The following is a 72,089-nucleotide window of genomic DNA, read 5'->3' as shown; positions in this document are numbered from 1 at the left end:
CTCACAAGCTCACAAATGCATTAAGGTTTATGAAACTAGGGTTTGGAACTTGGAGGCAAGAAATGAGGCCAACAAGTAGGGATTAGGATGCTTGCAAAACCCCGAAATTAGGGTTTCATCCTGGCAGCCCTACTCGTCGTGTCGAGGGTCTCAACTCGTCGAGTAGGTGACTTAAAATCCCGCGTCCATTCTGGTTTCTACTCGATGAGTTTGGGGCTCCCAACTCGTCGATTAGCTCCACAAAAGTGAATAAATTATACTTAAATGCGTACCAGGAACCATGCGTTACAATTCTCCCCACTTGTCTTAGACTTCGTCCTCGAAGTCTGCTACGTCAGGAAACAACTCCGGGAAGTGCTCTCGCATCTCCTCATCGGGCTCCCAAGTCCACTCTGAACCCTTGCAGTGCTGCCACTGCACATTTACCAGCTCCACCATTTTGTTCCTCAGCTCCTTCGTCTTCTTGTCTAGAATAGCTACCGGTCTCTTGATGTAATTTTTCTAAGGACTTTTGAAAATCTCTTTCACGCAGCTTGGCAAAGAAATTTTGATATATATATATATATATATATATATATATATATATATATATATATATATATATTCGGTAAGAAATTTTTTTTGTAGGAAGGTAAGAAGTTTTTTTTTCTACATATTTTTTTGACGAACAAAAGAAATGAATCACTAGATGATTCACAACAAAAAAATTCCCAAGAAAACATATTTATGATTCATTTTTAAGTAAATTAAGAAAAAATTCACTTTTGTGACAATTTTAGTGAATAACAACAAAATCATTGTATAAATGAATCATCGATATGTTTTTTTGAGAATTTTTTCTTGTGAATCATCTTACAAATGAATCATCTAATGATTCATTTTATTTGTTCGCGAAAAAAATATGTAGAAAAAAAAACTTCTTATCTTCCTAGCAAAAATTTTCTTCTTATTTGATCTTGACTATATATATATATATATATATATATATATATATATATATATATATATATATATATATATTCCTTTTTGTTTAATTTAACCCGAACTATAATAAAAAAAAAATACACAAACTTAATTAAATCATTTTTATTTGACATAATTAACGCACTTAAATTAATTCATAATATATGAAGTAAATTATGTTATTATTTTCACATAAAAAATAAATACAAGAGATATGATAATTTGTCATGAATAAAATTTATTAGACAAAATGTCTATTGATATCTACTTCTTATTTGTATGACCCTATAAGTTATATGTTATATCATATATTAGAGTATTATGAGGTACTTCTTAGTATAATGACCCTATAAGTTATATGTTATATCATACGGAATATATTGGAGTATTATGAGGTACTTCTTAGTATAATGACCCTATAAGTTATATGTTATATCATATAACTTATAGGGTCATTATATCATATAACTTATATCATACGGAGTATATTGGAGTATTATGAGGTACTTCTTAGTATAATGACCCTATAAGTTATATGTTATATCATACATAGTATATTGGAGTATTATGAGGTACTTCTTAGTATAATGACCCTATAAGTATGTTATATCATATATTGGAGTATGTTATATCATATATTGGAGTATTATGAGAGTCCGACAGTGTCTCCATTTAGTATAATGTCTCCATTTAGTATAATGACCCTACTTCATCCAACGCATAAATTCATCATCATTTATATCAATTCATAACATCCCTTTCATCTTAGAACATGACTTGTAAATCGTCATTAGTTTTGTCATTATATGATGTAATTTACGTAAATAATCATCCATAGACCATAATGCAAGAATCCATTCTGAAATTGAACACAAAATTGCCACATGAAATAAAACAAATATATACAGTTCTATTGTTTAGCCAATTTGTGTCCATATCGTTGCCAAAACTACAAAACTGGCTTTTCCACCACCTTCACTTTCTTAAATATATACATCCCGACTGCTTCATATATTCATCGCAAAATCTACTAATCATATCATTTTACCCCACAAACCATTTCAAAAGACATTCTTTCAAATCTTGAATGTTGTTTGTCCTTCACATCATGTTCTTGTTCTCCATCTTTTTGCAACGATTCTTTCCCTTTCCCTTTGATGGATATTATCTTATTTTCTACAAAACCAAAACCCCGATACGAAGAAGCTACATTTTCCATTGGAGTATCTATTCATTGAAGACAAATTAGGTCACCATTACCTTTATTTAGGGTTAAACAAAAAAGTAAAAAAAAAAAAAAAAAAAGAGCTTACTTTGGATTTCCCCTTTGTAAATGTGTTTCTTAAGCCATATGGTTCCTGGAAACACCATTAAGTTGATACTCCTCAAGTACTTCTTTTCTTGAGGTTCCAAGTGCATGAAACCAAAGCTTTTTGTCCATGTCTCCACTAAACTCGGTATTGCACACAACACAAGTTTCTCAATCTTCAAAGACTTTAGCATCTAAAGATACCAAATATTATATATATACAAGTTGATTAGTCAAACATAAAGTACACGAGTCAACCGATTTTTAAAAATATTTGAGAAAAAGAAAAAGACAAGTAGTCAAATAGGTAAAGGGTTAGTTTCTTAACACACTAAGCCGAGTTTTTTTTGGCTTAACCCATTGAGTCATTCTCTGGCTGTATTAAGTCAAAAAGAAACATTAAGCTCATTAAGTGCTTAACACATTAAGCTCATTAAGTAAAAAAGAACTAACCCCTAAATCTTGTTAAGTCCATTAAGTCAAAAAGAGACATTTGTCTAAAGAAAATACATGACCATGAAAAAGCAAATGGAAGATTTACCTCTTCAATAGCATTCATGAGACGCCTACACATTCCTTGTCTTTGATATTTGTTACATGTTGCAATGAGAGGCATCTCTGCAACTCCTATCCCATGAATCCTACACAACAATAAAAAAATATCATATATTGCATTTAACATTCCTATTATCTGTCATCTGTCATCTGTCATCTGTCAAACAAAAGTTGCAATGTTGTGTCCCACACAAAAAAAGTGGAACCAGATGGGACAACGACTCGCTCTCAATCTCTTGTATGTGCAAAAGACAATAATACCCTCCATTCCCACATCATCAAAATAACTCTAAAATACTAAATTTGGAAAGGTGATTGTTTTTCGAGGTACCTTAAACATGCTATACTTAATAACATGTCATCTTTCTCCAATACCATTGTGTAGAATCCCTCATAGTCTAGACGTGCGAATTCAGACCTACATATAATTTATGCAATGAAGTTACATTTTTTTTTTAAACTAACTTATGTTGTCAAATTCCAAAATTTACCAATTTAGTGAGATTACTTACTTACCCTTGATTATAAAGTACATGGGGTATCAAATTGATTCCGGTTCTTGGATCAATCATGGGAAGAAAACACTCCTCCATAATTGTAAGGGCAACTGCTAATTTCAGATTCCATTCCACTTTCAGGGCAACAAAATGGTGATCGGAAAGGACATTCCGGTCTCCATGAGTGCACTTCAAAAGCGTCCACGAGAAACCATCAGAAACGGAATTCATCATTCCGACTCTGGAATCAAGGCCCGAGTGAATCTGTAAAAAGATAAGATACCAAAATGAACTTAAAATCAAAAACCCGATTGAAGAGTTTTCCTTAGACACTATTCGAAACTCGGAATTGTGGATTCCATTCCTACCTCCTTACAGCTTTTACTACAGAACCAGGTAGAAGGTTCCATCCCAATTCCGACTTCAATCTTCCCAACACATTCCTTGTGGTCTGTTTACAAGCACCAAAATGGAAGTCAAAAAGTCAACCATCAACAGTAAATATATATTATTTTAAGTGAAGAAAATTACATTTATGTTTGCATTGTAAACATTTCCAAACACTTTTTATTTTGGCCTTATGAATATCGACCACTTTCCCACAACTCCAACAAGAACAATTTGGACAATACCAATCACCTTCAGGTAGCTCCTAAAAAAATTAAAAACTTTATAATTTTCAATATTAAAATAATAATAATAATCAAATGAATAAACCTGTAAACATAAGCATTCTTGATGAAAAGTTGAGGGACAATTATCACAACATATTAAATCGCCTCCATCACCACAAAGACCACAACTATCATCATTTTGATCGATTTCTTGAACATTTACAGTTTGTGTGGGACCATTTCTGAGATTATATTCCGTTGACCAAGCTTCCAATTGACATAAAGTCAACGATTTTCCGGATTCCATGAAAAGATTCAAACATGGGCAATTTAGGGTGAACCCAGCATGAATCTTGAATTTGGAGACAGAAAACTTGTTACCACAGCATCCACACTGAATACCATCTCGCGTGATTAAACCATGTTTAATTACGAAATTGTCCCTCGGATTTCTGTATTCGATAACTTCATTGACTTGAATAACTCCAGAATCTATCAACCAGGATAACACTGTTCTTGTTCTTACACCAATGGGAAAACAATTCTCTTTCAAATCATGATCCCCATCGTTGCCACGTGGAAGCAACCTGCAACTATTCATCCGATTTTTGTACTTTTTTGAAGCATTTCGGACATGGGTTTTTCGTTTTTCACTGGGTTTTCCTTTTCTACGCTTTAGACGCTTAAATTTAGACTCTGATTTGTTGTTTTCGTCTTCAAAAGAAGAAAACGAAAGTTTTCTGCAACTTTCTTGATCTTGATCTTGATCTTCATCTTCATCTTCATCGACGTTAATTGTTTGGCAAGAAGTGGTATCCGATAAAGGAAGAATCTTTCGATCTTGATCATCTTTTTCATCGAGTTCCAAATAACAAGAATCTTTCGGTATTTTCTTGAAATAATCAACGGGTGAGTCATTTGGGTAATTTGTGTTGAAGCAACATAATCTACACTTGGTGGCATCCTTATCTGACACGTGTCCTTTAAGCAGATAACATCTGGACTTAACACCATGAACAGATGATTCAACCAAACGACACGTGACAATGGAACTCGGTTGGCATAAACAAGAATCGGTTTCTTTTGATGGGGTTTCAGAATTAACGATGTTTTCTACATCGGGAATAGAATGTTCTGGAAACGAGACCTTTCTCCGTTTGATTGAAACGAATTCTTCAGAGAGGCTACCGGAATCTTCCTGAGTTGTCGTAATCGAATGTTCACCGGTTGATGGAAACGATGAATTCTTAGGGGTATTATCGTCATTTTCGAAATTGATTGCTCCTGTTACAAGACACTTTTTGCTACTTCTGCCATTTTCGTGTCCAAAGAACACATCTTTAAAAATGGTGTCTTCGTTCGGGGAACCTTCAAAGCTATCATCATGTAAATCGTCGATTCCTAGGCTCAATAACATCTTCAAGGACTTGTCGCATTGCCCGTTCATTTTAATTGTCTTTCACCTCTGGGATTTCATGAATTTGAAAACATAAATGTAGTGATTTGTTGTTAGATTATAGCAGAAAGATATCTGAATTCAAATTACACAAATCTAATTTATCATAAAATATTGAAGATTTACAAACAAATTCAATAAGAATCAGCCAAACAAAACCCTCGATAAACACAGAGCTTCCCTGTTGTTGATTTCCCAAAACTCAGCAAATAAACAGCAATATTTCATAGCAATGTTCGACATTCTTCAGATAATCACACAAATCAAATAGAAATTCACAAATACCTTCACAGACTCCACCACATGCATCGCTCGGAATTTGCAGCAACATCCATGATCATCAACCTCCAGATTGCATGTTCAATTACAAAACCACGGAGCTAGGGTTCAAAGATTTATGGGAATCTTCAGGGTAGATAACAAATGGGTAGAGAAAAGGTCAAATTTGAACCGAGAAACCATTGAAATTATCACCGATTCATTGCACGCGTTCCTCAAAACTGTTGAGTGTGTGTATGTGTGTGTGTGAGCAGAAGAAGTGGCGGAAGGATTGGGCTTCGGAGAGACCGAACAATGCTCCATAACTTAACATATGGCAGCCATGTATAGTGCTTTCAGTCAACCACCGTTTTCAGAATCCCAATTTAGGTGGGTTTTGTTTAATGAATTGACAACTGAAAATTAATAAAATTAAAGGAGAACTACACACGGAGCGTTTCAACATTCTTTCGTCTAATTTCAAGATGCTGAGGTCGAATGATTCACTTGTTCCTTTATAAATCTGATTATGTTGTTGGTGTTTTGTTGCAGGACATTGCCAAATGGTACTCATGATTGTAGTTTGGTAATTCGTAAAAAATAAATATCTTTCTAAGAAAAAATTAAATACATTTTCTATTTGATTTTTCTATTTATCCTTCTATTTATATTTATATTAGATTATTACATCTGACACAACTAAGGACATCTGTACTAGTTGTGAGACCCGTATAATATACGGGTTGATTAAAACAAAATGTTAAGTACGAACGATTAAATAGAAATTCTATTTGAATTTGAAATTGAAATAAGTGAAAATCATGAGAAAAAAACATGCAAAGAATAAATTAATTAAAATTATGTGTTTAGTGTGTACTAAACGGATTAATTATAACAAAATATTAAACATAAAGGTTTAAACTGTAAATTTATTTGGAATTGAATTTGAAATTTAAAATTTAAAATTTAAAATTTGATAGTCATTATGGTAGGTTTAATTTATGGAAAGTAATTAATGATATATTGAAAATGAAAATTAAAATAATGACAAGTGGAAAATAAATATATTTCAAATTATGACAAAATGACATGTGGCTAATCTTATGAGAGAATGACAAGTGGCAAAGTCATTTTCATTTATTAGAGTAGATTGTCGCACTATTATTTTTATTCCGTATAATTTTATTGATATTTTTTTTTATAATGTATTGAACTCTATTAAGTTCAACAGAAAATTACAAAAGCTAATTTATAATATATATATATATATATAAGAATTAAAAATTTTCATTTTTCCTTTTAAAGAGTTCAGTGGTCATTAAACTTCAAATCCATTGAATGTGAATGTGACATCTCACTATGGTAATGTTTAAATTAATCCATTGAATGACAAATAGATTTGTCACCTCATATAACTCTTACAATGAACTCACCATTACAGATGCTCTAATTCTCTTTCTTAAGTTATGTTTGGTACGCCACAACTAGCTGATAAGCTAACTTATTTTTTGTGTTTTTTTAAATTGTTATGTTTGGCAACCAAAAAATAGATGATCATTTTATAAGCTAGTTTTTTGAAAAGATGCTTTGAATAGCTTTTAGGAGTTTTTCTAAAATTTCATGAATATACACTTAGGCTACGTTTGGTGTATTAACTGAAAAGTTAGTTGTTATCTAAAAAGCTAACCGTTATCTAAAAGGCTAGCTGCTAGCTTATAAACTATTTGATAAAAAATGATGTTTAATAAAAATTAGTTGATAAAGTATGTAACACTTGTACCCTGGTATGTACCTTATGACCCTTTTATTTTTGGAATTGTGCATTTTAGTCCCTGAAGTAGTACGCGGGGCGTACCACTTGGTACGCTTAGCGTACTAGTTGTAAAGCCAGTACGCTTAGCGTACTGAGTTGATGGTGAGTCAGGACCCAGGTCACGTACACTGGGCGTACGTATGTGTACGCTAGGCGTACGTGGACTTTAATGAAACCCTGGTTAGGGTTTTTGCACCCTATATAAGCATCCTTATTCATTAGGGCTTGCCTCCTTACCAGCCTCTAAAGCCCTAAAACCCTAGAAATGAGTCTTGGAGTCCCTGAAATCATAGGATTAGCTTAATGTATTAAGTTCAGGAAAACTCGGCGAGTTTGCAAGCCAAGTCAGTGTTTTGGATGGGATTTTCTCGATCATTCTGATTACGATAGGAACTCGACGAGTTTATTGGTACACTCGACGAGTTGGGTCAACATGGACTATTGACCTTGACCGTTAACTTTGACTTTGACTATGGTTGACCAAGTTTGACTTCTAAAGGTACTTTACGTATATTTGGGTTTTGATGGAATTGGTTACATGGTGATTGTAGTCGTTTGAGTCAGGAGCTGAGATTCGGAGTTAGACCTTATCAGTTCTGCACTACTTGAGAGATGAGTGTTCCTTACTATATTTGTAACATCCATAAATTTTATGCCAAATTTAAACTTATTTAATCATAAATAAAATCAAACGACGTTTGTTTACAAAAATGTTTTCAAATCAATATCCATCAGAGTGTCCTAAAATCATAACATAAGGATGAGGAGAGGTACGGTCACGCCTTCGCCTTGCCATGATCTCCTGAAGTACCTGAAACAATAAACTGAAAACTGTAAGCCCGAGAGCTTAGTGAGCTACCCCCAAAATACCAATACCACAATAACAATACCACATCAGTAATAATCAATCAATCAATCATGCATACTGGGCCAACGGCCTGGCTGGACCGCCCTACTGGGCCTACAGTCTGTCTGGATCTATCCCGAGCCTTCGGCATGACTGGTCCGCCACGTGGGCCTACAGTCTCCTCGGACCGCTCATAGGGTATGTTGGCCTTCAGCACAAAGCAAGACCGCCTTAACCCAACCAACAAGCAAATAACCATGTGCGCATAACTATCATATATTGGCATATACAACATCAAACATATCTATCTCACTGATCATCAATCATAGAATTCTCCTGTAACTAGAGTATCGACCTAGCAGGTCACTAACATACCAATCCCTACGGATCATAAGAGCATAACATATTGTCTACCCTGATTCTGATCTAACAGATCATAACCACATGTAGCATACCATAACAATAACAACTAAAGGGCCGGCCTTAGTGTCGTAGACCCTATTGATATAGTGAAGATAACTCACCTCGCAGATGTCGACTCGAAAGGTAAACTCCAACTCTCGGATCACTTGACACAGGCTCCACCACCTATTATCATAGTACAACATACTCATAAGTCCTTAACCTTATAAGGTACTCCATAACCCACTAGTCAACCCCTGGTCAAAGTCAAAGTCCTCAGTCAAGGTCAACAGTCCATGTTGACCTTAACTCACTGAGTACCCTCGGCTACTCGCCGAGTTCCTTGAAGCACTTTCCAACTCGTCGAGTCATCGGGGTGACTCGTCGAGTTCCTTCGATTCTCGATCAAACTTTAAGGCCACCCGTCGAGTTTCCTCCTTGCAACTCGACGGATACACACGCATACATATCCTGGAGAAAACTCATCCGACTCGCCGAGTTGTTCTTCAACTCGTCGAGTTTATGGCAATCTTCATTGGACTCGCCGAGTTGTTCATCCAACTCGTCGAGTTCACGACCATCTTCATGTGACTCGTCGAGTCAACCTTGCCACTCACCGAGTCCATTCAGTCCTTTTTTCCATACATACCTACTTTGAGCCATGCAGCGGCTCCAACTCATAGATCCAAGCTTCTAGGGCATGCTTATCACGTAAAGTTGCAAACTTTACGTGCATGCATGGCTTTAAAGGCTCCAAATGCCAAATCTAAGCTCCTAATGGGGCTTCATGCTCAAGAGGCACCTCAATCATGATCAAAACTGTAACTTTATGCTTCTAGAATCCGAAGAGGGTCCAGATCTGAAGTTACAACTTCAGATCTAGCCCATAGCTCATCATACCAACTTGATATTCCAAGAAAAACCCTAAAACTCAACCAATGGAAGAGATCTACAAGAAAGATGACGATTTGGGTACCTCTGGAAGATGATTTCTGAGATGAGTGTTGATTCCCACATTCTAATGCTCCAGTCTCCTTCTCCTCCAAGTCTTCTCCTTCCAAAGATCCTCTTTTCAAGCTTCAAACACACACAAGGCACACACACACACACGAATAAGGGCTCTCAAGGACTCTTTTAGAAGTGTAAAAAGCTCCAAGGGAGGCTAAGGTCCCTTTAAATAGGGGTACAAACCCCGAGATTTAGGGTTTCATCTGTCAGGTCCGACTCGTCGAGTCCCAATATGGACTCGTCGAGTAGGTCACTTAACACGCGATCTCACCCCGCTGCTACTCGACGAGTAGGGAAACCAACTCGTCGAGTAGGCCTTAACCCAATAAATCTTATTTAAAACAATACCTGAGAATCGGGGCGTTACAATACTTGTTAGGTCGAAGGCACCAAGGTCGGCCCTTTTGGATTGATTATCCTAATTATTACATGATTAAGTATTATAGTGATATCTTAGATATATATCCTAGTAGATAGGATAATGATATGCTTATTGATCTGTAAGATCTGTGTTTGTCTGTTGATTAATTAAATGTTTATGAGTTATATATATGCTGACATGTGTGTGTGGTTGGGTTGAGGTGGTCCTGCTTTGTGCTGAAGGCCAACAGACCCAGGGCGGCCCGAAAAGACTGAAGGCCTGTGAAGGACCGGAGAACAGTCCAGACAGGTTGAAGTCCCGATGCGGAGGTCCAAACATGTTGAAGGTTATGTATACATGTTGTTGTTGTGATATCTATGATTATGTGTTATGGTTGTTTTTTTGGGGGAACTCACTAAGCTTTAGGCTTACAGTTTTGGATTATGTTTCAGGTACCTGAGAGGATCACAGGAAGACGAAGGCGTGATCGTGCACCTCCTCATGTTTTTGTTTTACGATTTTTGTATTTCTCTTATGTGAAACTTATTTTGAAAACAATTTGTAAACAATGATGGTTTTGGGTTGATTAAAAAGTTTTAACATTTTCAAGAATTTTATGAATGTTACAAGTTGGTATCAAAGCCTTGGTTTGAGTGAATTGGATTAACACTCGTGTGAATCCAGTCTCAAACTAAGGAAAAATTTTCAAAATGATTTTTAAATGGTTTTCAAAATACTCAAGGAGGATGTGATGTGTACGATCAGCCAGAGCCAGTAAGTAGACCCCAAGATACCATACTGTTATTTGATATTGTAAAATGTTAGAACACATGCTAATGATAGGCTAGGGATCATCAGGAATTACATGATAGAACTTCTTGATTATATGATGTCTGATAGCCTAGGACCTTTCTTTTATGGAATTGACATATTTACTGTAGTTTCTTAGTGTATGCATCACGGCTATATATAACTAAGATCTTATAGCATGAGAATGTTTGGTTTGGTCTTGTTTTTTGTTCTTGTTTGATAAAGGTATTAAAGTAGGATCAGATATTCAAATGTCTATAGGGCCCAGTGTTATATATGGCTAGTATATACGAGTTCTTAGGCCTGTCGAAAAAAATGAAACCCGTTCTACTCACCCGACCCGTTCTGAATTCGGGTAGAATGGGTCGGGTATACCCATGTAACATCCCAAATTTCGAGTCCAAAAATTTCATTTTTAATTAATTGATTTATAAAACTTCCATAAGAAAACATAGTGAGGACAAATCATTTCATAAAACTAATATCTCATGTCTGAAAACCAAACCATAAATATAACAATGTCAGAGTACAATCCTAAGAATCTCATAATGCGGAAATCCAACGTGTGTGTGTATGATGTGCAGCTACTGCGCCAGATCTTTCCCCTTCGCTGAAGAGGTACCTGAAACAAAACTGAAAACTATAAGCACAAAGCTTAGTGAGTTCCCCCCATCGTACCGCACACCATACAATCACATAACATACATATACTATCAGGCATATCTGGGTGCCTGACTTACCCCTTCGGTCCTCTCAACCGGATACTACCTAGCATACCTGGGTGTTGGCCTCCCATTCGGTCCTCTCGACCGGATACTGCCTATCATACCTGGGTGTTGGCCTCCCCTTCGGTCCTCTCAACTGGATACTGCCTAGCATACCTGGGAGCTGACCTCCCTTTCGGTCCTCTTGACCGAATACTGCCTAGCATACCTGGGTGCTGACCTCCCTTTCGGTCCTCTCGACCGAATACTGCCTAGCATACCTGGGTGCTGGCCTCCCCAACTTTCCGCACTTATAGCAGCCCAACAATCCCAACCTGCACGCTCCCTCATGTGACTACCCGCATTTCCTGTAGCGGCCTCAGCCCTACTGGCCTTTTAGCCCAGCGTCTGATCCCTTGGGCTTCTTCCCCGAAGCCCTAGTCACATGTCCCTCATCGGCCTTCCTCTTCCAAACATGCTCTAGGTCAATCTCCCTCTCCATTTCCTTGGAAATCATGGAATCCAGGGTAGGTCAAGTTGAAAAACTGACATGCTCCCGAATGTCGGCTCGCAGCATGTCATGGTAGCGGGTACTCCTCATATCCTCGTCTCCCACATACTGGGGAACCAGTAACGCCCTCTCCCGAAAATTGGAGGTGATCTCTGCCACTGTCTTAGTCATCTATCGCATATCCAGGAACTCCCAGTCCAACTGCTGGAGCTCCACCGCAGGCGCGAACTCAGCTCTAAATCGGGTCACAAAATCCGGCCATGTCATAGCCTTAATAGTCGAGGCTCCCAGAGAGTCACCAACCGACTTCCACCAATCCCTGTCCCGGTCTCTCAAGCATCATGCTGCATATCGCACCTTCGACCCCTCGGGGCAGAAGCTAGTCAACTGTGCAGACTCAATATCTGTAATCCATCGTCTGGCAGCAATGGGGTCCTTCGCCCCATGGAAATACGGCGCACCACTGCCCCTGAAGTCCTTAAAGGACAGTGTGCGTGATCCTGACTGGTTGGTCGCCATGTCACTCCTGAACGCCCTAAGGCGATCTTCCATCAGCTCGATGATCCCTTCAATGATCGACCCAAAGATGACCGGGGTCGCATCAAGGATGCCTCTAGTGATCTTAGATGTGATGAACTCGCGTAGCCTCTCATCCACTGGTTCGAAACCTGAACCCGAACCTGATCCCTCTCCTGAACTGCCAACTGTTGGCCTTGGTCATAGTACCACCATTCTGCAATACATAAGGACAATCATCAGTGATACTGATACATCTAGAGGGATCACATGTATCACAAGTTTCCTGGTCTCGTCTCAGCCTTCCTCGACTCAAGTACGGATCCTCTGCTCTCAATAGTACGGGCCCATACTACCCTCCACATCTATTTGTACTTTCCTCAAGAATTGCCTCGACTCCACCAAGTCCCTTCTACTGCTACTGATCTCTGCTACTCTCATCCTAGGCTTTCCCCAGGATACCCCTAACTCCACCCAAACCATTCCTCAACTGCTGAAGGCCTCTTTGCAACGCCAATTAGCCACCATATGGATACAATCACAATGCCACGAGGCTCAGATAATCCTTCGAGTAAGGGACTCATCCCTACAACGGTTAGGACTCAAACAAGAGCTACGCGATAGGGTCAAATCCGACACTCTGAGATTATTCACCCCTGATTGCATGTGACCTAACGTACCCACCTAATAGCTAACTCCCATCACTCCGAGTCCCTCAAAGCCCAAAGCAAGCAACATTCAGACAAAAAGGAAACAAGCTCGAGCAATTCTATCCACATAACAAGAATTTGTACTAGCATGCGGTATAAGCTCAGTGATATGTGCATAATTAGTTCATATTAAGTATTCATTTGTTAACTTAATTATCGCATATTATGGACAAAAGGTACTTAAAAGTGTTAAATTATGTTTTTCAGTCCAAAGATGAAGCTCGGAAGCGAAAGGAAGCGGGAGAAACAGTTAGAAGATTGAGAATGGAATAAAGAAGAAAAACACTGAAAAAGGCATCGACTCGGCGAGTCAGATCGTCTACTCGGCGAGTCCAATCGAAGAATCGAGAAGATAATGACTCGGGATCCCAGAGAGTTATCGCAATACGGGGAATGTGAGAGGGACTCGACGAGTCACCACTTGACTCGACGAGTCGGATCTTATATTTAAAGATAATTCCACAGATCGATTGGAAGGACTTCTAACCTAATTTAGTCGACAATTAACTTCTGTTAAGCCGTTTTGAGGGTCTAGAAGGCGGCCGGAAGGCCGTTAAGCTAACGGGAGCGGAGATCGGAAGGATTGGAGAGCGGATACATGTCGGTTATCATATGGTTTGCTGACGTGACCATGTTTAGCATTCCATTGTGGTACTTTTCTGTATTTAGTTTCTGATTTAGGTGTAAAACCCTTTTACTTTGCGTTTAAGATTGAATGAAGCTTTGATTATTAGACTAATTGCTATATTAAATAGTTTATTTGTGTTTAATTTATCTTGCCAAGCTTGTTTAAAGATCCTCATGTGTTAATGATGATTATTTTCTGTTAATTGTTAAGTGAATTGAGTTGCTTGAACATCCGCTTGATTTGCTTGTCTCTTATGATTTTTGATGACCATCGAGATTATAAGACTAGAAATAACGAATGTGAAACTAGGATTAATTTGAGAATAAGTAAGTTCATGTGTGAGCCTTGTTTGATGACCATCAACAAGAGGTTAATTAAATGTCTAAATTGATTAACTATATTTACAAGTCTTGCTTGATACGAACTGAACACTAGGAAGCATGTTAGTTTAATCAACTGATCACTGTTTGAATTGACTTGTTTGCTAAAGGATTAGTTATAGTGAACATGAATCTAATCATTTTAGGAATCGGTGAACATTGAATAAATGAATTTGTGTATGCAATTGTCTATGTTTTTAAAGTGTAATTTATCTAAACCAAAGTACCTGAAGAGATGTGCTTTCCTGTTAGTTTATCGAGAGTTGTTAATTGTTAGTTTGAGATTTATTAAACCATTTTATTTATTATTTTCGTGTGACCTGTAACCTATAATCAAATATATTAAATTAATCCACCGTTCCCTGTGATCGACACCCGACTTACCTAAGCTATATTGTAATCTGACTAGGTACACTGCCTATAAGTGCATAGATAGTCTAAGTTTGTTAGGTTATAAATATTAAAATTAGTGGGTACTTTTGTGCACATCACTCAGATAATCTGGCATAACCTAAACAAGCTATCCTATCTGTGTCTAATCAACACTATCATGCAGCTCAAAAGCACATATAACTGGCACATAAGGCATCCTTCCTAGATCCTTAGTCCTCATCTAGCATGTGGTTCTACTGAACTGATAATCATAACATAAACTTGTATGGGTACTTTAATGAAAAACTTACTTGAGCTCGGCCGGTCGCGCACACCACACACCTTGTTCTTGTTAGATAAGGTGTCTAAGTCCATAACTTATTTGGTATATATTTGACCCGACCCGACATGGCCCATTTGGATTGCACTTCACCCGAACAATTTATATGGATAATCTTATGAGAATAGTATGTTTATGATTTATTAATATATTATAAGTTATAATATATTAATATGAAGTCATGTTATTTAATTAGTTTTAATCTTAAATTAATTATGAATTAATTTAGTGATTAAAAGGAAGACTAATTAAACATGGGCTATTGCATTTTATATAATGTGGGCTTAAACTCATTAGGAATCGGCTAAGCATGCATGGGGGTCCATGGATGATCCATGGGGCTTTTAACCCATGGATCCTTGGAAAGGAAAAGACATGGGTTATTAGGGTTTACCCTAATCCTCCACACTACATAAAGATGCACATATTGCAAGAAATGGCAACTATTTGTGTGATACTTTGTGGTGGCCAATTTATACATAGCATATTATTCTCTCAAGGTTTTTCCAAGTTTGTGGTGATTTGTGATTCCACTTGAGGCATTCACATTATTGGTGCTAGGCTCTCAAACTCCAAGCAATCAATCACTATCAAAAGGTATGTCATTCTTCTATTGTTTTATGATTCTAGTTCTTCATGCCATGCTAGCTAGGATGTAAACCTTGGAAATTATATTTGCATGTATTTTAGAGAAAACATTGATCCAAGGTTTATTAGGGTTGCATGTACACTTAAGAGTGTTAGAATGCTCAAAACCCAACAGTGGTATCAGAGACTAGGCTTGTTTTCTTGAATACATGATGCAAATTGCTGAAAAATGTCGAAAAACTGCATTCTACACAGCCGACTCGTAGAGTCCTTCATGGTACTCGTCGAGTCCATGTGTATATTCAACCAACTCGCCGAGTCAGTTCATGCACTCGACGAGTTGGCAGGCCTGAGTGCAGATTTTCGATTTTTGGTGCTGGAATTGGTCTAGAATCATTACCTTAAACTGTTTTGAACTTGTAAAACCAATTTTTGATGTGGTATTGATGATGGTGGACCAATTTCAAAGTTATAATCAAAGTTTCAAGTTTATATATGCTTATATGATTCTTGAAAGTTGTTGATTATGAATGTTCATGAACTTATGAGTTTTGATAGATCATAGGAATTATGTGCAAAATGTTTGATAGTATAATTCTTGATCTTTATGACATTGAATGAACTTCATAACTTGTCCTCAAGTTATGGAATTCCAAAAGTTTTTTTTTAAATGTTTTTTTTAAGAAGTCATAAGTTACACTTTTGAAGAGTTTTTTCTAATAAATGTTTTTATGGACTCCATAACTTGTCCTCAAGTTATGGATTTCCAAGAGACTCTTCATTAAAAGTTTTAAACACTTAATTAAAACTCATAAGTTATGAATATCCAAAAGTTTTTGAATTGTTCAAAACTTGCCCTCAAGTTTTGGAATTTGTAAAGTCTCACACAAACTTTAATTCCATACCCTAGAAGTTTTAAAAGTTAAAATTCAACCCTTATACTATTATAAGATTAATGGTTAATATATATATATATATATATATATATATATATATATATATATATATATATATATATATATATATACTAGTCGTTTACCCGCGCCAAGCGACGGGTGCATATAGTTTTTTCATAAATTAGTTTCTAGCGGCGATTAGTTCTTTTGCGCAAATAGTGTACAACGTCACGATCATATAAATAGTATGTGTTAAAAACTCCATTCAAAACAATTTAAAACTCTGATACTCAAGCCACCTGGATACATGTTCAATGTTCACTAACAATAATTAATTATACGACTCAATCCATTCATTTCAAACTCAGCTACAACAGTACAATGTATTGCTTACTTTAAATTGCAACCAAATTATAGTAAATAGAAAATATAGTTTTTATATAATACTTGGACATGATATTTAGACATCAAACTATATAACTCTATTAAAACCTGCCAAAGTTGTCAATCACTCGATTTGTTACGCCTTACTGCAAAAAATGGAGTTAAGATCAGTACATTCAAAAATCAGAACCAGAAGAAATATATTAAAAAATAAATGAACATGATTTTAACATTTTCACCAAGTAAATTGACATTTTTCTCATTTACACCAAAGTACATTGCTATAACCTGAGCATTATTCACCAAGTAAATCCACCTCCACGATCTTATTTGTGCATATAGTTTACTGAACCATTTGTTGTATTAGTAAGGCGTTTCAATTTGATGACAATGAGTGTAATTTGACCTTTGAGTAATATATAGAATGAGGGTAATTTGGTCTTTTAATAGAGAAATAGATGGTGAACTTGAATTCCTTCGATCATCCGTTAGGAATGGAAGATTATGACACAATTGAAATCCATCTATTTGGCAATCAAAGAAACAATGGAATGGATTCTCGAACTCCAATTATCTAATAAAAAAAGAGAAATAAGTAATTTAAAATGAAAAGTCATCAACAAACATCCCCGATTGTGGTAGCTGATGGGGCTGCAATTGACAGTTTCTCGGATAAGTTAATTCTTTTATTATTGAAAATCATTGTTAACTTTTAAAACACAAAATAACATTGTAGTTTCATTTTTTCTGTAGTTTAGCATTCTACTTTTGCTTCATATTTAGAAAAAGAAAACCATGTAAAGTGTTTTATTTTAAAGATGTTATTTCTTATTTATGATAAAAATCTTTTTTTTAATTTAACATTATATAATATGTAAAAGATGAATTTATATATAATAATTATTTCTTTCATTTTACATTTTATGTTATAATAATATTATAAAATTTTTATATAAGACTTGTTTGAATAGGGTTATACTTTTATAATAAGCTATAAATAATAAAAAAGCTATACGCTATGTAATCCCCACCTTAGCATAAAATATTATTAGTAAATGAAAAATATATATTCGTAATCTTTATAAGATAGTTATATCAATGTCTATTGTAAAATGAGAAATTACCATCATAGTTTGAATTGAGGGCTCAATATTTGAAGTTCAATTAGAAATTCAATAAAACAAAGTAAAAAAATTCACTTCAACTTAATGTTATATGATAATATCATATATTGTGTATTTATTCTCCAAGTACTTATTAAATAGAGTAACTAAATTAAAGCAAACTGGCGCTCGCATCAATTTATATAAGCAACTGAATAGAAAAAACAAAAGTATGTTCCATCGTCTAAATAATAAGAGTAATCCAATTCATTTTCCTTGCTTGACAGTTGTTTGATAAAGAATGTTCTTTGCATCTCACGATTGGTTTTCGCAACACAGGTTACTTTGTAAATCTTGAAATGAGCTTCCATCCATAATAAATCATGATAACTCCCTGTTTCCAACAAATTAAAACACATTTTAAAAGACCAAAATAACTTCATCATATATAGTAGCTACATTGGTTTCCAGTACACACTGTTACTTTGTACATGTTTATCATCAATATAACAAAATTTAATTATATATAAAATTTTATAAGAAATTATTTTTATTATTCAATTTCATTTCATTTCCTTCCCCAGTCAAACACCTGACCAATTACAATTCATGTGATTCCAATTCCATTGAAGGATTCCATTCCTCCCAACAACATTCTGCAAACCAAACGCCATGTTCGGGTTGTTTGATTTGCGGATTCCAACAGAATACAAAGTACTTAAAATCTCAAATTCAATTTAATATTGCTAGACTAATGGTATTGGCTTCTTTTCCGGGAGGTTGCTTCAAATCGATGTTGGAAGAATTTCACCACTCCAAGGGGTGGGTAGAAAAAATACAATTTCATTTTTTTCATTTTTATTAAAAATACCTAAATAACCATACAAATTGAGATTTGAAAAACAATTTTAATAGTAAATGAAAGTTTTACAAATGATTCAACTTTCATTATTGAATTCCATTCCACTTGCTTACAACCATTCGCTTGACAGTATACAGTTCTCCAACAGAGTTTTTTGGTTTACATAATGTCTTATAAGGAATGGAATCTGCCAAATAAATCATCAGATAGGAAGGAATTGGACTCTGTCACACGTTTGGTTGAAATGGAAGGAATTCAATGATAAAAAACTAAACAAATAATGGGGGTCTTTTTTGTCTTTTATAAAAAAAATGAAGAATGGATTCCAATTCGTTCCACCCACCTTAGGAATGGAAATCCATCAAACATTATGGAAATTGATAAAATATGGCAAAATTGGATTCCCTACATTTGGCAACCAAACACACCACATAACGAAATCTATATATCTGGGGAATCCATAAGCTATACCGTCCAAGAAATCCTTGTTCTTTCCAAAAACATTTTGCAAACAAAACAACCCCCATGTTTTCATCTTTTTTAATTCAATGAAATTAATATTGTAGATGAATTGCTTTCAGATCAGTGAAATCAAAAGTAAAAAGTATAAAATGAAGTAAACTAAACTCACCAAAATTAGAAAAGAATGACTTATATTGACACCTGTACAAGGAGTTCAAAATTTCCAATAAAAATGGATTTTTTCCAAACACTACCAGAATCTCTGGTGCATCCAGAACCTACATAGATAGAAATGAATACATTGATTTTATTGAAAAGGTGTGGAAGGGGTTAACTTTCTTTAAGGAAATTCGATCAATGAATTATGTTGACTAAAAAAACGTAGAATATGAAGTAGTTGGAGGTAGATTAAAGAAACCACCCATAGTTAACCATTTCCTTGAACACGAACTAAAGTCAACAAAATTTGAACCCTGCATGAGAGTTCAGTTCCAACTTCCAACACCTATCAATTCTAAGGGTATTTTTTTTTTTAATTTTTTAACTAAAGACAATAAGAAATCGTGCATATGAACTATATTGGTTAATACATGAGGTTGGAACTTCAAAGTATCACCAGATTCGAAATGAAATCAAAGTAAAAGGTGACGTTTTTGACCTAGTTAATGTGAGACCATATAAGTCTACGTCGAGATATACATGAGGTTACATCTTAGTGAGCGAAATCAAGGTATGAAAAGAAAACAACAAACATGTAGAAATGATTTATGTACACATACATACATATGAAGAAGGAGAAGAAGGTTCTTCAACACAAAAGTACGATTTTATTATAAACTCAAGAACAACATTTTAAATTTACATTCACATATATAAAGGGAAAGGGGGCTTTCCCTCACTGCAAATGCACAGATAAACTTATATTTACCAATAAAAAAAATCGCTTTGAAAGCCACAAACCAAAACATCCATATTTGAATATTAAGGTTACCTTTATTGATGGTTATTGATCAATAAACAGTCTCAAAGATCAAGATCTCAATAGCAACTCTGTCATTCTGGTTAAATTTTTTGCAAATCAAGAAATACAACAATTACCAATTCATGAAACAAACCTTCCAGAGAAACATGGGTATATAGGCTTTTTTGGGTCATTACTGCCAATTATGACAAACACCAAATTACAAGAAAGCCAAAATTATAGCATAAATTTCAGAAGTATCATCTGTATGCATCATACCATACAAACAGCACAGATCTGATATCAAATGAAAAAGATAAATCAAATTGATTGAACCTGTAGGGCTTTAACAAATCCAATGTTTTAGTCCATTTACGCCTCTTCAATTGCCATTGTTTGATATGATTGTTCCACTTCCATCAACATTCTACTGAATAACAAAAACAAAAAGAGAATGCTCATTTCGAATCTGATGTAAAAGTAGGAGAAAACTAAAAATCGAACCTTTAATCACAAACATATATGGTTAGAGGAGACAACGGTGGGAGTTGTTAGAGGAGACGATGATAAATGTCGTATCTAGGGTTTTCAGAGAGGGTTAACTGGTGTTAGAGATGGCGGTCTCTAGGGTTTGTAGAGGGGAGATAGTTCACCAATGATGCAATGGTGGTGTGGTAGAGAGAGGAGAGGGGTGTAATAGTAGCAACAATAATAAGGTTTCTTAGAAGGCTTAGAAAGAAAAGGCAGAGGAGTAACATATATAACCTGAAATTGAAACCCATTAGGAGACAGAGATTGTAGGGTCGGAATTTTTTTGAACCTCATTTTTAAACCTGAGAGTGACTCAGCTTTCGGGGCAAGCAAAGGAGAAAACGAAGTAGGAATCGTCGATTGACGATGGTGATCAGGACGAAGACTCGTGCGAATGAGGTGCGATGTCGGCGTTTCTTCTGATTAGGGTTTTGATATTTGTTTGACGGATTTATAGATTGTAGAGCTAAAGAAAAGGAAAATAGAAATTATTGTTTAATTTATGATTTAAATTGTAAAGTTAATGTTTAATACCATTTGATTTGTGAACGTAAATGTAAAATGATGAATTGATTGGTAAGCATAAATTGATTGTATGTAATGCAGTAGATGTGGTACCTCTTAATTCTCAAGAAATGGGCAATATCCTTAATAATATAGTAAAGATATGTATAAGATTAAGTCGTTTTACCGTTAGTAGGTCTCATTCACGAAGTCGGTCTATAAGGGGGTATAAGGTTGTTGCCTATAAAATGACAGCTTAATGGGTGTCCACTCTCACCCACCGCTTCCTTGATCGGTGGAGGGTCGTTAGCCGAACGGGTAGAACAATGACTTTAAATTCTCATTAAAAGTCTAATGAATATTATAAAGTAACTAAATATTTTTTTTAATTCCCAATCTTAGTTACTTTAGGAAAAATGTGAACATGGTGCTAGCCCATGGAATTCACACTTTGTACCTTACCAAGTCGTTGGTGGAGCGTGTGTGGTTAACCGGCACACTAACCTGGACTAGTAAGGATCACAAAGGGTGACTTAATGTTTATCATAGATCGGTGGAGCGCGTGTGGTTAACCGGAACATTGATTAGGTGATAATATTAAGGGTACCAAGTGAATTAGTATGGTTATTCACACCTTGTTTTGTGATCCTCGGCATCCCAGTCACAAAATTTGAGAGGGCACACTCGAGATTGAAACATGCCATTGAAAAGTTCAATGAATCTCAAAAGATCTAGGAGTTTCAAATCCAATTAAAACCTAATAAATTATTTCATTTTTCATGGTGGAAATTGGTGAATCGTCATTCGCCTACCTTCAAATATTTTATAGCTTGGATTACGGCATCCCTCTTCCAAGTTATAAAATATTGTGTTGGGTCCTAGCCTTAATATTTCATATTGGGTGTTATATTAAGGATTTTGAATCAACTAACTTGATTATCTCCCATCACAGATGTCTGGTTCAGACAACTATGATCTTCCCAAATCTCTTGGAACAAGCTTTCCTCTTAAAGATGATGTCCCTCAACATCATGTTTCTCTTCCTCCACCTCCTCTATTTATTCTCCCTAACCCACAAGTTTAAGGTCACTCAAGCCCTATTGGCAAGCATAGTCTATGTGTGCTCACATCTTGGAGATAAATTCACATATTGAAAAGCCGGGAGAGTTGGGTGTCAAAGTCTTGTGAAAGTTGGATGTTCAATCACTTTCTTGGTAACATAGTGATCCCTTTGGGACTACTATGAGATAGACTATGACATGACCCTTAGTGATCTTATCTATTTGCTTGGTGCTGAGGAATCAACAATGATTTGGAACACTAGTAAAGCAAATTTTGTTAGAAGATCAACTTCCCAAACCTGAAATGGACATTGACAATGGTAGCATTGGATATCTAGAAAAGGATTTCTCTTCCCAATGGAAAAGGATCGGCCATAGTCAACTCGGTTGACCAAATGGTAAAGAGAAAGGCTAAGTCTGAGATAGTCTCATGTGCCATTACCAAAGGGTCCATATGTTTTATTGCCAAAGGGAGGGACACTGATTGCGAAGCTTCCATAATTACCTGAAAGATCATAAGATTGATCAAGTTAAGAAGTTTGACTCTACTTCAGTTAAAGTCCACTGTCTAACTCTATTAAATTCCTATTTGGAGATTCTTATTACATAATGTGAATGGGTCACATGTTGATGTTTTTAAGAATCAAAGAAAAGATAGGAAGATTAAAGGAAGTATATGCTGATTCTGATTGCAAAGATGAGTTTCGATCGCATCGTTCGGTGATCAAAATTTTGAGCTGTTGCTTGAGAGTTATGATATATTACTTAGGAATAGATAACAACAAGGTTTTCATATGGATTGTAAAGATAAGTTTTCTGCAAAGTTTTTAATATAAAAAAAGGGTTTTAATTTTATTTTAAAAATATCCTTACAATGGCATTTGTGAAAAATTGTTGATTATATGTTTCCAGTAATAGCAATATTGGAAAGTGGATTTGATTCTTTCATTTGTGGTAGTGTCTGAATTTACCAAATGAGGAAAGGTTCTCATCACCCAATTTTCAATTGGACCGAAACTTGGAATCATACAAGTTGTATTGTATGATGGATGAGAATTTTCATCTTTGGAAAATTAAGACTAATTCCTTATGCGAACAAGGATAGGACTAAAGGGATCGAGTACACATGCATGTGCACTGGTCAAGTCCACCACAAAGATTGATAAGACTATTTGTCATGATTTGCTAAAGCTCAGTAAATATGGTTATACTTACAAGTTTAAGTATAATTCTAAAGCATTGAAAAGTTTTCAATGTGTGACAGAACGAATGGGAAAGAATCAAATTAGGCAGAAAGATAAAAGTTTCTCAAATCTGAAAAGATGGGAGAGTACTTTAGTATCATGTTTTACGATCATCTTAATGATTATGAAACAATATCACAAATTCATACTCCAAGGACATCTAAGTGCATTGTTATGACTAAGAATAGGGGTCATGAATTGTTGGAATGGTTAAAATCAAGAAGATGAATCATACTTCGTTCCAAAACAACTCTTAGAGTCATACTCCAATATTGTAACATTGAGTGACATAAATTAAGGTTTAAAACACTTATCAAATGTAGTGCAAAATGTTTTCTACTCCTGTACATTTGAAATTGGTAAGCTGTGATGTCTTGGACAAGACAAAGACCAACTAAGACCAATTGTGTGAAGTGTTTATCTTGATAAGAATCCGCACTATCCCTTGAATATTTGTTTTGTCAAGGAATGGTCCTTGACTAGGGAAACTTATATGTCAAGAGGACAGTGGGAGTCTTAAAGATCCTGAAAGGATTTCAAGATTTAATCAAGAGTAAAACCTGAGTTTTATCACTAGCACACGACTTAAGGTTTTCAACCTATTAAGTTGACATAATTCTTATTTTTGTGTCTGTTCCTATTAAGTTAACTATGCAAGTGAGTTATGTTAGTTCTAAATTGTGTGCATAACAACTTGGAAGCATTGGTGGGCCTTGTGCTACCAGGTGACAAGAAATTAAGATTTAACAAGTTCAATCCATGTAAGGTTGAATTTGTCACTAACCTTGTCTTGTGATTATGGTTTTGACAAATTCACATGGATAGGAACTCATACACCATAAAATCTAAGTGTCATAAGGTTTCTCTCCGATTCATGAGAATGATGGTAAGGAAACGCTTTCACTAAGTAGATTTTAAGTAGATAGCAATTGTGTTATTTGCATTTTCAAAAGTCGTTAGTGGAGCGTGTGTGGTTAACCGGCACACTAACATGGACTTGTGAGAAATGGCAAAGGTCTAAACAATTGAGACTATGATTACGGCATCCCTTTTCATAGTTCTTGAAATTGTTTAGACACACATGTGCGCTATCTACGGAAGGGTGTATGAATCTAAAATTTAGAAGTCCAACCGATTTCTGAATACATGTCAAAGCTAGTGGGAGCATAAGTGTTATGCTAATAATCATCATGTTAGTGGGAGCATGATAATTATGATTATTATTATTGCAAGCTAGCAATGTTAATTATAGAAAAACAAAAATTTCAATTCGTGAAGTTGCAGGGGTTGGAAAAATTGTTTTGCTATAATTAAGGGAGAGGAAATTATACTTCAATTCAATTCTAAAAGCTTAGATTGAGTTTTTAATCATATTTTGTCAAGGATATATATATATATATATATATATATATATATATATATATATATATATATATATATATATTGCGTTATCAAAATTCGATTATGATTACGGCATCCCTCTTCATAGTTAAATTTTGAAAACATGGCAAATAAAAAATATTGTAGCAAAAGACTAGTCTAGTATCATGTCTTTATGTGAGACATCATGAATTGTGTCCCATATGCTTCGGATATAGGATTGATTTCATGTGCTATAATATTCATCATTTCTAAATTTTCCAAATTCTCAGGGCATTTATAAGAGAAAAGTCTAGAACTGGATATGACTAAAGTGATTAAGCAATTGTCGAGGACAATCTGAGGTTTGCCAAAGATTGGTTGCTTAGGGACATTTGGAAGTATAGTGTTAATTTTGGCAGGACCATATTGACATTTTCTGAAAAGAGGCAACTCTTGTTTAGAAGTGATAGTCAAAATGGGACTATGGAAATGTCTCCATAGGTGGAAGTTATTCAATCTGTGTAAGATTAGAAAACCTTAATGCAAGAAGGATGTTCAAAGCAATGTACTTTGAATATGATAATTCGTTTCCATAGAATTGATCTTCTTTGGAATACTCTGTAATGACTAGTGACAAGGTTTTGGTGACTTTATGCATAATCATTACAAGAGGAACATAGCATATAAGTTTAAAATCTAACTGATTTCGGTAAATGGTGAGAATTAGGAATTCTTATATTTACAATAAGGATTTGAGATTGTGAAATGAGCATCATTGGAATCATGATCAATTGATCTATTTCACAAAGTAAATATCAAAGACAAACATAGTGTGCATACTTGGAGTATGGCATAACTATTGTTTAGAAAAACAAAGTGTACATGCTAGGAGCATGGAACAACTGTTGTTTTTATTCAAGTATTAAGTTGATTATTTGAAACATTATACAATGAATAATGTGTAATCAACATGGTGATAAATAAAAGGTGGTTCTATTTATATTCAAAAGGGTTCTGAGACCATATTGGATTCGATTATTATTGTGTTTCACTTTGCATGTTTTGACTTCCAGAATAGCTTAGTTATTCTTTCCGAATGAGTAAGTTATTTAAACACTCCACAGTCGTTCATATGTTGGAAGTATGTATGAATTAAGATTGTCATGAATCGAGGTTGTAGATGGCTAAATGTGTTTAGACATAGCAATGGTTGCTACAACATTCATGAGTGCTCATAAGTTATGAGTATTGGAATAAACCCACGCACACTTGTATCACTTCATGGAATTTATCTTGAGTCATCGTGAGACGATAATATCATATAAGTCTTCAAACCTAGAGATATGAGTTGTTACCTATGAGTTGGTTGTGCATTGATTGCACGTAAATGCATCAGTAACTTGATGTTATAAAACGTGCCTTTGTGTACAATTCAACAAGTAGTAGAACAAGCATATGAGTCAAAGTTTATCTATTCCTTCTAGAAATAGAAGCGATATCTGGGCCCCTCGATGATTTTGTGTTGACCCATGTACCGGGCCCGGTCAGAACTAAGTTGATGTGTTCAATTTAGTTCTTTGTCAAACAAATCGGAAATCGGGAAACAAACAGCTGGACAATAAGTACGACGTCGTTCCATGTATTTGTCCGGCTGATATCATGAGAACAGAGGACTATATGATCACTTATCTAAAATGGTGCTTCATAGTTCAACAGAGTTTTCGAGAGCTACGATTGCTGGTTGGTTCCTAAAGTAATATATGAAAATATAGTTATTAGACTTATCCAAGTGGGAGACTGTTGGATAAGGTGTCTAAGTCCATAACTTATTTGGTATATACTTGACTCGACCCGGCATGGTCCATTTGGGTTGCACTTCATCCGAACAATTTATATGGATAATCTTATGAGAATAGTATGTTTATGATTTATTAATATATTATAAGTTATAATATATTAATATGAAGTCATGTTATTTAATTAGTTTTAATCTTAAATTAATTATGAATTAATTTAGTGATTAAAAGGAAGACTAATTAAACATGGGCTATTGCATTTTATATAATGTGGGCTTAAACTCATTAGGAATGGGCTAAGCATGCATGGGGGTCCATGGATGATCCATGGAGCTTTTAACCCATGGATCCTTGGAAAGGAAAATACATGGGTTATTAGGGTTTACCCTAATCCTCCACACTATATAAAGATGCACATAATGCAAGAAATGGCAACTAGTTGTGTGAGACTTTGTGGTGGCCAATTTCTACATAGCATATTATTCTCTCAAGGTTTTTCCAAGTTTGTGGTGATTTGTGATTCCACTTGAGGCATTCACATTATTGGTGCTAGGCTCTCAAACTCCAAGCAATCAATCACTATCAAAAGGTATGTCATTCTTCTAGTGTTTTATGATTCTAGTTCTTCATGCCATGCTAGCTAGGATGTAAACACTGGAAATTATTGTTTGCATGTATTTTAGAGAAAGCATAGATCCAAGGTTTATTAGGGTTGCATGTACACTTAGGAGTGTTAGAATGCTCAAAACCCAACAGTTCTTTCTTAACACTTTTTAACTTAGCTTTTAGAAAACCATTTTCTTTGTAAAAATCTTTTAGTCCCTCGGTTTGAGTCCAGACATCCCCGAGGGTGTGTCTGAATCCCTCAAACCAGGGCTCTTATACCAACTTGTAACATCCCAAATTTCGAGTCCAAAAATTTCATTTTTAATTAATTGTTTTGTAAATCTTCCGTAAGAAAACATAATGAAGACAAATCATTTCATAAAACTAATATCTCATGTCTGAAAACCAAACCATAAATATAACAATGTCAGAGTACAATCCCAAGAATCTCATAATGTGAAAATCCAAAGTGTGTGTATATGATGTGCAGCTACCGCGCCAGCTCTTTCCCCTTCGGTCCTCTCGACCGGATACTGCCTAACATACCTGGGTGCTAGCCACCCCTTCGGTCCTCTCGACCGGATACTGCCTAGCATACTTGGGTGCTGGCCTTCCCTTTGGTCCTCTCGACTGGATACTGCCTAGCATACTCGGGTGCTGGCCTCCCCTTCGGTCCTCTCGATCGGATACTGGGGACTATTTCACCCCTCTACTACTACCACATAAGATGTAACACATAATCATATTCTATCTAGCATAACTGGGTATGACTACCCCCTTTGGCCCTATCGCCCAGAAATCTTGGGGACTATCTCCCATACTGCTACTAGCATATAACATCATCTAATACTAGCACATAACATATCAGGTAGTAGCAAACCTAGATGAATATCACAAATACAATCATCTACCATACGACTCCTACTGGTGGGCCGGCATTGGTGCCTTAGATCCACTTCTACTAGAAGGTAACTCACCTCGTAAGGCTGACTGCTGAAAAGTTGATCGACAGATGTCTGACTGCTGCTCCGGTGATCCTCCGACTATAAATCCATACAACACTTAATCAGACACTGATAACTACTCTTAGGGTAAAATGACTATTTTACCCCTGACCAAGTCAAAGTCAAAGTGAACTTCCAGTTGACCTGACTTGTCGAGTTGGGCCGCCAACTCGTCGAGTCCCTATCCTTTCATTTGTCCTTCTTCACGCCGCTACTCGTCGAGTTTAGCAACGACTCGACGAGTTCTCCTTCTAAAACATCCTCGAATGAACCTTCACCGACTCGCCGAATTGTATGAATAACTCATCGAGTTCATCCCCATCCTATGAACAAGTCTGCCCTTGATTCGCTGAGTTGTATGAACAACTTGTCGAGTTCTATGATTTCCAGGTCTATGGCTAAGTCTAAAGCATTGGGTCACTCCCTCGGACCCCTCTAAGACCACTCTAACACTCAATGGGTTCCTTCGAACCACAACAGAAAAGGGAAGTCAAGTCATGGACTCGTTGAGTCCAAGAACGACTCGTCGAGTTGAGAATGACCAAGTCTCATTTCTCGATTTCTGATGTACAACACTTGACCAAAAGATAGATCTAGGCTTCTAAGATCAATCTAGCACATAAAGTTACAAACTTTACGTGCATGCATGGGACTATGAGCTCAAATGGCCCTAAATGAGACTCTTAAGATGCATGGGGCTCTCTAAGGCTCCAAAATCAGTCCCTTTCTGCCTTGTAACCCCTCAAAGATCTTGGATCTGAAGTCTTAGCCCCCAACCATTCTTGCACTCATGATTGGTCACCACGAATGGCTCCTAAAAGCCCTAAATCACCCCAAAAAGGGATCTAAAATATGAAAGAGCAAGGTATCAGCTTTATAACTCTAAAGAACTGCAGAGGGTGCACAAAATCGAACTCCTCTAGCCTCCTCTTGATTCCTCAAGCCTTTCTCTTCCTTCTTATGTTCCAAAATCACCAAAAACCACCACAAAGGCCTTATATCTTTACACAAACGATTAGGGTTTGACATGGAGAGTTCTTGAGAGCAATAGGGATGAAGGGAGGCTGAATGAGATGCTTAAATAGGGTGCAATCCCTTAAATTAGGGTTTTGTCCAGTCAGGGCCTACTCGTCGAGTCTGGCTGCCGACTCGTCGAGTAGGTCATTAAACTCCCAGGTCCAAGTCGCTCCTACTCGTCGCCGATTTCTAGGCCAAAAAAATGAATAATACTTGAATGAAATTCATACCAGAAACCGGGTGCTACAACCCGAATACCCGAATTCGTTTTTTAAATAATACCCGGTATACATTACACATGAGTCGGAGGTAGTTAGGTTATGCACTCTTTAAAAAAAACCCCTTCGGTGTCTTCTTATGATCGACGCAAGACCTCATCGATAAACCCTCAAATACGTTAAAACCTCATCGACTCCATCTGATCACGCTTCGGTTCGAGTATGCAATCACAATCATAGGTTAAAATTTTTGCATCATCTTTGAATGCTTTGTTGTGTTGTTAATCACAGGTTAAGTCATATAAAGAATAAATACAATTATTTTTTTGGTCGTTTTATATATGCATGATTGCATGTCGATATTAACATTACATTGATGAATGGTCATAGTTTTCATGTCGACACATTTACCACAACTACTGCATAACCCTACAATGAATCTTGAAAACATAAATCTATATATTATTTTTAATGATAACTCAAATTAACTTGATTAAAAACTATGTTGCGAACTTGCAAATCAATATAAACCATCATTAATATTAGTAGCAGCTGTATTGGGGTGTAAGAGTCCACAAGTGAAATACAAAAGAAACAGAGCACGGACTGAAACCAAATACGACATTCAGTAGGCAATTCACAAAAACGCGCTTTGCACCTTGGACAAGTATACCCTCCACCAAATTTAGCTTCTTTATGACATGAACATATGGAGATAACACCTTTTGTTGCCCTTTGTGGGAATCCCATTTTTATTAAATTAGCAATTGCAAATTCAACTATCGTAGGAGGTGGTGGTGCGTGCTCTAGAATTAGCTCTTTTAAATGTGCCTGTAAAATAATATACATGTTACATAACTTCAAGTAATTTACATTTTTGGTCCCTGGGTATTGGATATAGCCTATTTTTTTCAATTTTGGTCCTAAAATGATTTTCTCTTGCAATTTGGTCCTTATTTGAGGTTCTTGTAACGTTTACTTTAGCAGATTTTGTTAACTGTTTTTGTTTATATATTCTTAACTCTTTTTTATATACTTGTAGATGTCTGAAACGAATGAATATATTGAAGATGAGACGATTAACCTTGAAAGCCCAACCAATGATTCAGTTTCGATAGTAAATGAGACACGACCAAAAAAGTACAAACCAAGATCCAAAGTTTGGGATGAATTCGAAAGATTTACGAACAAAGAGGGAATTGAAAGATCGAAAAGTAAGCATTCTGGTTCCGGAGATACAAGTGTGAAGGGAAAGGGTATGGTACCAAAAATCTTTTAACACATTTAGACAAATGTGTGCCTTACTTGGCTAAAGTAAATGTCGGTCAAACACAAATAGCTTTTGGTGATGAAAACAAATTAACATCTTGGAAATCTGATCAAAAAGAGAGTAGGAAGGCTTTGGCACACATGTTAGTAGTTGATGAACTTCCATTTAGTTTTGTGGAAGGTGCAGGCTTTAAACATTACAATAGTGTTACTCAACCAATGTTTCAAATTCCATGTAGAAATACAAGTACAACCGATACCTACCAATTGTTTCAAGAAAAAAAGAAAAACTTCGAGCTTTTATTAAAAAAAAACATTGGTAGGATTTTTTTGACCACCAATACTTGGACTTCTACACAACAATCAGGTTATATGTGTCTCACCGCCCACTTTGTAGACAATGAATGGAAATTGAAAAAAAAAGTGTTGAGTTTTTGTCATCAAGAGAGTCGTTGTGGGGTTGATATTGGATTAGTGGTTGAGAAATGCTTAATAGATTGGGGAATAAAAAATGTTTTCACAATTTCCGCTGACAACGCAAGTGCTAATGACGTGGCAATTGAGTTTTTAAAAAAAAATCTTTCAAAATTCCAATAAGTTCTCTTAAATGGGAAATGGACACATATGAGATGTGTTGCCCACATTTTAAACTTGGTTGTGCAAGATGGTATTAAAAAGTTTGATAAGTCGGTTGAGATAATCAGATGGGCGGTAAAGTGGATTAGGCAATCACCTTCAAGAATTGGCAAATTCACCAAGTTTGCCAAGCTAGTTAATCCAGGTACAACGAAACACTTGGTAAGAGATGTTCCAGCAACATGGAACTCTACTTATCGTATGTTGAATATTGTCCAAGGTTATGAAAAAACTTTTGAGAGATACGATCTAGAGGAATATGAGTTTCGTTCCGACATTGTAAAGGCGGGTTTATTGATTCCTTCACTGAGCGATTGGCAACATGTTAGGCATTTGTGTCATTTTTTAAAACCATTTTGTGATGTTACTGAAAGGATTTTTGGGACACTATATATGACATCAAACACGTGCATTGAAGATATTTATTCCATTCGTACACTCTTGGATGATTCTATTTCCGATGCTAAGCCTTTGTGATATTGCATTGGCAATGAGAGTAAAGTTTGATAAGTATTTTGGCGATGTAGAAAAATGAATTTATTGCTCTACTTTGCTTTGATTCTTGACCCAAGGAACAAAGTAAAGTATTTTCTTATACTACTTGAGGATCGTTATTGAAAAGAAAAGATGGTGGAGAATTCATATAATGATTACATTATAATTCATTCTTCAAGTACTACTTCTAGTACTACCGGGTCTAGTAAATTATCGTCGATTTTAGGGAAACGCCAAAATCTGGATGCTACGACACCAAAACCACCATTGAGAAATAAACTAAGAGAAAATATGAAAACAAACATAGTTGAATCAATTGAAGAGTTAGAAAAGTATTTGAAAGAAAGTGTTGAAGAAGATCAGTCAATTTTTAACATTTTAGATTGGTGGAAAGTGAATAGTCCAAGATTCCCGATTCTATCATTGATGGCTAAAGATTTGTTTGCCATTCCTGTCTCGACTGTTGCTTCAAAGTCTATTTTTAGCACTAGCGGGAGGGTTTTCGATCTGTATAGGAGTTCTTTGACTCCTAAGATTGTTGAAAGTATAATTTGTACCCAAGATTGGCTTTGGGGTGGTATAAGTGACAACATCGATTTTGAACAAGATTGGGAAAACCTACACGAAATTGATAAAGGTAATTGTTTATCTTTAATATTTTTTAATATTTTGACATGTTATGTTTTGTCCTTTTAATGCTTATACTATTTGTATAGGATTGTGAGAAGTTGGTACGTCTAATTAGAGCTCGGATTGGATATGGAAATTAATGTGACAACGTGAAGATGCAAGATTGATGAATATTTTTGTGAAACTAAGAATCATTTGAAGGTGATTTGAAACTTGGTTATGTTTTGAACTGGGTTATGACTTATGAATTTTAATCTTTTGCTATGTTTAGACTTTTATTGTTTAGTTGGGTTGTGTTTAGACTTTTATTGTTTAGTTGGGTCATGACTTATGTATTTTGTTCATTAAACCGTGATGATATTATTGATATTATTATTATATGTCTTTTTTTTTGGTAAAGCAACAAATGTCCTAGGATAGGTACGTGCAATTATTTTGTTTGGTACCATGATTCATTATTTAGCATCATGGCATCACCACATTTGACCTTCTTAACCAAATACTTTACTTATGGATCCTAAGCCCAACTTTGTAACTATCTTATAATTACAGTATCGGTCCTCTTTATTTAATTAATTTCTTTTGACCACAAAATTAATTCTAAATTAATTCTTGATCAATATTAATTAAACAATATGATTTCTCTTTTAATATATTATTCACATAATATATTAATAAATCATAATTAATCCTCTTTCTCCTTAATCCATCCTATCAGCTGCTATGGTGAAGGCAACCCAAAAGGACCATGCTCATAATCGGGTCAAGTACATACCAAAATAGTTATGGGCTTAGACACCTAATCCAACAATTGACAAGTCAAGGTTTGAACTTGATACCTTAGGAAGCTTGCAATGTGTCCTGGATCTCAAGTCTCCCACCAAGCTATGAACTTTACTTTCTTCTAGGTTCTTCAAAGATGGACCAAATCAACACAAATTTCTCTTCAAGAGCTCAAAAATGCAAGAATGGAGGCTAAGGGGACGTTGAGGGTTTTTTGGAGGTTTAGGGACAAGAAATAAGGCCAACCCTATAGGTTAAGGATGAATATATAGGGTGTAACATCCCACTTTAGGGTTTCAAAAAGTCAAGCGTACACCCAACGTACGCACCCGGTGTCCCAATCTAACTCCAGCTAGTACGCTGAGCATACCAAGTGGTACACCCCGTATACCAGCTTCCAGGGCTAAAAATGCAATTTGAATAAATGAAGGGAAAAAGTGAACATACCAAGATCAGGGTGTTTCAACTGTCACGTCGTGAGAACGCACTCAACCCAATTCCAAACTCGGTTAAGCTCCAACTCAGCTAACTCGGTCATAGACAAATCAATCATCAGACACCACGACGTGGACCTTCCTAGGTCACATCGTGAACACATCAAAACAAAATAGTCGAAGAGTCCTCAATTGTCATGCTGTGACATTCTCCATGCCATGTCGTGACCACCGGTTGGGAAATCATCTTTATGGATTGATTCATTAATCCATTAAGCCTTTAACTCCAACTTTTTAGAAAGCTTATAAGGGCTCTAAAGGCTCATAAAAATGTTAACTTTATGGACATGCATGACCCATGAATGTCCTTCACCCAAACTAGGTTAAAAGGAAAGAATATGACCTAAAACTCATGCAAAACTTCCAAAACTCAACCACGTTCTAGATCTGAAAGATAAGGATCAAGGGACCTTGATGAGCCATAAACTTGCAAACTTTATTTTATTCCAACATACAAACTCCTCTTATGGACTAAAACATACAAAGAAAACTAGATCTATTAGGAAGGAATCATAAAGGTGGAAGCTTTAAGTCTTAAAAATGTTCCAAAGAATGATCCCAAGGGTATAGTAAAGTGGCTTGCTTGATCTTTGCTCCAAAACCTTTTTCTTATCATTAAAAGTGTACCAAGAGCACCAAAATGAGCGAAAAATCTCAAGGGGAGGCTAGGGTTTCGTGATAGAGGGTTACATGCTGAAGAGGATGCCCTAACCCTTGGGGCAAGATGCTTTCCACCTCATATATGGAAAGACGAAGACGAAAAAATGGTGATCGTTTGGGTGGGAGTCATCACCCTCTTTTTTAGTTTGTCCTTCTCTGTCTCGATTTCTAGCAAACCCTAGCTTCGATTTATGTGACACCACCACTTCCAGTAGTAGATCTTGAAAACCCTAAGGTTGATGTTCACATACGGTGGTGTTTTCATGGTGGTTTCATCTGGTCGCCCATTTTCTCAGATTTATGTCGCCAGAAACCCTAGGATCGTCGGGGTACGTCACGGATCGTTGCCATGTTTGTCAAATTACATCATTTTCACCCTCAACCATCGTCTTCGTCGAGTTGCAAATTGGAGCAACAGTGGTTTCGATTTGCTAGGGTTTGCAGCGTCACCGAAAATCAAGTTGCATGTAGTGGATCTAAGGGTTTCTTACAGCAGCGCCGGAAATCGGTGGCGGCTTCACGTAGATTTGAAGGTTTCTTGTTCGCCGAAAAAACGAGGGTTTCTTGATCACCAAAAGAACAAGGGTTTCTTATTCGTCGGAAAAATAAGGGTTCCTAGATCGGAGGGTTACTGGTGGTGATGGTGGTGTCAGTGTTCTAAAAGGCACTCCAAGGCGTTCCATGGCGTGAGGTGCGACTTCGCCATTACAGAAAACCTCATAACGTTGTTGTTAGGTGTGGCGCGTGGCAAGGCGAGATATGGCGTGTCATGGCACGTTATGACACGTGTTTTTTCATTTGATATTTTTTTCGCTCTTTTTTATGTCTTTTCTAATCGGATATATACATATTGTGTTTTTTGTTAACCTTTTGTTATTAGTTGTTGATATAACACTTCTAAAAACTATTTATATTTGATATAAATATATATTTATGTGGTAATATAATTATAAATTAATACAAAATCGTTGTCTTACATCACGCCTTGAAAAACACAATGGTTCGCCGTGACTCGTTAAACTTGAGGTTTGGCCTTGCCGTAATGCCACGTCTCACGACTTTTAGAACCTTGAGTGTTGTTCATATTTTCTGACAGTAGCAGTAAGTATGAGAGAGAGAGAGATGATATATATTTTTTTCTTTTTTGTTTAATTTTCATTAAGGAAACTACAAAATTAATAAATAAAATATAAAAATACAATAGGCAAATTCGTTATTTAAAAAAATCAAAATAAATCGGACTAAACTCAAAATAAAAATCAAAGTTTGGACAAGATGCTAGTATAGTTTTTTCTTTAAAGAACACAGTGACCCTATTTACAATCTATATCTATATCTATGTATATATACCTATAAAGGAAACATTTTTCTTTCACCAAACTCTCATGTATTTTCTCATTTACCACATTCATTTGAAACTCCCATGACTTTTCAATTTCTTTCTAATATTAATTATAATTATAAGTTGGTTAATAAGGTTAAATAATATCAAATCTAAAGTGTAATCATATATAAACCAAATTTCAATATTAAAATAATATCTTTACTTCTATTTATAAAGTTATGTTCTTTAACATTTAACATATTATATTTAATTTATTAGTTTTAATATATTGTTGAATGTAAATTATTATCATTTTAAAGATACAATTTTGGAACAATTTATATACTTAAATTATTAATTTAAATATAACATTCCGGGGTTAAATTAAATATAAATTTTAGTTTAAATTAAATAACTCAAAAATCATTATCAGTTTAAAGCTATAACTTTTAAACAGTTTTGACAAAATACTTAAATTGTTAATTTAAATATACCATTATAGTGTCAACTTAAATATAAATTCCAGTTCTACGTAAAAAACCAAAGAATATTTTGTAAATAGTTAAAAGAGATGAATTGTAGTGATAAATGCAAAAACTAAATTGTAGTGATGAATGCAAAAACTAAATTGTAATCTCAATTTAGCTAAAATATTTCCTAAAGATGTTTTTATAATCGCTAGAAGTTTTCAAATAAGTAGCTTAAAATAACTTACAATAATAATAGTTAAAAATAATTATATATAAATGATTATATTGTTACATTTAAAATCAAAAAACAATGTTTGATGTGTTTAAATAATTATAGTGATAGAAATCTAAACATTAAACAAATAAGTTGTAAAAATTTAATTAACAATAACAATAACTATAAATACCATTAGATTATACATTATATTTAATTTTATTTACGAGTAACCCGTAGGTAGGGGTGTTCAAAACCGGATATCCGAAAATTCGGATAGTTGATTTTTGATATCCGAATCCGTATCCGAAATTATCCAAATTTTCGGATATTCGAAATTTTGGCTACGGATTCGGATATTAAACCGGATATCCGAATTTCATTAATTTTAAATAAATATCCACATCTGAACATCTGATCCGTAAAATCACCGCAACTTTTAAAATTAATAATAGCAACTATGTTAAATCTTGCGACATAGATGGATATCGATAGCAACAAATAAATATATATAGCATTTACTTAGTAGTTTTTTATTATAAGCCAACGAACCAGGATTATAACAAACAAATATATAACGATTGTAACTGGAAATGTTTGCAATAAAAGTTTGGAAAAAATGGTCACGAAAAAGTTGAAAATGGTGGGATATCCGAAATATCCGAAACTTTATAAATTCACTATCCGTATCCGAATCCGAAAAATCGAATATCCGAAATTTCGGATAATTTCGAATCGGATTTTCGGATCGGATATTTCGGATGCGGGTATTTTTGAACACCCCTACCCATAGGTAGATGTCATTGACACAATCGTAATTATAGAATTTTAAATGGTGTCTACATTATATATAATTCAAAACAAACAATACCAATTTATTATATAAAAGATAGCGTTATTGATAACTTAAAAATCTTTGTAAAGATTTCAAACATAGATTCCGCGCAATGTCCTGGTATTCGCCTGATTTTATCTATAAAACTAGGATACATACAAAATTTACTAGATATTTGTATCTTCAATTTATTTCATCAGATTTAACTTTGTTCGAATTTTGCAAATTACGTGATATCCCGGCCGTTTACACCGTTGGAGCTTCAAACCGGAACCACAACTGAACCCGGTCGACTAACCTGAACCCCGAACTCCAAATTGTGGGCTGAGGCGGTGACTGTAGACTCTAGAGATACCCAAGCGGCCAATAAAAATGGCCCTACGCCACCTCACTCCTCTCTCTCCTTTCACAACTCTCACTCGCCGTCTTCCGTCGTTCCCCACCCTTTCCTCCACCACCTCACGCCGCTACAACCGATTTTCATTTTCAGTAATGGCGTCCGCCTCGCGAAAGGTACAGTATTCGTATATCAATCGTAAATCGGCTTCTTGTTTGAGGATTTGTAATTGAATTCAGCTGATTTTGATTTTGATTTTGATTTTAATTACAGGTGCTTGTTCCAATTGCTAACGGAACGGAGCCGATGGAGGCTGTGATTACCATCGATGTGCTCCGTAGAGCTGGCGCCGACGTTACCGTCGCTTCCGTTGAAAAGCAGCTCCGCGTCGATGCTTGCCACGGTGTTAAAATCGTCGCTGATGCTCTGATTTCTGACTGTGTTGACACCGTATTCGATCTTATTTCACTGCCTGTATGCTCTTTTTCCCTCTCCTACCTGTTTCACTTGCCTTGAAATGCAAAATCTGTTACAAGATAAACACTACCGATGTGTACTAGCAGTAGTTCTTACTAAATTCAACATGACTGTTAACTGTTAATAGCTTAAATGGAATTAGCCGTTTTCCGTTTTCTCTTTTCTGTTCGTGAAAAAGGAAAGGAGGAATCGACTTTGTAGACATTACTTGTTCCAAGCAAACTGTCAAATTGCAAAATAAGATCACACCTTGCAAGAGCAACTAATCTGGACAAAATTTCAAAGTACTATTTAACTTTTAGTATTAAGGTTTAATCACTTGATGGATTTCCATGGCATCTTCTGGACATGATTGATGATTCTATCTCTGTGCAACTCAAAAAGCCATCATAAGAATTTGAAGTTGCAGTTTAAGGCTTTCAGTTTTCTTTTCCATTGCTGCTCTGAATACACTATAATCATATGTTTGGATGACTCAATTATCATTATCATTATTTACTAACATGCCTCTGGATTGTGCCATATATTTGCATAACTTCTACTTCATGGTTTGCATTAATCTTGTATCCACCAAAATACCCTGTTATGTTTTCTTAAAATCACTTTCTTTTCAAAATCATTCATCATAAATCCTTAGCAACTCTATAATCATTTCTTCAAATTTTCCCTACAGGGAGGAATGCCAGGTGCATCCACTCTAAAAGACAACAACACACTGGAGAACATTGTGAAAAAACAAGCTTCAGAAGGTCGACTCTATGCTGCAATATGTGCATCTCCTGCTGTTGCACTTGGTTCATGGGGCCTACTCAAGGGCTTAAAAGTAAATACTAAATACACTCCACCCCTACCCTCTATTCCTTTTCCCCATTAAATTTAAAAAACTTTTCTTTTCATAGGCAACTTGCTATCCAGCTTTCATGGAGCAACTATCATCATCTGCAACCACAGTCGATTCACGAGTCCAACAAGATGGAAAAGTCATCACTAGCAGAGGTCCAGGAACCACCATGGAATACTCTGTAACACTTGTAGAACAACTTTTTGGAAAAGAGAAAGCCAATGAAGTTTCTGGACCACTGGTTTGTTTCTAAACCCTAAACCCTAATCCAGACCTTAAGAGATTGAAATCACATCAAACATTATTATTATATTGTTTTTTCAGTTAATGAATCCGAAGCAAACTGATCAATTCATTGTGACTGAATTGAATAAGCTACAATGGACATGTGCCTCTACACCTAAAGTGAGATTTCATTCTGTAATAAACTAATAATTTCAATTAGGGTTTGTTAATTTAGGTTTTTTTTTTAGATTTTGGTACCAATTGCGGATGGTTCAGAGGAGATGGAAGCTGTTATGATCATTGATGTTCTTCGAAGGGCAAAAGCGGAAGTTATAGTGGCATCAGTTGGTGATAATCTTGAAATTGTGGCTTCACGTAAAGTGAAATTAGTTGCAGACATGCTTCTTGATGAAGCTGCTAAGCTTTCATATGACCTAATTGTGTTGCCAGTTAAGTTTTTATTTTTTAATTACTTCATAAACCCTAAAGTAATTTTTTTTTTTTTTTTTTGTAACATGTTGAAATTACTTTAGGGTGGACTTGGTGGGGCCCAAGCATTTGCAAAAAGCGAAACACTTGTAAATTTGCTAAAGAAGCAGAGGGAGTTGGAAAAATACTATGGAGCAATTTGTGCTTCCCCAGCTCTAGTCCTTGAGCCCCATGGATTACTCGAGGTAAGTTTTGTTATTTGGGTTAAAAAGACTAAAATACCCCTGAATGGGTTAATTTGATGTAACTAGGGAAAGAAGGCAACGGCTTTCCCGGCAATGTGTGAGAAACTGACGGACAAAAGTGAAGTGGAAAGCAGAGTGGTGGTTGATGGTAAAGTTGTAACGAGCAGAGGGCCAGGGACATCTTTGGAATTTTCATTGGCGATTGTGGAGAAATTATTGGGTCGTGAGAAAGCTTTGGAGATTGGTAAGGCAATGTTGGTTGTGTAATCAGTAATGTAAGTTTAGTTGCATGCTTTGTGGTGTGTATGTCAAAAGTCAAAACCAGTTGACTTAATAAATGTCGTGATTACTTGTATGATAAAGCCAAAGGTGCTGTTATAATGAAGGTAACTCTTGAGTTTCTAATTGGATTGTGTTTTGATTTATATTAGTTGTGTAGAAAATGATAATGACATTTGTATGGTTGTTGCAAAAAGAATATGCATTAAAGTGTGGATGTATGGATATGATATATGTATATCATCAATAAGCTTCTAGGGTAAGTTAATAAATTACAAAAAAGCCACTTTAAAATAGTTAATTTAAATAAAAAAGCGGGAATACAAACTTTAATTTCATCTCATATGTTAGTTTAAAGGTGAGAGACATGAAAAATGTCTCCTCATTGATTTTTTTTTTTTTTTTTAATTACGGAAACTACAGTTTCTTTTTCAGATAAAGGAAGGCTATACGTTCATTAAAATTTTATTAATAGAAAAAAATTAATACAATAATAAGTTGAAAACTCTCTACCTATGGAAAGAAAAGACATGTGCGATAGACCACGAGAACTCCAACAACCTGAAGAGTACATAGAAAACAAAATAAACATAGAGAAAAGGAAAGAAACAAACATTTAACGAAGAGTGTTTGTCTTCATTCTAAGAGGAACCCTCCGTCGGACCATTGTTTTTTTTTTTTTTTTTTTTTTTTTTTTTCTATAACGCAAGCACTAAGGTACCGTTTGTTTTATTTTTTTCATAAAAAAACACTTCTGACCATTTGTTGTTGCACCGCGTATCATTTGGTCCTTCGCAGCTGTTTGTTTTTCAAAATACTTCTGACTTAAAAACTGTTGCACATGTGCTACGTGGCGCAACGTTTGACCATTTGCTTCAAATATCTTCATATCTTACTTTATTAGTTTAACTTATTGCAACAGTCTACAGAGATTAAAAAACAAATAGACTTTTTATTACATGTTACAGCCGTTTGACCCTCATTTTCTGCTACAGAGGATTGCAGAGGTGGTCTGCAGACTTTATACATTTTCGCTTCGAAAATACAAATGACACCTAAATGATGAATAATTGACCAAAGGGTCTTACCATTTAAGGCTTTCTTAAGTAGGGTGATGGTGACGATCCACTTGTTGGGATCAATACAAAGATTCATTTTGGCTTTCATATCTTGTCAAACCTTAAAATGGTAGGTTTATTCGAAACAGAGGTTGTTGAGGGAATCAAAGTAGAGGTGGTTGAGGGAATCGGGGTGTAGGTGAAAACCCGAAAAAGATTTAGCAACCAATTGAATACAATTAAAAGATAAGTGACCATAAGAGCAAATTGTGTGTTATTGGTTGTCATTTTATATCATCGATCAACTCATAAAATATTTCACAAAGATGAAGATAAACTAGTTAATTTAAAAAAAAAAAAAACAACACTTTAGAGTAGTGATCAAATGATTGGAGACGATTTAAGTTAATAACATTTTCTTTAATAAAATTTGATAAAGTAAGTGAAAATATAATATAATAGAGAAAAAAAACTATAGAACCCACCTATGGTCGCAACCAAGCTAACCTAAGCTTGAGTTTGATTGACGGGATTGATGCTAGATTAAATCCCCCACATTGGACCTTTTACAATCCCACTAAACATGTATTGATTGTTACTTAGGACTTTATATTTCTATATTTGGAAGACTCGCAAGTGTTTTATAATATTTTAATCTAACAATCATTGTGACATTTTTTTTGTAAGGTGTTAAACTTGTACCTATGTGGATGCTCTTAAATTAATTTGAACTCGATTCCATAGTTCAATGAACCGGTTCGATTTCAATTTGATAGTTTAATGAATTAGTTTGAGCTCGATTCGAGAGCTTGATAGCAAGCATCTCCCATAACTATTCTAATAAAACAAGTCGGATTTCACGGTTTAAATAGTTTAAAAAATCTATATTCGATGAAAGGTTTGAATAGTTTAAAAAATCTAAATTCGATGAAATAAGCCTCCTTCTAACTCGATTCAAATATAGATCAGAATTTGACACCAACATTTGTCTTGAATTCAAAGAGCTTATACAAAATTGTTATGTATAATAATGAGATAAAATTGAACTTGTATTAAATAAAGCTATTAAATTATTGGAATAAAGTTAAAATCTAAGGTGTTGCCTATTTTGCCTTTTCTCCCAAGAAGGAAATATTGGGTGATAGCAACCAAACCAAACACTCCCGCAAATGGTCAACCAGCAGTTCACCTAGTAAAACCACACACACATACACCCTCACTGTGTGTCTCCTTTTTCCTATATAATAATTGACCAAATTTCCACCCTACCCTCACCAAATTTAATTAATTTCAAGGGCAAAATAGTCAACCATACTTTGCATGGAAAGACACACAACAATACAACATAGTAAGTTAGTTGTGTTAGCTCATCTCCTCTTTCTTTTCTCTTTGCATCTCTCCCAAATAACCCGTCTTTCCACCATTCCCTCTTTCAAACATTCACAAAATGGAGCTGCCGGTAAAGTCACCGGTGGTGGCTGGAAATGGCCGGAAAACTTCATACAAGATAGAAACCAAGAATCTTGCATACAAAAGTTCCAATCTTTATGACGAATCCAAGTGGGGTTCTCTTCAAAACTACTTCAAGAAACCTCCAAAGTTTATCTTGAATGATGTGACATGTGAAGCTCATCCAGGCGTCCTCACCGCCATCGCCGGACCCAGTGGTGCCGGAAAGACAACTCTGTTAGATATTCTCGCCGGAAATATCCCCTCCGGCCAGGTTTCCGGCCATATTTTGATCAATAACCTTCCTATTGATACAAAACGGTTCCGAAGACTGGCTGGATATGTCACTCAAGACGATGCTTTATTCCCATCTTTAACAGTTGAAGAAACGCTCATGTATAGTGCTTTTTTAAGGCTAAGGTGTGGTAGAAAAGAAGCGGTTGATCGAGTCAAGATTTTGATAAACGAACTCGGATTGGATCGTGTATCGAGTTCAAGAATCGGTGAGGGGTCGAACCATGGGATCTCAGGTGGTGAAAGGAGGCGTGTTTCAATCGGGGTTGAGTTAGTTCATGATCCTTCGGTTATTCTTATCGATGAACCAACTTCAGGGCTTGATTCTAATTCAGCTTTTGGTGTTGTTTCTCTTCTTAAATCAATGGCGATTAGTAGAGATAAAACAATCGTGTTAACGATCCACCAACCCGGATTCAGAATCTTGGAGCTTCTTGATCGACTCATTTTGCTCTCGAATGGATTCGTTCTTCATAACGGATCGTTAAAGTCGCTAGAACATAGACTCAAAGTCTCCGGTCATTTCATCCCACCTCGTGTCAATGTTCTTGAATTCGCCATTGATGTCGCCACCACCTTGATCATCGACACACCAAAAACACCGATAGAACGAGTCAAGAACCACGAAAAACCTGAAAAAGATGGCGAATTTCCATACCCGAATTCTCATTTAGAAGAAATAACGATTCTTAGTGAAAGATTCTTCAAGAACATATTCAGAACCAAACAGTTATTCCTCACAAGAATCATTCAAGCTGTTCTTTCTGGCTTGATCCTCGGAACCATCTTCGTAAATATGTCAACGAATAAAGGGAAACTCGCGTTACAAGCTCGATTAGGGTTCTTCGCATTCAGTCTTACATTCCTCCTTTCTTCATCGACAGAAGGATTACCGATTTTCTTACAAGAACGACGAATCTTGATGAGGGAAACATCAAGAGGAGCATATAGAGTTTCATCGTATGTAATCTCAAACACTCTCATCTTCCTTCCGTTTCTTCTAATGATCGGTATTCTTTACACAATCCCAGTCTACTGGCTAGTCGGATTACGCACTGAAATCAACAGTTTCTTCTACTTTGCATTGATCGTATGGATGGTAATCTTGACGTCGAATTCGTTCACAGCTTGTTTCAGTGCACTGGTGCCGAATTTCATCATGGGTACATCTGTGATTTCTGGATTGATGGGATGTTTCTTTCTGTTTTCTGGGTACTTCATAGCGAAAGATAGCATCCCAAAATACTGGATTTTTATGCATTATATGAGTTTATTCAAGTACCCATTTGAATGTTTTATGATAAACGAGTATGGAGGTGAAGAAGGGATGAGTATGTGTGTGGAAATGGATGGGGGGAAGTGTAGAATGTATGGAAATGGATTCTTGGAGCAGCAGCACATAAAGGAGACGCAAAAATGGAGTAATTTGGGAGTGATGTTAGGGTTTATAATTGGATATAGATTGATGTGTTTTGTAATTTTGTGGTTTAGATGTCACAAAACAAGGAATTGATTTATTTTTCTTTTGTATAATTAACATAAATGGAAGTATAAAGAGGAATTATTTATTTTTACTATCGTATTAACCTTTTTTCAGATTTGCGCATTCGTTTTCTTTCTCTTTCATATAAGCTTATGCATAAGTCTATTAATGTGATTGAATATTCGAAGATTGAATAATATCATAATATTACAATATTTATCTGGGAAAATATGAAAATTTATTACTCTTTTTGGTAGTATAAAAATGTCCACTTTTGTGTGGTATAGCACAAAAAAATTGGGTTGTTTGTTTTACGAGTTTTACTTCCATGATTGGTAGTTAGTGTCTAGATGTGGACAACAATATTGGAATCTGAAGAAGCAATCTGGAATGGGTTTGACTTGGGTGAAATAAATAGGTATGTCTATTGTACTTTTCTAAATCCTATGTTCTATAATTAAATATTGTTTTTATACAAGTATAAGTGGATTTTGATACAATCCAATATGTAGATTCGGTCCCAAATCTGATGTAACACACCAAAACAAGTACTTATGACATTACATAATGAAGTCTTTGAAGGTGTACATGTGGTGATTTTATATGGATGCCGTTTAGAACATTGTTTACCTTGATAGGAAGATAATAGCTCACATCCTACATCTATCAGAAGTAGAGTCACTTTATGTAAGACCTACCGGTATGCTTACAACGACCGGGTCCGTGGTACACATGGCAACGAACAACGTCGTGCACACCGGGTTGCCAAAGTCGTAGTCTTGATCAAATATGTTCAAAGTTGCGTGATATGAGGGTGAAATGTCTATGAAATTTATAATTTTGTTATAAACAACATATATGAATCTAGAGTAGTTTATTGAAGGAGTGCCCAAAATTCAGCCATTAAAAAAATAAGGTTTAAAAATTCAGTTTAAGTTGTTTGTGGTTGTATTTTATGTTTTATTTTATTTTATTTTAAGTTGTGTGTTTTAAATTAATATAATGTGGTATTTTAATTTAATGAAAAACTAATATTTACAAAAATATATATATGTTTTTAATGAAAAACTAATATTTAGTGATAGAAAGTGTGTTTAGTGGTAGGTATAACGAATAGTCCAAGTGTTATATCCATCTATTATATCCACATTTTTAATGTGCTCATATTATATGATATTCAATAGATTTTTATTTGCAAAGAGAAATAACACTGTGGAAATAAAATGAAATTAATGTCTATCAAAATTAAACATGAAAGTAAGGTGTTGTTTGTTTTTTTGAAGTCAAAATATTTGCAGTCTGCGGACCACATCTACAAGCCTCTGCGGCAGAAGATGTGGATCAAATGTCTGCAGTCTGCAATAAAAAGACCATTTGTTTTTAACATCTGCGGCTGTTGAAATAAATTGAATTTTCAAACTTAATTTCATGTCATAAACATTAAAAATGCATTTTCAGCAACAAAAAAAAAATGCACGATGGCCCATGTTTTTTTTTGTTTAGGTTAAAATGAGGTCTGAAGACCTTTGAAGACAGTGGCTCATGTCTGCGCTAGGAAAACCTTGCACGAACGTTTTTTGATCTACGCACTTCTAAAAACAAACACTCTGTGAGGACATATGTCTGCGCGTTGTCTACGCAGCGCAGACAAAAGTGGTTGAGTAAATCTTCACACAAAAAACAAACATCCCCTAAGAAGGTTGACACCAATGTTTTAAAAACTAGGTCGGACCGGAAACCGAGCACGAGAGCAGTTCAACAAAGACCAGTTTTATACTAATTTCTAAACCGGTTCGAATCAGGCGGTTTCTTTAAAAACCGGGTTGAACCAGTGTGATAGAACCGGTAAAAAACTGTTTGAACCGGTTTAGTGGACTTAGATAGTTGTATTTCGCTTAGCCATTAAAAACATCGAGTTTCCAAAGCAAATTGTATATGACGATCGTCCAGGTTATCTGAAGTGTGCACAACTCAAAGCTCGACACACACCATTACCAAATATAGATTGATGGTCGAATTTAAACTGAGAACAAATCATCAAACCAATTCAACTAAAAACAGGTTTTTAATACATTGATTAAAACTACAATTTAAAGCAAATAGAACTTTTAAAGATAAGATTGAGTCAATGAGGCTATAATTTGCAGTAGTTTATCTCCATGGACTAATGAAATCTTTATGCAGTAAAATTTTATTTTGAACCATATGGTTGCTTTTTTACATTCCTAAAATAATTACAATTCTAAAATTGATCATTCTCGGATCCATGATAGATCTCATTGAAAGCCTGCGAAATATTCATACAAATAGAGTTTGTGACACTTCCCAAAAGTTACATACTGTATTTTGTAACCGTGTTCAAAAGTAAACGATTTTGGTAATGTTTATCTCTAAAAGTTTGATTGGTTTTATAATAACTTTATAAACATCATTAGAACGTTTCCTTATATAAAGTACAAAGAGAGTTTGTGACACTTCTTAAAAGTTACTTATTTTTTGGTAATGTATATCTCTTAAAAATAATTTTGTAAACATTATCACAACCTTTCCTTAAAAAGTACAACCACCCAATATGCCTATTATTCGTAACAAAGGTGTCCATACGATAATTAATTATTTATGTAGGGACCAAATTGCAATTAAATTATTCGTATATATATACATTCTCACAGAAGTCGTCTCAAACCCAGTTGCCGCGGAGGGCTTACAACAGAGAGCTTCTTACCCCGACGATCACCACCTTCCACCGGCGGCTTCAGCCTTCAGTTCACTTCGCCGGTTACTGTTTCCACTTCATCTTCTTCTCTGTTTTTTTCCGGTAGGGTTTCTTTGTTATTAGTCTCAACACTTGTTTTCGTATTTTCGAAGAAAGCAACGTTTTCGAACCCAATTTTGAGGGGAATTTCCTGGTTGCTTTTGCGTTTTTAGCATGATAAAAAATCTCTGGTTTGTTTGTGTTCAGTATCTGTTGCTTTTGAAGCTTGAAAAGTCAGTGATCGGATTGAACAAATAAGTTTCCCTAAGTTGATGAACTCCAGTTACTCCATGTGCTTTTTGTTGACTGTTGATAGTGAAAAACTTAAGATGCTTTGTTTATTACGAAGATAATCTCTTTATATGGAATTGACTAGAAAAATTATGCTTGTTGAGTGACACTATTTGATTAGCTAAAAGTAGAACGTTAATCGTGGTTTTTACATGAAAAATCTTATAATCTTGTTAATTATATTGGGATTTGGCTTTAATACAGCACAACTTTCTCAATGGACAAGAAACACATAAGTCAAACTTGGGTTAGCATTATGTATCAGAGGTTTGAAGCTGCATATCAAGAGGTTGATGAATTTATGAACAAGGTATGTTTATGTCTCTTAAACAACATTAAAAAAAAACATATTTCTTCAATTATCTTTTTAGTTAATCTTTAAATTATTTACAGGATACAGTCAAATACGTTGAAAACCATATCCAAACAGTTGGAGAGAGCATGAAGAAGTTCTATAATGGAGTTATGCAAGACCTTATTCTTCCTCCAAAAACTCAAACCTACACAAATTCAATTTCATCCATTAAAGAAAACACCATTGATTCTTCTTTGATCCCTATTGAAGAACCAGATACTAACCCTAATTTTGAGAATGAAGACAAGATATCTTTTCAAGAAGGGGAAGAAATAGTTTATAGTAAAACTTCAGAGAGTGATGATTCTTTGTTTGAAGATGCAAATTGGGGAATTGAAAAGATTATGAATTTGAATATGGAAATTGAGAAAAAGATTGAAGGGGAAGAAACATTAGTTAATGGTGAATTATCTGAATGTGATTCAAATAATGAGAATAAAGAGGAAAAGGAAAATTCATATGATTCATCAACAGGTGATTATTTCTCTGCATCTTCATATGATGTCTCATCTTGTGAGTCTTCCACACACAATAATGATTCCACAATGTTTGCTTCTTCCGATTTTGCCCTTTCTAATGGTTAGTATATGTATATCTTCCCTTCTTCAAAACACTATTTTTTTTGTCTTTTTAACCACTAATATTTTGTCTTGATAAATCTAGAAACTACTCATGAAGTAAATGACTCCATGGTTGAATTTGAAGACCTGAACATGGACACCATTGATTTGAGTGATAAAGAACAACTAATTGAAAACTGTGTTATTGTCGAGGGCGAAAAAGTCTTTTCCTTCTCCTATGGGTCAGGAAAAAGCAAATCTTACAAGGTATGTCTTTCTTTCCCTAAAGAATAAATATATGATCTTTTTTTCAAATTCTTGATTAATTAATGACTAAAGTTTCTAATTTAAAATTTTACCAATTTTATTGTATACACCAGAAAATCATACAAGATGCTTTTATGTCAAGAAAGAAGTTAACAAAGGAGTATAAGCAGCTTGCAATTTGGTGTGGAGATATTGAAAAGGAATTCAGCCGAAAAACAGATGAAAATGCAACAAAATCACAAGTTCAAGATTCTCATGATTCTGAATGGGAGCTTTTGTAGATAATTTTGTGGTTTTTCAAATCATAAGTGCATCGTATTTTTGCATATAAAAGTGAGATAAGTGTTTATAGGAAGCTTCTTTTTTTGCGTAAAGAAAAAAAAATTATTGGTTCTTAATGGTTTTATATGGATTTTTACGAGGAAAACTTGGATTTAAGAATTTATGGTTGAAAACGCACACATGTTTTAGTTAATTTTTTGCTTTTTATTATGTCAAACGCTCGAAATTTTGTTTATGTTATTTGTTTTTGGTAAGATCTTGTGTTTTCTTTAACCTTGAAACATTTTTTTAGAATGACAAATTTAATCCACCCTTAAACTACTTTTAATTTCAACTATGTCCACTTAGGTGGGATTTGAACCGTTGAACTCAAGAAGGAAGGACAACATCTGATATTGCTGGTCTAGAATGATATATATATATATATATATATATATATATATATATATATATATATATATATATATATATATATATATATATATATATATATATATATTAGTTTGTTGAGCCTTTTGTGTGGGGTGATAAATATGAAATTAAGGGCATGTTAGTCATTTTATATGTATTTAACACTATGGTCAAAGTTAATAGGAAGCGTAAGAAAGAGTTTTTAGGACGAAAATGATTAACTTTACTTTTTGAAGGACCATTTTGTAAAAATCAACAAACATAGTGACCAAAATTGTAATGATTTCGAATTACAAAAAGGTAAACAATGTGAATTATATCGAATATGAATATATAAAACTAGACATTTTATTGAAAATAGTGATATTAAACACTTTGATATGGATATTTCAAATATAAATGAGAATATTTCTTTTAAATGGAGATTGGAAAAAAAAAAGCTAAAAAAATAACTCCGGAATTTGAAAATCAAACCAGAAATGAGCATTCTTTGAAAAAAAAAATAAAAAAGTAGTGTGAATAGTAGTTTGTAACGAGGCGTTCAAGAGAAAACTATTATTTTTCAAAAACTGAAAACTCATTTATATAGGTTAGATTATTCAATTTCCTTTTATATCTATAAGAAATAAGTCCTACATTATATGTATTATATGTGGTATGAAATTTTATTTTATCAAGCATGACAATGCAACCTAATTAACATTCCATTGTGTATTTTATTTTACTATCGTATTCTTTTTTAACGGATGAAATATTATAAAGGTAAAACTAGACCAAAATAATTGATCACAATTAAAGAAAAGGTTTTGAAGCCAATTAAATAAATTAATCTTTTTTTTTCTCCTTTCTATAATAGAATCTATTATCAGGACCATTTTTTTCTTTTATTATCACATGTCTAATATGTATGTATATATCTCTTACTCTCGTAGTTTGAATGGGAGGAGATCATACGTTTTGATTATCTTTGAATCGATGAAATAACATCGATCAAAGATATTTTGTAACATCTTGTCCATATTTAGCAATCTTATACGAGGTTTTCATAGGGGATCACACGTCTTGATATTTCTCTCAGTTGATTACTTCATAAAGTTATTGTGAGGTATGTTCTTGAGTCCTTTTTAAGGATAATAGTGAAAGGAAGTAAAAATAATAGTGTTTCCTAATTTTTTTAATGGAAATAACTCAAATAAGTAGAAAGAAAAAATATATATTATTGATAATCTTTCCTCCTAACTTCCTTCCAAAATGGATGGATTTTGAGAGAAAATAATACAATACAAATATAAGGTTTTCCCATTTACTGATTTTATCTTTGAACCAAATATAAAAAGATTACATAGCTTTTATAATGATGATTTTCATCGACGCCTCTCACATACGTTATCGTTCTCCTTCGTCAAACAACGAACACGAAAATATAATATCTTTTCCATTCCCATCTATTTTGTGGCGAACTGGGGAAGCTGTTTATGGAATATTATGGTTCATATGGGTGGCAAGAAACAACAGAATATTTAAACAAATAAGAATGCGCCCTACAAAAGTGGTGGATGAAGTGATTTCAGACGTATACTTGGTTCAAATATTAGAACTAAAGGTGTGAAAACTAGGTGGATTGAGTGGAGCATATCTCCTTTTGTCTAAATCTATGTATTTTAAGTTTATCATGTATTGCTTGTGATCTAGCTTCTTGCTAATCATGTAAATGTTATTATTTATTAAATATTTGTTGTTTAAAAAAAATTCATCCCATTCATTTCTTTCCTTTATTAAACTCAAGAGCATGAGGTATCATAAGGACATAAGGTTGACCCTCATCACAATTATCACATTAGATGATTTTGACTTTTTTTTTTGTGATTTACTTTTTATTTTATTAATAACTAGGTGTGAGCCCCGTGTATTACATGGGTTTATTAAAAATAAAAATTTAATATAAATATATAAATATGAAATATTTTATAATGTAATACTTTACATAACAGAATGTAATCTTCTGAAAATTTGCAAAAGAAATTAAATCGTTTGAAGTATTTATGAGAATTTATTACCAAATTAGTAGGATGATTTTATTTCCTTATAAAACTCATTACAATTTTATGGAATTTTATTTCAAGAAAATGGAAATTTATAAAAAATGACAAGTGGAAAATAAAATTTCTAAAATTCTCACAAAATGACAAGTGTCAAAATGAAGGAGAAGATGACATTTAACAAAAAAAAACCTTCATTTATTAAAGAGGATGCATATATATTAATAATACGATGTTAAGAGTATGAGGTGTCCAATTAAAGACGGTGGATGGTAGCTTATGTTAAATTATAGCTAGCATTTTTATGTTAAATTATATTTTTAAAACATTATGAAGATAGTCCAAGTAAAATGATAATGTAAAAATGGTTTGCCTGTTTATAAAATTATGTAGTATCCAAGATACTTGTGTATATGCTCATGATTGTAAAGAAAAAATATTGTTAGTTCTTGAATGGTTAGTGCAAATTCGTAAATCATACGACTTGATATTGTTTGGTAACCGAATGGTTTTATTTAGAGGTTACATCTAAATCGATGAGCATTCAGTATGTTTGATTCATTATAAACGACATCTAAATATAAATCAAAGCCTTGAAACTGTATCTAAAAAGTTGAACTATTTTATCTTATCTTAACTAGATTATGACCCGCGTAAAATATGGTAGAACATATAAAAGTATAAAAAGTTGGCATAATAACTGAAAATAAAGTAACAGAAATAGAATTACCGTTATTAGTAACATTGAAAAAAACAATGAAATGCTTGAAATCTATAATCGATGAAGGATCTCTTTGTAAACAACGTTTTTTTGTTTTATTAGTTGGACGACTTTCCTTGTCATATATGAGTACCTTCAAGACTATATCTTTTTAATTTATACTCTTCTTAGGTTCGGGAACCAATGTTAGTTGTCTTTTTTCTTTCTTGTTGATGTATTAATGAATGCAATACAAATTGGTGCTACACTTGGAGCTTGTAGTGCTATCCACCGATTTGTTAATGATTTTCCAGTAAGTTCATGTTTTTTTCTAAAAAATTATAATTTTTTATATTTTCTTCGAGTTAATGTTTTATTATTGATTTTTAATAATAATAATAATAATAATAATAATAATAATAATATGATTGGTGTAGGAGGGTCATCAAACACTTGTGGGAATTACATTTGACTCATTGCACCAAGTTCTTTTTTTTTAAATAACCTTTCAAAAAGAATTATTCCTTCAAGCTCTTTTGCATTTTTTTGATTGCAACTATTGATTTTCTTAGTTCCAGACATACATGATGTTTACACTCTTATCCCGTCTGATGTTATTGTTCAATTTTCTAAGGTGATGAAGTTACCAAAGACTGGTGTTGATGATCATTGGACATTAGAAAATAACATAAATGATTTTTCAAGAATCCTATAAGTAAATTTGTTTCTAACTCAAGTTACGCCAATACCCATGTGTTTGTCTGTCATGTGTTTATCATAATATTTATTAAGGGTATTAGTATCAATTTATACATATCTCCAAATATAAGTCAGTTTTAATCAAGGGGAAAATGCTCATTTTTCTTGAGTAGACAAAAAACTTTAACCTGGAGAACACAAGTACGACCTATATGAAAATTGTCAAATGTCCTCTAGAATCTAACATGTCATAAGCTGTCTTCTTAGTTGAATTATCTGTCATTTTTCATTTTCATCTAAGTTCTTTTTAGGATTAAACAAAAGGAAAAACAACATAATTTCGTTGTATGAAAAAAAATTGGAGTATAAAGTTACAATTGGTATAAAACCCAACAATGATAGTTCATAATATTGGTCTAACTCATCTAATTTTGTATCATACACTAAAAGAACAAATAAAATAATAAAAAAGCAGCTGCAATGAAAACCTTGTTTTGTGTCGCAATAAGTTGACATAAAACTCAAGAGTTCTTGAATATAGGAAGAGTCTACTCTTCAAAAATGAAACTGAAAATTATAATAAGTAACTAGTTTGTGTAGATGTGCAGTCCGTAATCAAATCCAACCGTCCAAGTATACTTGAAGGGCTAATTTTCTTATGAGAGAGCATGACAAAATCACCGATGAGAAATCCCTTTGGCGGCAAGTTAAAAAGCTTTTTGAATATCGAATTCCTATGAGGTGACTTTAGATTGAGTTGTCAAGAAGTTAGAATAATTGGTATTGATGTGCAACCCCTTTACAAAAAAATGAAAATAAAACGCCCTAAAAAAGATGTGTAAAAGGGTCATTTATCAAACTTTAGATGACTACAAAAAAGAAACGCTCTTAATTTGTTCGTACTTACTTCACACAAACATCATTTTAATAATGAAAATGTCAATTTACCTATAAAGAAATTAAAAATAAATAAAAAATAAATAAATAAGCCAAACCTGAGATCCTTTTTGACAACATGTGCATCCGACTCAACTATATTGGATCTTGAAAAGCAAATGTATTTGTTAATGCAAGTGAAGGGTATGGAATGGATTTTCCAACATCCATTTTTGGGTAACATCCACTTTCATATCCATTTTACACATACTTCTGTTTTCATCATGTACGATTCTTGTTTCTATTAAAAAAAATACAAAGTTATACAACTAGATAAGAATTGTACTTTTAGAAAGCATGCATATTATGGAATAAGGTTAGAACATGTTTGTTCTTCAAATATAAGAATTTTAATATTGACCTAACTACAAAGATTCCCAAGTATAGTGTCCCACGGTTGGTTTTTCATTCCACTGAAGGGTATTGTATCCGATTACCTGGATGGTATATTATCTAAGAAAGTAAGAAATGATGTTAAATGGAACTTGATGGCAAAACGACATTCTTTCGTTGGTTATACTAAAAGATATATAAATTTTTATAAATTCTTGGAAGTGGATATATTATGTTTTGATAATCAACCTTCTATACATAAAAATCCTAAATCTTCCCGATGATAAACTTAAATAGTACATGGTCATTACAATTTTTTTTGTCTCAATAGCTTAAGCATCTAATAACGGCTTAAGGATATGAATATAAACTAAAGAACTACAAACAATACACACCTAATAACCTCAGATGCTCCAGAGCTTCAAATATTCTTCTCACACTTCTTCTCTCAATTTTTACATATTGACGACATGTCTCCAATGGGTTGAAGCTCTTCAAGACTTATGAAATCGTTCATAATCTGCAATGATAATATAATACTTTTTAATCTTAATCCAAATATAAATTCTATTTGAGTACCTAAAAAACCACATTATGGTGTCCCTGCTTTATAGTATTAGAAAATTAAATAAGCAAATTCATACATTTTTTGCAACTTTTTCATAAATTGCATGAGAAAATCTATCAATCTTTTACTGGTCAAGGATTTAATCTCTCTCATCATACCAAAATTGTAACATCCAGAAATCAGGTATAACTATTTAATCCCTCTTCTTTTCCAAGTTGTCAAAACTAGCCCATGGAAGGGATTTTGTAGCAAATGAGTACGTTGGGCGTACTGAAGAGTACGTTGCACATACTCATGGGCGTGATCTTGATGCGGATGCTTCCCAGTATGTCGGGCGTACCATAGTGTACGTTGGGCGTACTGGGCTCAGTCACAAAACCCTAAATGAGACTTGTGCACTATAAAAGGAATGTTATGGCCTCCATCCCAGCCACCATTCCAGTGAGTGAAACCCTAAAGGAGCTAAACCTTCATTCTAAACTTGTTGTGTGTGTGTGTGTGTTTTTGGAGCTTGAAAGTGTCTTTCTGTGCTTGTGAAAAATAAAGAGGGCCTTGAAGAGGAAGGATTGGAGTCCAAGCTTTTAGATCTGAGCTTAACTAAGTGGGGAGCTTCTCACAAAGGTAAAAAGCTTCAAACTTTACCACTCTTTGGTTATGAACTTCATATAGGAGCATTTTTAGGGTTTAAGTCCCAAAGGTGGAGACTTTTTGAGTAAATGGTCTCCATAAGCCTTTATCTACCCTATTTCAGTGTATTTTATGTTGTAGATCCATAAAAATCCAATCTTGGATGTTAAGATTAAGTCATGCATGAGATTAGGGTTTAATGGGGAAAGAGAATATGTGTTTGAAGTGATTAGTGACCTTTACAGCCATGCAAAGGCTTAAAGGTTTCGACTTTATGGCTTAAGAGACAGTAGAGTGCCTGGATTTGTGATATGAGCTTATGTCTTAATCTATTCAGACCAAAAATAATGAAACTATGAAACTGGGCATTACGTTAGGTGTAATCCCAGTACGCGCCGCGTAGGGGGGTCGAGTACCTCGATTCTGGATGACCACAGAGTACGCCCCGCGTACAGAGCTAGTACGCGCAGCGTAACTCCCTACAGTTGACTTTCGTTGACTTTTAAGGTTTGTTCAACATGTGGACTTTTGGATCATTAGAGGGGTAAAACGGTCTTTTAGCCTTCTTAAAGAACAAAGGAAGGGATTGGTCTAGCCTTGAGGGTCGTTATTGATTTATGATAATTACTTTATGTAATTAGGCGGGGGCTAGGTCATTGTTTCGAGTTTGAGAATATCGAGCACGTGAGTGACTAGACATCATACGAGGTGAGTCTTCTCACTATACCTTACCTTGAATGGTGATCATGTGTGACCGGAAGGTCTTATGTGCTATGACAAGTATGTGATATATGTTTCTATGTGATATGTATATGTTATGTATGTTATGAGTAGTTGGTATGGACCGGAAGGTCAACAGGGTATGGACCGGAAGGTCAGCAGTGGATGGACCGGAAGGTCAATATGGTATGGACCGGAAGGACGATAGAGTAGGACCGGAAGGTCTACTTAGATTGTGGGACCGGAAGGCCCTTGAGACACATTGACCGGAAGGTCTCGTAGAGCTATAGCCTCGAGTGGCTTATGTGTTGTATGTAGTATTTTGGGGAACTCACTAAGCATTTATGCTTACCGTGTTATGTGATATGTGTTTCAGGTACTAGCAAGGATCGCAGGAAGGCACCGACATGATTTGTACACACTGACAGAGGATTTTGTATTTGAGATTATGGGATATGTTTTACCGTGATAAACGTTTGATACAGTTGTGTTTTGAAATGATTTATATGAGATATGATATGGTGGAAAAATGGAAAATTGTTTTAAATTTTCACGTCGTTACAAGTTGATATCAGAGCCTTGGTTTGAGGGATTCGGATGCACCTTCGGGCGTATCTGAACTCAAACTAGGATTTGAGAAAAAAAAATTCATAAAAGAAACAATTTTTTTTCTAAGAAGAGTAAAAGATTTTGAGAAAAAGAAAAAAGTAGCAGTGTGTACAATCAGCCAGCGCCCGAACGGTGATTTCCCAAAATACCCTTACATTATGTGTTATGAGATATTATATGATATGCTACGCATACTAGAGTAGGCTAGGTAAATCATATCTTAGGACTAGGGTGGCCTGATATGTGATGCCTTAGCCTAGGAGTTTATGCTGTTGTAAGATACTTTAATTGCATGAATGTAGCAGAGAGTAGCTTGTGAGAAGTCTGCTTGAGAGTAGGCTGAATTAAGAGGGTATAGAGTACTTGCGAATTGGGATCCTAGGAGGAGGACTTGGTGTGGATACGGATATAGTGTGAAAAGTAGTATTGGGCCTGTACTACTGGAAGCACCGGATAGGTAAACATTCCAAGTAAGAATCCTTAGGGTGCTAAGGAAAAAGTAAGAACGGTTGATCGAGTGTGAGTAATCTCGATCGAGTCTCTAATTATTTTATGTCATATTTTTGAGGCATCATGGTGGGGACACGCCACAACCCAGAAGGTAGTGGTACCAGTGGTACTAGCGATGAGGAGATCCGTAGGATGATCCATGAGGAGGTGGTCGCAGCCATTCGGGAAGAGATTCCGTAGATGTTTAGGTCTATTAAGACCACGCTGATTCAGACATTCGACGAGCGATATGCTGCTCTGACCAAGGCTGTTGCTGCTGCAGCCACCGCAACTGTCACTGTTGTTGTGCCGCAAGGAGGTGACTCGTTGCTGTACCGAGAGTTCAGCAACACGAAGCCACCAGAGTTTGATGGGACACAGGATTCGATAGCTACGATGAGGTGGATCTATGACGTTGAGGGATGTTTCTACACTTGTTCCTATCCGGAACATTCAAGAGTACGGTTCATGCTGAACTAGCTTCGCTTGGCAGTGAAGGACTGTTCGAAGTTTGTGACAGCAGATTTTACTCCTGCAGAGCTTACCGCAGTTACCTGCGAGAGGTTCACCACTATGTTCAGAGACGAGTATGTTCCCTCGGTGGAGAGGGAACGTTTGGCCCAGGAGTTCCTGTACCTCAAGCAGGGGACAGAGTTTGTGACGGTGATCATGCAGATGTTTCATGAGAGGGCGTTGTTTTGCCCTGAGCACGTGTCTATCGAGCAGGCACGCATGAGTGAATATTTAAGCATACTGAGGAGGGACATTCGGGAGTTTGTGGCCAACTCGATGTACCGAACATTTACCGAGCTCCAGGAAAATGCTCGGAAGAGGGAGATTGAGCTAGAGACTCAGGCCAGGGAGGAGGTCGAGTCTCAGAGGAGGGACAGGCGGCCGGTGCAGTCTCAGCCCACAGCCAAGCGGGCAAAGCCCGCCGATACGAGATCTGTAGGCCAAAAGGGTCGCACTTGTGCGAAGTGCGGTAAAGGACATGATGGATTTTGTCGAGCAGGTGCATGCTACAAATGTGGCAAGGAGGGGCATATAGCCAAGGATTGCCCCAAGGGATTCATGGTTTGCTTTCATTGCAACCAGACTGGCCATAGGAAGGCCGAGTGCTCGAAGTTGATTCAGGGATCAGCGTAGGGATCTGCGCCTTTTTCCACTCGAGCTACGGAGAGTCGGCCCATGAAGGCCGATGCGCCGAAGGCTCGCGGCAGAGCCTTCCAGTTGACCGCGGAGGAGGTCTGCGCAGCACTTGATGTTGTGGCTGGTATGTGATCGTTTGCTTATTCTTTTATATATATATATATATATATATATATATATATATATATATATATATATATATATATATATATGGTGCTTATATGTGATATGTGTAGGTACTTTTCTTGTGAATTTTGTACCTGCTTTGGTGTTATTTGACTCGGGTGTGAGTCGATATTTCGTGTCATTAACGTTTAGTCAGCACATCAGTATCCGACGAGAGGCGTTGAGTCGACCTCTGCGAGTTTCTATAGCTGACGAGCGAGCGGTTTTTGCTACTGATGAGATTCGAGGATGTGTACTCGAGATCTTCGGTGTTGAGTTCCCGATAGATTTGGTCCCGATTGCAATGGGGGACGTTTGTGTCATTGTGGGCATGGATTGGTTGAGCCGATTTGGAGCTGTTATAGACTGCGAGCGTCAAATGGTGACGATACGAGACCCTAGTGGGGGAGTGTTGACAGTATATGGAGAGGGTACCCGATGTGGGTCAGCATTTTGCTCGGCTGCCCGAGTGAGGCAGAGTCTACAGCAGGGTTGTAGAGGGTTTGTAGCCTTTCTGATGGATACGCGAGTTGCCACAGAGAGGCCGAGTTCTGTTGGTGAGGTTCCGATAGTGCGAGAGTTTCCGGATGTTTTCCCCGAGGAGTTGTCGGGTGTGCCCCCCGAGAGGCAGGTGGAGTTTTGCATCGATTTGGTTCCAGGTGTTGTGCCTATTGCCAAGGCGTCCTATCGCCTTGCGCCACCAGAGATGCAGGAGTTATCCTCACAGCTTCAGGAGTTGTTGGGGAAAGGATTCATTAGACCAAGTAGCTCGCCGTGGGGAGCGCCAACCCTTTTTGTCAAGAAAAAGGATGGTTGACACCGGATGTGCATCGATTACCGGGAGTTGAACAAGTTGACGGTCAAGAACCGTTATCCGCTACCGAGGATCGATGATCTATTCGATCAATTGCAGGGAGCTTCTTGGTTCTCCAAGATAGACTTGAGGTCTGGATATCACCAGATGAGAGTGCAGGATGAGGATATCCAGAAGACGGAGTTTAGGACTCGTTATGGGTATTACGAGTTCGTGGTGATTCCTTTTGGGCTCACCAACGCACCAACAATGTTCATGGATCTCAAGAACCGAGTATGTAGGCCGATGTTGGATCGATCGGTGATTGTGTTCATCGATGGTATTCTAGTGTATTCGAGATCCAGAGAGCAACATGAGGAGCATCTGAAGGAAATTCTTAGAGTATTGAGATCGGAGAGGCTTTATGCCAAATTCTCCAAGTGTGATTTCTGGTTACGGGAGGTCCAGTTCTTGGGACATCTCGTTAATCAGAATGGGATATTGGTCGAGCCAACCAAGATTGAGGCTGTTATGAGATGGGAGGTGCCGAGATCCCCCACCGAGATCAGGAGTTTTCTGGGGTTGGCCGGCTACTATCGGAGATTTATCATGGATTTCTCCAAGATTGTCGTTCCCCTCACCAGATTGACCAGGAAGGGCGTTGCTTTTACTTGGGGTCCCGAGCAGCAGACCTCTTATGAGACTCTTCGCCAGAGATTATGCGAAGCCCCAGTATTAGCCCTTCCGGAGGGAATGGAGGATTTTGTGGTGTACTGTGACGCGTCTATATCAGGATTGGGTGCGGTGCTTATGCAGAGAGGGTGCGTGATAACATACACATCGAGGTAGTTGAAGCCCCATGAGACGAGGTATCCCACCCACGGTTTGGAGTTGGAGGCAGTGGTGTTCGCCCTCAAGATATGGCACAATTATTTGGATGGGGTTCGGTGTACCATATACATGAACCACAAGAGTTTGAAGTATCTGATGGATCAGCCTAACCTAAACATGCGCCAGAGGAAATGGTTGGACGTGGTAAAGGATTATGACTGTGAGATCCTGTACCACCCGGGCAAGGCTAACGTGGTAGCCGATGCTCTGAGCCGTAGGGCGGAGAGTGCCCTGATACGAGATATGTGTATGAGGATGACGGTGATGACTTCGGTATTGGATACCATCCGAGAGGCCCAGGCAAAGGCTGTGAGACCGTAGAACCGCAAGAGAGAGTGGATGATTGGGCAGGTGTCCGGTTTTGTTACTGATAGTCGAGGGCTTATGAGCTGTCACGGTCGGATTTGGGTTCCGTTTATGGGCAGGGCACGTAACATAATGATGGAGGAGGCACACAGATCAAGATTCTCGATCCATCCCGGGGCCACTAAGATGTATTTGGACCTGAAGAGCGATTATTGGTGGCCATGTATGAAGAAGGATGTTGCATGGGTTGTAGAGAGGTGTTTGACCTGTCGCCGGGTTAAGGCCGAGCACCAACGTCCGCATGGCAAGTTGCAGCCACTAAAGGCTCCCCAATGGAAGTGTATAACGCCCGCGTTTCCAGGCTAGGCATTATTGTTGATGTAATATTCTAGGTTAATCGTTGTAACTCTTTTTTAAGTATTAATGATGAAATATTTGAGTATTATGTGAATTATGTGTTTATTTTCTTAAATATTATAATCTAATGAATTAAGAATAAAATAAGCGTCAAAATTAAAATTGTGTTATAAGCCCGATATCTTTGCTTGAAGATGTAGTGGTTGAAACAAGGATTCCGAAGATATAAAGAATGCCGAAATCCGAGTTATAACGAATAAGTTATGACCTGTCGAAGTTTCGCGACAGAACCGACAACGCTGAATCACGTAAAAAGTGAAATTTATGTTAGAGCAATATTTAGCCTTAGTAATCTAAACAAAAGTCGTAGAGTTCATTAAACCGAGAGTGTTCATAAAAAGAACGCCCAAATATGACTTCGTATGGGGAAGTTATGATTTTCCGAAGTTTCGACTTAGCAGTATGCAACCCGAATACTCGATTTGAGATCGAGCGGTTTTTAGCCAAAACAATCTAAACAAGAATCGAAGATCTCGTTAATAGTAGTAAAACAATAAAAAGACAGGCGAAAACGGATGAAGAAGTTATGAATTTATAACGGAGTTTTTTCCTGTCTCGGCCTACTAAAAATAATATATTTATAATATATTAAAAATGAATTCAAAATTAGCCAATGGAGTCTAAATGAGAGTTGTAGAGCATAATCTCACCTACGCGTGAATATAAAGAATGTCGAAAACGGAGCTTGTATGCGAAAGTTATGAATTTTTGAAGTTCGGTGTGTGAACCCCAAGGCTGTGTCAGAGCTCACGAGGTGAATTTTAGAAATTCACGAGGTGAGTCAGTTCACGAGGTGAATATTAGAAACTCACGAGGTGAAAAGATGATGGACGTCTTCCAGGGCAAGTGGCCATGACGAACGTAATGACGTATCGAGCTCACGAGGTGAATATTAGAAATTCACGAGGTGAGTCAGTTTACAAGGTGAATATTAGAAACTCACGAGGTGAACTCAGAAAATTCACCCTATAAATAGAAATCAAGGGTCAGTCGAGTTTGGTTGCTCATCTCTTACTCTCCCACTCCTGATACTCTCTCTAAGCCCTATTTTAACCCCCCGAAGCCCCGATATCATTCCCGAGACCCGAAGCAAGTCCCAAAGCCCCGAAGATCCTGAGAAGTATAATTCCCGAGCTGAAGCTCTGCCCGCGAGAAGCCCGGTTTTTGTGAAGATCTTCCAGATCTACCGAAGAATACTACTTCTACGAGCCGTAGTGCTGTCTGATCATCTTCTGATCAAGTGAGTGTGTAGTTATTTTCTTCTAATACATAAATACGAAGTATTTACTATAAAATACATGTTATGTGTTTACATATTGGTGTTGATTTGAAGGGGGTACATAATCTCTTTCAAATGCACGATTTTATACAAGTATCGATTTAACGAACTAAGTATATGTGTTATGTGAGTGTATCGATGTTATCTTCTAATCTCATAGATGTGATTTATCCTCTATGAAATATGTGTTATGTTTATGTGTCTCATCTTTTATCTGGAAAGCTGGGGGCCTGATACATTAGTCCTTTCAGGGTGATCGCTAGAGTGGGCAAGGTAGCATACCGTTTAGAGCTACACGATGAGTTGAGTCAGATCAATGATACCTTCCACGTATCCTAGTTGAGGAAGTGTATAGCCGATGAGACGACGGTAATGCCTCTAAAGGATATTCAGGTGGATGCGAGTCTGAATTACATTGAGAGGCCAATCACGATCTTGGATTGAAAGATCAAGGTTCTAAGGAACAATGAGGTGCCTCTGGTTCAGGTCCAGCGGCAGCATCAGAAAGGGTTCGAGTTGACTTGGGAGCTGGAGTCGGAGATGCGGGAGCAGCATCTAGAGTTATTTGCAAAGTGAGACATCAAGGGCCCTCTCCTTTTCCAAGTTGTCAAAACTAGCCCATGGAAGGGATTTTGTAGCAAATGAGTACGCTAGGCGTACTGAAGAGTACGTTGCGCGTACTCATGGGCGTGATCTTGACGCGGATGCTTCCCAATTGTAGCACCTGATTCTTGGTACGTATTCTTGTATTTAATCCTTTTATTGATTTGCAATTTTGGCCTTAGACTCGGCGAGTCGAAGGACTGACTCGCTGAGTAGAAGCGGGATGAGACGCGGAGTTTAAGTTGCGGACTCGGCGAGTAGCCGCCATCTGGACAAAAACCCTAATCCAGGGGTTTGCACCCTATTTAAACACTCTAACTCGGCCTCCCTTGTCCTTAACACTTCCAGAGAGCTATTGAGCGAAACCCTATCCCCCCATTGTTCTTGTGAATGATTATTGGCTTTGTGAAGGAAGTTTGGAGCTTAGAAGAAGAAGGAGGAGGTTGAAGAGTGCAAGGAGGAGAAGTAGATCCGAAATCTACACTGTGAGAAGCTTCCATTCAGGTAGAAAAGTTCCTACCTTGATCACTAGTTCATTAGATCCCCTTTTTGTCCCTAATTGATGGTTTTCAAGCCCTAAAACCTCAAACTCCATGTGGTTATGCTCTATGTTCTGAAAGGACTTCGGATCTAGACCTTATGGACACCTTAGATGTGTAAAGTCTCTGTGGTTGAAGTGATTGAGGTCCCTATTGAGTGTATGACCTCATAAAGAGCTTGTAATTGCCTTTTGGAGCTCATAGGTCCATGCATGCACGTAAAGTTTGCAACTTTACATGATAAGCATACCCTAGGAGCTTAGATCTATGGTTTGGAACCGTTGCATGTCTCAGATTTGGTTTGTATGGGAGGAGGGTTGAAGGGACTCAGCGAGTTTCAAAGTGGACTCGGCGAGTTCTATGAAGATGGTCTTAGACTCGACGAGTTGGATGAACAACTCGGTGAGTCCTTTGAATATTGCCTGGAACTCAACGAGTTGTTCTTCAAACTCGGCGAGTCATATGAATTGTTACCTAGTTAAGAGAGGTTTAAGTGTAGAAGGTCCAACCCATCGTAGCTACATGCTGGATTAGCAATTTAACGTTTAGCAATAGTCCCATAAACCAATATCCTCAAGATGGATGCTCTGGTGAGGATTTGGAAGCGAGTAGGAGATTTGCTCGGGGGACTTGGCGAGCTGTTCTCGGACTCGGCAAGTCGGATCGCGAGTCGGTCTAATCGTCCCAAGTAGTGAGTTAAGGGTGACTCAGTGAGTGGGAAGAGGGACTTGACGAGTTAGTGCTGGGATAGTAGGAGAGGGACTCGGCGAGTCTGTGCCATGACTCGGCGAGTCCAGTCAACTGGAAGTTGACTTTGACCAAGGAGTTGACCTTGGACCAGGGGTAGGTTAGTCATTTGACCTAAGGGTATTTAGGAGTGACTAATCTATGTTTATGGATTTATAGCCAGAGGATTGCCGGTGCAGTAGTCAGTCGTCTAGCAAGCAGACTTTCAGCAACTACTTTTCGAGGTGAGTTACCTTCCAGTAGTGGTGGGTCTACGACCACAATGCCGGCCCACCAGTAGGAGTTGTATGTTAGATGATTGTCTTTGTGATATTCATCTAGGTTTGCTACTACTTGATATGTTTATGTGCTAGTATGTTATGATGTTATGTGATAGTGGTAGTAGGGGTGAAATAGTCCCCGGTTACCGGTTGATAGGACCAAAGGGGTAGTTTAGTACCCAGCCATGCTAGCCAGATTATGATATGTGTGATATGATATTATGTGGTAGTAGTAGGTGTGAAATAGTCCTCGGGTATCCGGTCGAAAGAACCGAAGGGGAGGCCAGCACCCAGATAGGCTAGGCAGTATCCGGTCGAAAGGACCGAAGGGGAGGCCAGCACCCAGATATGTTAGGCAGTATCCGGTCAAAAGGACCGAAGGGGAGGCCGGCACCCAGATATGCTAGGCAGTATCCGGTCGAAAGGACCGAAGGGGAAGCCAACACCCAGATATGCTTCGAAAGGACCAAGGGGTAGGTCAGGCACCCAGATATGCCTAACAGTATTTGTATGTTATGTGATTGTATGGTATGTGGTATGATGGGGGAACTCACTAAGTTTTGTGCTTACAGTTTACAGTTTTGTTTTCAGGTACCTCTTCTTTGAAGGGGAAGGAGCTGGCGCGGTAGCGGCACATCATACACGCACATTGTTTTCCGCATCATGAGTTATTCTGGGATTTTGTACTTTGACATTATGGTTGTTTTTATGTTTTGGTTTTCAGACACGAAATATGTTTATGAAATTATAGGATCAAACGATGTTTATTCATAAATGTTTTCCAAAGTATTGATTTAAAAATGAAATTTTTGGACGTGAAAATTGGGTCGTTACAAGTTGGTATCAGAGCCCTGGTTTGAGGGATTCGAACACGTCTTCGGGGGTGTCTGAACTCAAATCGAGGGATTAAAGGATTTCGAAAAAGAAAAAAAAAGGTTTCCGAAAGATTAAGTAAAGGGCTTTAAGAAAGAACGAAGTGTGTGATGTGCGCGACCGGCCGAGCTCAAGTAAGTATTCCCCAAGTACCCATACAATGTTATGCATTGTTTATCAGTTTAGTAGAACAGCATGCTAGTATAGGACTAAGGGTCTAGGAGTGATGCCTTATGTGCCTGATTTATGTGCTTCAGCTTATGTGAATTGCATGCTAGTGTTGAGTAGACAACAGTAGGATAGCCTGTTTAGGTTATGCCTTATAGTATGAGCTTAGCATTGTATACTAGTGCAGTTTCTCTCTATGAGAACAGACTTTCTTGAGTAGTTTACATGCATCCGAATGCTGCTTGATTTGTGCTTTGTGGGACTCTGAGTGGTGGGAGTTAGCCATTAGGTGAATACGTCACGTCACATGTGCTTAGGGTTGAATAAACTCAAAGTGCTGGATTTGGCCCAATTGCACAGCTCTTGTCTGAGTCTAACCATTATTGGGATGAGTCTGTTACTCGAAGGATTATCTGAGCCTCATCACAAGTGATGATATTCAGGTGATGGCTAATTGGCATTACAATGAGGCCTTCAGCAGCTGAAGAGTGGTTTGGGTAGGGACAAAGATTTTCCCTAGGGTAAGCCTAGGATGAGGATATCAGTGATCAGCAGTGGTAAAAAGGGGTCTGGTGGAGTCAAGGCAGTCCTTGAAGAAGGTACGGATAGATATGGAAGGTAGTATGGGCCCGTACTACTGAAAGCAGAGGATCCGTACCCGAACTGAGGAAAGCTGAGACAAGACCAGGGAACTTGTAGTAGATGTGATCCCTCAAGAGGTATCAGTATCACTAACGGTTGGTATTATGTATTGCAGAATGGTGGTACTACGTCCGAGGCCAGCAGTTGGCAGTTCAGGAGAGGGATCGGGTTCGGGATCAGGTTCCGATACAGTAGACGAGGGGCTATGCGAGTTCATCGCGTCAGAGATCACCAGAGGCATCCTTGAGTCAACCCCCATCATCTTCGGGTCGATCAAGGAAGGGATAGTTGAGTTGATGGAGGATCGCCTTAGGGCATTCAGGAGTGACATGACATCTGGCCAGTCAGGATCTCGCACACTGTCCTTTAAGGATTTCAGGGGCAGTGGTACGCCGGATTTCCATGGGGCGAAGGACCCCATTGCTGCCATACGATGGATTGCGGACATTGAGTCCGCATAGCTGACCAGCTTCTGCCCCGAGGGGTCGCAGGTGAGATATACAGCAGGGTGTTTGAGAGACAGAGCTAGAGACTGGTGGGAGTATGTTGGTGACTCATTGGGAGCCTCGACTGTTGAGGCTATGACATGGTCGGACTTTGTGACCCGGTTCCGAGAAGAGTTTGCGCCATCGGTAGAGCTTCAGCAGCTGGCCAGAGAGTTTTTGGACATGAGGCAGACTATGGAGACTGTGGCAGAGATCACCGCCAAGTTCCGGGAGAGGGCATTGTTGGTGCCCTAGTATGCTGGAGATGAGGATATGAGGAGGACCAACTATCATGACATGCTTCGAGCTGACATCCGGGAGCATGTTAGTTTTTCAGCTTGCCCTACCCTGGATTCCATGATTGCCATGGCCAGGGAGAGGGAGATTGATCTGGAGCATATCCGGAAGAGGAAGGCAGAGGAGGGACAGGTTACAGGGGCTTCGGGGAAGAAGCCCAAGGGATCAGATGCTGGGCCGAAAGGCCACCAGAGCCGAGGGCGCTATAGGAAATGCGGCAAGGCACATGAGGGGGCGTGTAGGTTGGGATCATCGGGCTGCTACAAGTGTGGCAAGACGGGGCATTTTAGCAGAGATTGTACCACCCCTGCACCTATCTTCTCGACGTCTGAGTTGTTGTGTTTCCACTGCAATCAGAGGGGCCACAAGAAGGCCAATTACCACCAGTTGACAGCAACATCAACGCCAGTGAAGGCGCCAGCTCCAGCGACCCTGCGGATCATAGATGGCCGACAGGGCAAGTCGGAGGCTCCAGTAGTGAGGAGTCGGGCCTTTCAGCTGACTACAGAGGAGGCACGCGTCACACCCGATGTGGTGACGGGTATGATATCTTATTTATGCTTTTGTGTTATGCTATTGTAATTTTGATATGTTATATGTATGTGCTCTGTTTATGATCGTTCCATGTGAATGGTATCCCAGTTCAGGTATTGTTTGATTCGGGTGCTACCCGATCGTTTGTTTCTCTTGCGCTCAACAAGAGATTTTCCGAGTCTACAGGCATGTTGGATTGCCCTCTAGACGTAGAGATTGCAGATGACCGTTCGATGCGAGCATCGACGGTATTCCGAGATTGTGTGCTGAGATTATTCGAGGAGCGCTACTTGGTGGATTTGGTTCCCATACCTTTGCGGGGGAACAAGGTTATTATCGGTATGGATTGGTTAAGCCCCAATGGGGCAGTGATCGACTGCGCGCAACAGTTGGTACGGATCAGGACCCCAAGTGGGGGAGAGCTGATGATTCAGGGCGAGAGGCCACAGCAGGGACCAGCCTTATGTTCAGCAGCGAGAGCTAGGCGTTACCTTCAGCGGGGTTGCGCAGGATACGTCGCTTATGTTATGGATACCCGGGAGGAGGTAAAGGCGACAGTGGGCGATGTGCCCGTGGTGCGAGAGTTTACGGATGTGTTCCCCGAAGAGTTGCCAAGGATACCTCCGGAGAGGCAGGTGGAGTTCAGGTTCGACCTAGTCCTTGGTGCGGCTCCGATAGCCAAGGCACCGTATTGGTTGGCTCCTCCTGAGATGCAGGAGTTGTTTTCACAGCTGCAGGAGCTGTTAGACAAGGGATTCATTAGACCGAGTAGTTCTCCTTGGGGAGCCCCGATTTTGTTTGTGAAAAAGAAGGACGGGTCGCACCGGATGTGTATAGATTACCGGGAGCTGAACAAGGTAACGGTGAAGAACCGTTACCCACTCCCGAGGATTGATGACCTCTTTGACCAGCTACAGGGAGCATCTTGGTTCTCCAAGATTGATCTGCGTTCATGATATCATCAGATGAGGGTCAGAGAGGAGGATGTGCAGAAGACCGCGTGTCGGACGCGCTATGGCCACTACGAGTTTGTGGTGATGCCCTTCGGGCTCACCAATGCTCCTACCGCGTTCATGGACCTCATGAACCGCGTGTGTAGACCAATGTTAGATGGATCTGTAATAGTGTTTATTGATGAGATCTTGGTTTATTCCAAGACGCAGGAGGAGCACCTGCGGGAGGTGCTGGAGACTTTGAGGAGGGAGAGCTTGTATGCCAAGTTCTCCAAATGTGAGTTTTGGTTGCGCGAGGTGCAGTTTCTTGGGCACCTTGTCAACCAGAACGGGATTTTGGTAGACCCGGCCAAGGTGGAGGCCGCGATGAGATGGGAGGTTCCGAAGTCTCCATCTGAGATTCAGAGTTTCCTGGGATTAGCGGGCTATTATCGGAGATTCATTCAGGACTTCTCCAAGATAGTCGTACCCCAGGGCGACAAAGATGTATAGGGATCTTCATCTGGACTATTGGTGGCCCTACATGAAGCGGGATGTGGCATGGTATGTGGAGCGGTGCTTGACCTACAGGAAGGTCAAGGACGAGCATCAGAGACCGCACGACAAGATGCAGCCATTGGATATTCCGCTTTGGAAATGGGAAGACATCATGATGGATTTTATCACCAAGCTTCCCAGGACCGAGCGGGGGGTGCATTCGATCTGGGTCATCGCCGATCGATTGAACAAGAGCTCCCACTTTATCCCGATTCAGAAGAGCATCTCGGCCGAGAAATTGGCCGATATCTATATCAGGAAGGTGGTGGCGCGACACGGAGTGCCAGTTTCGGTGATTTCGGATAGGGATGTGCGGTTCACATCCAGGTTTTGGAAGAAATTCCACAACGAGTTGGGTACTCGTCTGCATTTCAGCACCACCTTTCACCCGTAGACAGATGGCCAGAGTGAGCGGACCATCCAGACTCTGGAGGACATGTTGCGGGCATGTGTTTTAGACTTCGGAGGTAGCTGGGATACCTACCTTCCGTTGGCGGAGTTCTCGTATAAGAATAGCTATCATGCGAGTATCGAACGTCCTCCCTTTGAGATGTTGTATGGGAGGAGGTGCAGGACCCCGATATGCTGGGGCGAGGTTGGCCATAGGGTCATGGGGAACACTGAAGTAGTGCTCAAGACGATAGAGAAGATTCAGCAGGTCCGGAGCAGGCTTCAGACTGCTCATAGTCGGCAGAAAAGTTATGCCGATAAGCGCCGATCAGACCTGGAGTTCCAGGTCAGGGATATGGTTCTCCTGAAAGTTTCGCCTTGGAAGGGTGTCATCCAATTCAGGAAGCGGGGCAAGTTGGGTCCTAAGTTTATTGGACCGTTTAGGGTTGTAGCCCGGGTGGGCAAGGTGGCGTACCGACTGGATCTTCCAGCCGAACTCAGTCAGATCCACAGCACTTTCCACGTCTCCCATCTGCGAAAGTGCCTGGTGGACGACTCAACGGTGATACCCTTGGAGGACATTCAGGTTAATGACAACCTGAATTACATCGAGTTGCCTGTAGCGATCCTTGACCGGAAGTCGAAGGATCTGAGGAACAAAAGAGTGGAACTCGTGAAGGTGCAATGGCAGCACCGGAAGGGGTCAGAGTGGACGTGGGAGCCGGTGGACGAGATGATGGAGCATTACCCCGAGCTATTTCAGGAGCGAGCAGCAGACTTCGAGGATGAAGTCTAAAATAAATGGATCATCACCCTCCACCCTCACGTATGGAGGAAATCGTCGTCGCCCTGTAGACGATGAAATACACTCTCCGAAGTGAACACTAGGATACCGAGAACCACAGGATAACCTCCACAACCAAGAATACTCGATCAAAGTGTGAAAGTAGTTGTGTTAAGCCTAAAGTCCTGAATCCCGAAGAGATTATAGACTTGACACTAGCCTTGGTGTTAGTCGAGGGATTATGCAGGAGCATGCGCTTTCCGCACTAGATCAAACCAAAGTCTTAGAGGTTAATTGGACTATTAGGTGTTCCACGAATACTGTCTCACGTAGAGATAGTAGAACCACCTCCCGAGATAGTCCAACACTCGCCTGGTGATACCCCATCTCCCCGACCCTCAGGGTTTCCGTATCTCAAGGATCATTAGTGCAGGTCCATTTTGCACAAGCTTGAGATAGACACTCTACAGCAAACCGATAACCATAGTCACGCAACCCACTCGACGATCTAGAAAGCCTCTATCAGCCAGTTGACAGGAAACGCGAAATCAAAGACCACACGAGCTTCCTAAGAACCAACCTGAAGGACTACACTACTAGTACGGGAGAGAACGTTAGGAACTTCAGAATGGCGATCACGCCAGTGATGATCTTGCCATAGAAGTACACTATGTTCTAAGTACTGAAAAGCTCTACCCTTCAGAGAGCTTAGGATCATATGAGGATTCTTATGGAGATTTGGTCTAACCCTTTTCAAGCCGCTACTTCTTTCGGATATACCACAAGATTCACACCCGATCGATCCACTTCTTAGACTAGATATGTGATTTCCCGAAAACACTCTTCGTGCCTCACTCATCTTGATAAAATCCATTGAGAACCCTAACCTTGTAGATACACTAGTTGGAACCCACTAGCTACACAAGACGAAATCTGCATCCCGTACGTGAAGGTCTGTTGGAATGACAAACACAGACCAGAGATCACTTGGGAATGCGAGGACAAACCGTATAGGAAGTACTCTTTTACCTCTTCTTGGCCATTCATACCTACTTCCTTGCCTAGACCTGAATTTTGGGACGAAATTCCCTCTAACGGGGGGATGATGTGACAACCCAAGTTGTTCCGTTACATTTCCCCGTTACCGTTAACGGAATATTCCAGTTTATAAAAGTTCAGTTAATTAGAGGTTGTCAATTTAATAAACATTCCATTTGTTTACATTTAATATGCCGTTAAGTCGTGATAAAAAGAAATAAAAACACATAACACCCATTTCCATTTATTTGGAAAGTGTTAAGTTTTATTGTTACGATCACTAAATCGGGTGCGACAAAAAGCCCCGTTTAACGGCAGTATTGGGTAGAATTCCACTGAGCTCCAACTCCCACCCATATATAAGGGAGGGGGGGGGGGGTAAACTCCATTTGAGCTCTTTCCACCCTCTCTCTCTCTATACTCTCTCACTAGACCCGTTTTCGCCCCAAATCCACAACCAAACGCTTCCAAATCATAAGTCCACTTACCCTAGCTTATTCTAAACATATTGATTTGTGTTTATAGCTAAAAATTCGGATTTAGAAGCTGTTAGAATGGAGTTTACGGCCTAAGCTCCTTCTTAGGCCGTAAACCCCTTAAACAAGGCCAAAAGACCCCAAACTTGTCCCTATAGGCTTGGAAATAAATTAAGGGAATTGCCTAGGAGTGTTTAAACATCAAAACACAATGATTTAGGGCATAAAAGAGAGTTTACGGCCCAAGCACAGGCTTAGGCCGTAAACCCCTCAAAACCTTGTCAAAATGCCCCAAAAACACTCCCAAATCACCCTTAGGCTTCATACATAATTTAGGGACTTAGTATTTTGGGTTTAGCTCAATTAAACACATCAAAATGAAGGGGAAAAAGGAGTTTATGTCCCAGGTATGTACCAAGGCCGTAAACACCTCTAAATGTGCCAAAATGATAGTTTTAATCCCCTAAAATGGCATAACACTTCATTATAAATTACTAGCAAGGCAATAGGGGCTTTAAACTTCACAAAACTCAAAGAATGAG

At 37.3% G+C, this 72,089-nt stretch overlaps 5 protein-coding genes across 5 annotated transcripts; 4 read left to right on the top strand and 1 right to left on the bottom strand.

The window, feature by feature from the left end:
* Positions 1-1,808: 1,808 nt before the first annotated feature.
* On the bottom strand, positions 1,809-6,157 carry LOC145073281 (increased DNA methylation 1-like). The gene is made up of 9 exons (XM_079019832.1): positions 5,680-6,157; positions 4,042-5,403; positions 3,856-3,976; positions 3,693-3,775; positions 3,344-3,588; positions 3,159-3,245; positions 2,814-2,913; positions 2,277-2,466; positions 1,809-2,190 (listed from the first exon to the last, which is right to left on the bottom strand). Exons 2-9 carry the CDS (start codon positions 5,383-5,385, stop codon positions 2,003-2,005), a joined length of 2,358 nt encoding a protein of 785 aa, XP_078875958.1. The 5' UTR covers positions 5,386-5,403; positions 5,680-6,157; the 3' UTR covers positions 1,809-2,002.
* Positions 6,158-31,546: 25,389 nt separating this feature from the next.
* LOC145076318 (zinc finger BED domain-containing protein RICESLEEPER 2-like) lies at positions 31,547-32,035 on the top strand. The gene has a single exon (XM_079022242.1). It carries the CDS (start codon positions 31,547-31,549, stop codon positions 32,033-32,035), a length of 489 nt encoding a protein of 162 aa, XP_078878368.1.
* Positions 32,036-37,701: 5,666 nt separating this feature from the next.
* LOC145073470 (protein DJ-1 homolog B-like) lies at positions 37,702-40,422 on the top strand. Its single transcript, XM_079020018.1, has 8 exons — positions 37,702-37,976; positions 38,074-38,274; positions 38,951-39,100; positions 39,177-39,359; positions 39,443-39,523; positions 39,592-39,792; positions 39,877-40,017; positions 40,084-40,422. The coding sequence occupies exons 1-8, from the start codon at positions 37,836-37,838 to the stop codon at positions 40,282-40,284; spliced, it is 1,299 nt and encodes a 432-aa protein (XP_078876144.1). The 5' UTR covers positions 37,702-37,835; the 3' UTR covers positions 40,285-40,422.
* A 2,333-nt stretch (positions 40,423-42,755) lies between these two features.
* On the top strand, positions 42,756-44,665 carry ABCG10 (ABC-2 type transporter family protein). Its single transcript, XM_079022891.1, has one exon. The coding sequence runs from the start codon at positions 42,802-42,804 to the stop codon at positions 44,608-44,610; it is 1,809 nt and encodes a 602-aa protein (XP_078879017.1). The 5' UTR covers positions 42,756-42,801; the 3' UTR covers positions 44,611-44,665.
* A 1,850-nt stretch (positions 44,666-46,515) lies between these two features.
* On the top strand, positions 46,516-49,283 carry LOC145076317 (uncharacterized). The gene is made up of 6 exons (XM_079022241.1): positions 46,516-46,530; positions 47,253-47,398; positions 47,831-47,936; positions 48,020-48,560; positions 48,645-48,808; positions 48,922-49,283. The coding sequence occupies exons 1-6, from the start codon at positions 46,516-46,518 to the stop codon at positions 49,087-49,089; spliced, it is 1,140 nt and encodes a 379-aa protein (XP_078878367.1). The 3' UTR covers positions 49,090-49,283.
* Positions 49,284-72,089: the final 22,806 nt, after the last annotated feature.

Source organism: Lactuca serriola, chromosome 9 (genome assembly GCF_051521515.1).
Source record: "Lactuca serriola cultivar US96UC23 chromosome 9, Lser_US96UC23_V15, whole genome shotgun sequence".
NCBI lineage: Eukaryota > Viridiplantae > Streptophyta > Magnoliopsida > Asterales > Asteraceae > Lactuca > Lactuca serriola.
This window is presented reverse-complemented; position numbering and strand designations above follow the sequence as displayed.

Coding starts and splice junctions, on each gene's coding strand:
- LOC145076317 (XM_079022241.1), top strand. Junction 48,561..48,644: donor CGATTTTGCCCTTTCTAATG/GTTAGTATATGT, acceptor TGATAAATCTAG/AAACTACTCATGAAGTAAAT. Junction 48,809..48,921: donor GAAAAAGCAAATCTTACAAG/GTATGTCTTTCT, acceptor TGTATACACCAG/AAAATCATACAAGATGCTTT.
- ABCG10 (XM_079022891.1), top strand. CDS start 42,802: ATGGAGCTGCCGGTAAAGTCACCGGTGGTGGCTGGAAATGGCCGGAAA.
- LOC145073281 (XM_079019832.1), bottom strand. CDS start 5,385: ATGAACGGGCAATGCGACAAGTCCTTGAAGATGTTATTGAGCCTAGGA. Junction 3,246..3,343: donor CATGTACTTTATAATCAAGG/GTAAGTAAGTAA, acceptor AATTATATGTAG/GTCTGAATTCGCACGTCTAG. Junction 2,191..2,276: donor TTACAAAGGGGAAATCCAAA/GTAAGCTCTTTT, acceptor TTCAATGAATAG/ATACTCCAATGGAAAATGTA.
- LOC145073470 (XM_079020018.1), top strand. CDS start 37,836: ATGGCCCTACGCCACCTCACTCCTCTCTCTCCTTTCACAACTCTCACT. Junction 39,101..39,176: donor GCCTACTCAAGGGCTTAAAA/GTAAATACTAAA, acceptor TTCTTTTCATAG/GCAACTTGCTATCCAGCTTT. Junction 39,360..39,442: donor ATGAAGTTTCTGGACCACTG/GTTTGTTTCTAA, acceptor TTGTTTTTTCAG/TTAATGAATCCGAAGCAAAC.
- LOC145076318 (XM_079022242.1), top strand. CDS start 31,547: ATGAGATGTGTTGCCCACATTTTAAACTTGGTTGTGCAAGATGGTATT.